General features: G+C 33.5%; 1 protein-coding gene across 2 annotated transcripts; it reads right to left on the bottom strand.

The window, feature by feature from the left end:
* Positions 1–7905: 7905 nt before the first annotated feature.
* LOC106051388 (sterile alpha motif domain-containing protein 9-like) lies at positions 7906–52298 on the bottom strand. Of its 2 annotated transcripts, none has more exons than XM_056012259.1 (9): positions 52158–52298; positions 33398–33607; positions 30485–30576; positions 29082–29197; positions 28528–28625; positions 27032–27269; positions 25318–25397; positions 14824–19232; positions 7906–13530 (listed from the first exon to the last, which is right to left on the bottom strand). In XM_056012259.1, exons 3-9 carry the CDS (start codon positions 30572–30574, stop codon positions 13435–13437), a joined length of 5127 nt encoding a protein of 1708 aa, XP_055868234.1. In that variant the 5' UTR covers positions 30575–30576; positions 33398–33607; positions 52158–52298; the 3' UTR covers positions 7906–13434. The 2 variants fall into 2 exon arrangements, with proteins under 2 accessions (XP_055868234.1, XP_055868233.1); XM_056012258.1 differs by lacking the exon at positions 52158–52298 and adding an exon at positions 41739–41928.
* Positions 52299–60899: the final 8601 nt, after the last annotated feature.

Below are 60899 nucleotides of genomic sequence, written 5' to 3'. Positions count from 1 at the left end.
TCATAAATTTGGAAAAATATTCCGATGTGAACTGAGGTCCGCTATCAGATATACAAACTTTGGGCACCCCATATCTTGCAAATAAAACTTTCAGTTTCTTTATAATTGCGTGTGTTGTTGTCAACTGCATGTTTTCTACCTCTATGAAATTTGAATAATAGTCCACTATGGCTAGATATTGTTGGTCACACATTTGAAATAAATCAATTCCAATCTTGTCCCACGGATTAGAACCTATTTCGTGATGTATTAATTCTTCTCTCTGGTTTGCTGGTTTATTTTTCTGACAAATGTAGCATGAGTTGGCTATTTCCTGTATTCGAGCTGATAATCCAGGCCAAAAAACTGTTTCTTTTGCTCTTCTTTTCATTGAGTCTACTCCCAGATGTGCTGCATGGAGTTTTTCTTCTATTTCCTTGATATCGGTATGATTATTTGTTCTCCTTTCAACAGGAGTCCGTCTTCGTAGGTTAACATGTCTCTTAGTGAAAAATATTGTTTGAGTTCAGGTAAACTATTATGTTTGTCTGGCCATCCATTTAGGATATACTGAATAAGTGTTTGCATTGTTCTATCTTTCTCTGTCTCGATTCTGACTTTCTCCAGCACTGCATCTGGTATTGTCAGTCCGACTGTATTGACACAAACATCAGGGATATCACTCTTTTCCTCTGATGGGTCTCTACTCAAAGTATCAGCTATGAACAAATTTTTGCCTTTGACATATTGAAACTGGATATCGTAACGATAAAGACGCATCATTAGACTTTGTAGCCTTCTCGGAGCAGAACTGAGTGGTTTTTGAAGGATGGTTTTCCAGTGGTTTATGGTCATTCTGAACTATAACTGTCCTGCCATACGTATACTGGTCAAAACGTTCCAAACCAACAACCACTGCTAACAATTCTTTTTCAATCTGTGCCCATCTTTTCTGAGTATCAGTTAATGATCTAGAAGCATATGCTATTGGACTGCCATCTTGTAATAACGCTGCTCCTAACCCATTTTGGCTACTATCTGCTTGTAATGTAAGCTCTTTGTTAGGGTCAAAATATATCAATGTGCCATGAGTCGATATTTTCTGTTTTATCTTGTTGAAAGCTCGTGTGCATTGATCAGACCAAACAAATGGTGTGTTCTTTCTGATCAACTCTGTTATGGGCTGTAAATCTGTCGACAAATCTGAAACAAATCTTGCAAGATATTGAACCATGCCACAGAATCTTCGGACTGATGAAATATCTTTTGGAGCATTCAAACTCAAAATCGCAGATACTTTGTTCGGGTCTGGTTTTATTCCTGCTTCTGTAATAATATGACCCAAAAAATTAATCTCAGCTGTTCTAAAAACAGACTTTTCATGGTTCAGTTTAATCTTCTTTTCTTGATATCTCTTCATCAGCTCTCTTAGGTTAATATCATGATTTCTGAGTGCTTCTTCTTTCGTTCTTCCTCTTCCTACCACAATAATATCATCAACGTAATTGAAACAGCCTTTCAGTCCTTCTAGTGCTAGATTTAATCGTCTCTGAAAAATTTCTGAACTCACTTTCAGTCCAAATGGTAATCGTTTCCATTTGTATCTACCAAAAGGGGTTATCATTGCTGTCAAATTAGATGACGCTGTGTCTAGTCTGACATGCCAGAAAGCTTCTTGCACATCCAATTTGCTGAATATTTTGGCATCGTTCAAATCTGCCAATATGTCATCTAAAGTAGCACGATTATAGAATTCCCTTAGTAAAACTTTATTCAGGGCTTGTGGATCTATGCAGATCCTAATTTTTCCATTAGCTTTTTCCACAATTGCTATCTGACTCACCCACTCTGTAGGCTCTATCACTGGTTCTATGATTCCTCTCTGCACTAGGGTCTTTAACTCCTCCTTAACTCTTTCTTGTAAAGCAATAGGGATCTTTCTACACGGCAGAACCTTGGGCTTAATGCTGCTATCAATCTTTAAAGACACTTCTCCTAAGTCACCCAAATCACCAGTAAACTTTGGACTATAGTCTTCTTCTTGGTTATTCACTACTGATGCTATGAACCTATCTTTATTGACTTTGATTAACTTCATTCTTGTTAAAGTTTCATGACCTAGAAGGCATGCTAGATTATTTGGTACAACTATATATCCCACCTCAAATGTTTCGTTAGTTTTCTCATTTCTCGTCGTTAGAGTGGCTTTCCCTATGGGTCTCATTTCAGTCTTATTCCACATTAGTAATCTGTGCGTTGCCTTTTCTATCTGATTCTTATTTACGTATTTTTCCTTGATGGTATTTACATCAGCTCCACTATCCATTTGAAACCTTACACGGTGACCATTTACTGTCATAACTGCTGTCATCCTTTTCGTTTTGTGGTTCTCCAAAGACATCACCCATTCATTTTTTACCATCATGACATCATCTCTTGTGTCCGACTGTAGCTGTCTTTCATCGTTAGACATATCATCTGACACCTGCTGAATTTTCTTTTTGCACATCACAGCAAAATGATGTCTCCCCTTGCATGCTAGGCACATTTTACCCCATGCAGGGCACTTTTCTTTAATGTATTCGTGAATCCTTCCACAATACCTGCATTTACCTTTCTGAATGTTTGTTCTTGAAGTTGTTGATACTTTCTCAATGATTGGAGGGTCGGCTTGTATTTGTCTCAACTGTTTGTTGGCGGTCTCGTATGCTCTGCAAATATCTCTGCACCTTTCCAATGTGAGACTACTATCTTGTGGCAATTTCATTTTGAGGCATTCATGTCTAATACCAAGAACTACTCTGTCTCTAATCAAGCTATCTTCCAGGCGTTCAAAACTACACGTTTTTGCTAGTCTTCTCAGATTTGTTATGTACTTTTCAATGTCCTCGCCTTCTTGCTGTTCACGCGTATTGAACACATAGCGCTCATAAGTTTCATTCGTTTTTCCAATGCAAAAACTTTCAAATTTGTTCACTATTTCTTCCATCTTTCTTTCTTTTCCCTTCTCAATTTCAAGACCATCATATATGTCCATCGCTTTTGTTCCTATAATTGTTAGAAAGGTGGCTACTCTGACCTCCTCTGATTCTTCCGACAATTTAATGGCTAACTCATAGTTTCGCCAGCTCCGGTGAAACTTTTGCCAATTAGCGGCCATGTTTCCTTCTACCTCGAGCGGCTCGGGTACAGGAAGGAAATTTCTAGCTGCCATTGCACGGCGTAGCCTTGAATTGTTGTCTATTTATTATTGCAAACAATTAACCTTTATATACTGATTAATGATTACCTCTGATCATTAATATACCGCTGCCACCATGTTAATTATGATCTAGGTTCACAGTCAGCAATAAACAAACGACAACCATTAGTGTCATGGCGGAGAATGATACTTTATTATATTGAACGCGTGCACCTTTGCGCACCATATCAACAGGAATAAACTTAATAGAATCCTCAATGCTGCTGGCAAAATCATTGGCAAAAAACAAACCCCATTTGGGCAGTTGTTTGAGACAAACATCTATAAAAAAGCTAACAAGATCCTCGAAATAAAGAATCACCCTTTGTGTCAGGATTTTGTGATTTTACCATCACAAAAGAGATACAAGACACCGATAGCAATGACAAACAGACACAAACACTCTTTTGTTCCCCTGGCAATCAAATCATTAAATAAGAACAATCTGATATAAACTTTGTCACATGTAAATTATGAGTGAGTCTGGTGTGAATGTACACTTTGGTTTCTTATAGTTATAATGTTTTTTGTTTGGTGTAATGCACAAATTGTAAGACAAATTTCCTTACGGATAATAAAGATTATTATTATGTTAGAAATGAACGAGTAGTCATTCTCTGGCGCTGCCAGGGTCGAGTTTCGCTAAAGAGAAACAAAATTATTATTATTATTATGCCTAAGGCAACAAAGACGCATCGTGGCACTGTGTACCGTGTGGGTTACCTCAGCTTACATCAGGACTGTTTTATTCCTTTGATGCGGACAGTTCTAACCCATACAACATCCTAAACACCATCCCAAACCAAACTCACCAACCACTAGCCAGATCCACTCATGTTAAATCTGCTAAAACTAATACAACATCCTCATTAAACAAACCTACTAAATAAGGAATACCAAAATAACTTAAAACTTTAGTAATACGTTTTCAAAGCATTAGGAACAAACAGCAGACTTAAGACATTTTATTAGAATGTGAGAAACCAGACATAATTGCAGGAACAGAAACTTGGCTACATCCTGAAATTTATAATGCAGAAATTTTCAACAGTAATTATGACATTTTTAGAAAAGATAGGGCAGATAATCATGGAGGAGTTCTATTAGCAATAAAAAACACTTATAGCAGAAGAAATTACCTTACCTAACTCAAAAAATATAATCAACATTATGTAAAATTAATACCACCTCAACATCCCTAATTGTAAGACAAATTTCCGTACGGACAATAAAGATTATTATTATTATTATTATTAATAGGCAGTATTTACAGACCACCAAATTCTAGTTTAGAATACATGCAAGAATGTAATCAGTTAATTACACTTACAGAAACTAACAATAATTTTTTTTTTTTTATTAAGGGTGATTTTTCACACCTACCCGATATGAATTGGAAAACACTAACCATAGATAAACACCAAAACCTTAATTAAGGACATTAATGAGCTTTTCATAGAAACTTTACGCAACTTATTTTAGATCAAATCATTAAAAAAACCAACTAGATTAAACAACACATTAAATCTCTTCTTAACCATCAGACCTGGATTTTTAGTAGTAGACAATGACATTATCCCTGGTCTATCAGACCATCAGATCATAAAAATACACAGTCAGATAAAAGCAGTAGCCAATATAAAACCCAAAAGAAAAATCTTACTCTGGAACAAATGCAACCAAACACAACTACACCAAGCTGCATTAAACTTTCAACAAACATTCTTATCAGAAAAAGACATTAACCAACCAGTCGATGACCTCTGCAATTTCATAAAAACTATCTTAATAACATTAAAGAAAATCATATACCAACTAAATGCACATCAAACAAAATAAATAATGCTGGTTTAAAAATAGATTAAAGAAGCTTTGTAAACAGATGGAAAACCTATACAGAAAATTTAAAGGAACTAAGGCAGAAAGAGTTTACAAAAAGTACATAAAAATTAAACACCTAACCCAAAAAGTAAGCAGACAGCTGCAGAGTGAATACAAAAACAATGTAATATCTAAAGATAACAGCAAAAACCTATGGCCATACATTAAGTCTAAGAAAATGAAAACAACATGCATAGCACCATTAAAAATAGGAGACAACTCATAATGATAATGAAATTAAAGCTAACATCCTAAACAAATACTTTGCATTAGCATTCTCAACCCCAGGAGACAAAGACATATTACTTAATTAGAACCAAGTAGCCAACATAGGAGATATAGAAGTACAAGAAAGGGTAATCCAAAAACCATTAGCTAACATCAAACCAAATAAAGCATCTGGACCTGATGGTATTCCAGCTAGATTACTCAAAGAACTAAGTAATGAGCTAGCATCAGTGTTCAAAATACTCTTTCAGGCATCTCTTAACCAGGTCAGAGTACCAAGGTGTACCTCAAGGAAGAGTCTTAGGTCCACTACTATTTTTAATTTACATAAACGATTTAACAAATTGCATTAGTTCAGGAACAAAAGTCAGATTATTCGCAGATGATTGCATAATATATAGAACAATAAAAACAACAGAAGATACAGATATTTTGCAAAGAGAATTAGATGAATTACAGAAATGGGAATCAAATTGGAGCATGTCTTTCCACCCAGAAAAATGTCAGTTATTAAGAGTAACAAAAAAAATAAAACAAATTAATTCCATTTATCTTACTCATGGCAAACCAGTAACACAGACTAAAAACGCAAAATACGTAGGGGTTATAATAAATGAAAAACTGTCATGGAATCCCCATTTTGATGAAACTATCAAAAAATCAAACAAAGCATTAGGGTTTATTAAAAGAAATTTCTATAAATCAAATAAGAACATAAAACTAAAATGTTATTTAACCTTGGTTAGGCCAATAATAGAATATGCATCCTCTGTTTGGGACCCCTCAACTCAAGAAAACATTAAGAAACTGGAACAGACACAAAATATAGCAGTGAAATTCATAACAAATGAATATTCACATTTGACTAGAGCAACACCTTTAGTAAAATCACTAAATTTAGAAAGTCTTCAGGACAGAAGACTCAAAAGTAAAGTAGCAATCATACATAAAACACTGAACCATAATCTTCAAATACAAAAACAAAATTTAAATAAATACTCTGAAAGACACAAAGATAAAGGCACATTCCTCGTCCCATATGCTAGGACTAATTTGTACAAATACTCCTTCTTCCCTAGTGCTATTAGAGCATGGAATGGGTTGCCTGAGCTAGCCAGGAAAACCAGTGACTTGGCAGAATTTATGTCATTGGTTAATATGCATGACTAAATGCATGACGCGTAGGACGTAATCATCTTCTTTTTTGAAGTAACGTCTGTATTATATAAGATAAGTCGGTGAATCAAATGTTAGTGAGCTCAAGTGTTTGTGAACCAGATATCAACCAATTGTCAGTAAACCATTTCTCCATGAACCATTTGTACATGAGCCAATCGTCTGGTTTCAATTGTCATGGAACTGGTTGCCTATGAATTATTTATTGTGACATGGGGAACCAAATGTCTGACAATGTCCTTCTTCCAACAAGCATTGGCCAAAACTGTGATGTCTGACTTTCTCTCTGTTGATTACAACAATTGCATATTAATAGCATGATGCGTAGGACGTAATCATCTTCTTTTTTTGAAGTAACGTCTGTATTATCTAAGATAAATAATTAGACTTAAGGAAAAATTTAAAAAATACGAAATTCGTGATATTTAAAAAAAAAGCTTCCTTTTGGAGCAATACCGAAAATAGAATACAAAGGTTTGATAGAGCTTGCGGTTTATCACGAAATGCCTGAAACGGGTCTCGCTAAGGTAGGCTATTGGAATGTATTTGTAGAAATAATTTATCCTCAACTTGTTTAGATTTAGTAATTGTACTACGAATTGTTTAGCTGTGTGTCAGTGTTAGCACCGAACTGTCATTTGTTTTACATTATAACTAGTCCAGTTTAGCACACCAGGCCTTACCCCTCAACAGTTTCTCTGAGAATAAACTCAAAATACCTAGATGAAAATGAAAAGTAATCGCGGCCTCTTCATATTGATAAAATAATTTACAAAACACACAATCATTAAGGTTAAGTAAAAGAAATTTTCTCAACTCAGAAAACATTAAAAAAACTGGAACAGACACAAAATAGAGCAGTGAGATTCATAACAAACGAATATTCACATTTGACTAGAGTAACACTTTTAGTAAAATCACTAAATTTAGTAAGCCTTCAGGACAGAAGGATCAAAAGTAAAGAAGCAATCATGCATAAAACACTGAACCATAATCTTCAAATACAAAATTTAATAAAATACTCTGAAAGACACCAAGATAAAGGCACATTCCTCGTCCCATATGCTAGGACAAATTTGTACAAACACTACGTCTTCCCTAGTGCTATTAGAGCAAGGAATTGGTTGCCTGAGCTAGCCAGGAAAACCAGTGACTTGGCAGAATTTAAGTCATTGGTTAATATGCATGACTAAATGCATGACGCGTAGGACGTAATCATCTTCTTTTTTGAAGTAACGTCTGTATTATATAAGATAAGATAAGATGTAGCAGGAACGTAAAACTAATTATATTATTGATATTAAAATGGATAATGCTTCAATATATATATATATTTAAAATTTTTAAAGTACAGATAATGAACAAAAGAACATAAAAAAAACAAAAAACCACTAACTACATTTTAACGTCGTATGTAATCTTTATTTTAAGTACATGTGCAAGTAATTAATCTAATGATATTTTTTGTGCAAGCATCTACACTACTAAATGTAACATATCTAAAAAGTATTTTTCTATTGCCAACAATAACATTTCAATAAAATATAGACTACACTTATATTTATTGGTTTATTATAATATGTAAATTGAATATTAAGCATTACATTTTTGTCAACAATTTTAAATAAAATAAAAGTGACTATCTATAATCTATATGAGGAAAAAAACAACAACCCAAAAGGGTCTACAACAATAACTAGTTTGTAATATACTAACAATAATGCAAATAAGTAATAAAGTGAATTGATTTAATTAAGCATTAACTTGAGCATTAATGTTAAATAGTAATAACCATCATAGACCAAAATGAATGAAATCCTTTGACTATGTAGACAGCAAAGTACCACTGATTATAGGAATAATAAACTTATGACATGTTCAGATAATATTGCTTTTAATGACACTTTGTAATAAATAGGTTTAATAAGATAATCTATAGTACAGAATTATTTATAAATATATATATTATATATATATATATTTATGCCAAAGGATAACTTAAAAAAAAAAATCAGGATTTTAAAAAATAAAAACCACTTTAGTAGATTGTCTAAAAGTGCAAATAAAGTGAACTTTTTCAACAATACTGTTTGTTCATACATTACAAAATGCAATATTGAAAAAAAAAAAAAATACTGGTTGTTTGTTATAAAATTTAATATCTTTAATTTGTTGAGTACCAAAACTATTGTTGTAAACAAATCACAATTTAAAAAATTATAAAATAAAAATATATTGCTAATACTAGTATAATTGTAAAATTGCAAAATAGGGTAAATGTAATAAATAAAATATTGTTAATACTGGCAAAATGCCTTTTACATTAAATCAATTATGCCCTATGAATTGACTAAGCTACTATGATCTGCAATAAACTAGTTATTTCACTAATTCTATTTAGCTATTATGTTATGACCTCCTTCAGTCTTTAAATGAGATGAATGCTTGGGCAGCATATTAGTAGTGATGGGCAAAAGTTAACTAAAAAGTTAGAAACTTTTAGTTTAACTAAAAAAAATTAATTAAGGCCATTGTTTAACTAGAAAAAAAAAGTTTAGCTAAAATCGTAGTTTAATAAAAATGTTTTAGCTAAAATCGTAGTTTAATAAAAAATTTTTATTAGTAACTAACTAAAAATGATGCAGTTAACAACTATTTAGTCAGTCTGCCTTTGAAGAGGGTAAAGTAAGATGCTGGTAGAAGTCATGGGATTAAATATTTGCAACTGAAAAATTTTTTGCTAAAATCTTCTATGCAATATTATGAATGGGATTGTTCCGAATTTTTTATGAGCCACGTGTGGTGTTTAATTTCTGTTTATAGTACACCCTTTTTATAGTCTTAAGAATTATTATTGAGATCTAAGAATCGACAGTTTGGCCTATATAGATCTTAAAGCATTAGGATAACCAACTCTAGAAAAAAAAAATCTTAATCCACACCCTCTCTTGACCATAAAGTAAATAGACTGTGTCCAACTATATTTTAACAACCTGGTCATCTAGACATATGTAGGCCTAGTGTACTGTACGTGTGTAGTTGATGATACTACAAGACTACCCTGCATTTTTTTCATTATGCTTTATGCAATAGTGTTTGCTTAATGTGGAGTGGTCAGACTAGGCATGGATGGCAGGGCTAGTCAAGCATGTTCTTTACACTAAAACAGTTACACACCCTCCCAGTCCAGAAAGTACATAGATGGTGTGTCTGACTGATTTTAACAACCTGGCCAGATAGACGTACATGTGTAGGCCTATATAGTGTACTGAGTGTGCAGTCCATAATAACCACCCTGTTTTTTTTTTTTTCCCTTGCGCTTTTAACGGTTATGCAATAGTGTTAGTTGTATTTTTAGTGGTCAGACAAGAAAATAGCACATCAGCATGGTTAGTCAAGCATGTATTTTACACTATGAAATAATTATACAGGTCAAATGTTTCTTAAAACTCCCAACAATTTCGTTCCTATTTTATTGGTTACTAGATCTAATTTTTAAACTCCAATAGTATGTTATTTAATGAGATTTTAAACTTTACTGGTACAAGTAATTAAAAATTTTAGTTATATTATATAAGTTCATATAATTTTTAAAAAAGAGTACCATTTTTTTCTAAAGGTTTTAATTGAAGGCAAAAAAAAAAGCACACATATTTATAAAGACATTTAAAAAATTTTTTTTTATTGTGCATTAACGTTTATGTAAGTAACATATTCCTTATTACTGATTTTATTATGAATAAATATTTCTAGTTCAACCCCCCCCCCCAAAAGGTTATGAAAAGTTTGTTATACCTGTAGTTTAATTAATTTCCTTTAGTTTAGTTTAACTATATTTTGAAATTCATGATAAACTTTTTGTTGAACTACTTTATTTTAGTTCAAAACTAATTTTAGTTTAACTTTTAAAAGTTAGTTTAGTTCCCATCACTACATATTAATAATGGTCAGAACAATGTTGCCCAAACAGCAATCTTTCCATCCAGTTGATCTATTCAAAGGAATGGCAAGTGCCAATACAGTGTGTATAATTGAACTAATTACATAGAATTATAAACAGTCAAGCAAAGAGAGCCGTTCCTATTGCCATTAAAACCAAAATGTGTGACAATAAAAAAAAAATGTTGTTCTATTGATCCCTTCAGTTGATAGTAACAATAGCAGATATTATCATCTTGCTTTATTTATTAACAACTAGCCAGATATGACCTGCGCACTGGGGGCCTTATTTTGGGTATTACTGATGTAGTGGATTATTTCCTAATAATTCCATCCTTCCCATTTTTTTAGATTTTGCCACGAAAATAGTAGAGAGTGAAAATGGGTTTATCCGATTTGTTAAAATTTCATTCTTTACTAAAGATGAATTAAGTTTATTTTTAGGATCATATATACATACATCTTACATTCAATTATATAAATATTAGATTTTTTACTTCAATTAACTTTTTTTTCTCTAAAAAATGGTGCCCAGTAGAAGTAATTGTATGCATATATAACACTATCATGGAATGAAACAAAAATAAAACACATATAAAAAATGTAATTTTCCAGTCACACTTCTCAGTACAGCCAACATTTGGAAATCTCAAAAGTTATAAGTTTATTGTCATGATAAAAATAGAAAAACAGTATATATTTTATGTTCTTTGAAATTATAAATCTAGTGAAATAATAAAAAGGAATTCAAAATATATTTTCCTACTTCAGGTTAGAATTTGTTTTTTTGCTGTTCTTAACGCACACAAAGCTACATAAATCACATTGCATTGCTTCACTAAAATTGCATTGCTAAAATAAGTAAAATATTAAGTCAATTTTACATTGTAAATATAAATCTAAAAGGTGTGTATATTGTCGTGGGCATGTAGAGTTGCTTCTTGTGTGATCTTTTTTTTTCATGCACCATAATAGTTTTGTGTGCTAGTTCTAGTTCCTAAGGATACGCTATGTTGATGTCATTGCTTCAGTGCATCTGTTGTGTTTGTGCTGATGGTGGATCTTTTGCTGGAGCTTTCTTTTGTTGTTTTCTTCCCCAGTATTGGGTAAGTTAGTTTATTTTGCTTTATTCTTTGCATTGTAGTTTTAGTTTTAAAATCTTATTAATATAATATTGTGAATGGTGGTCTCAAGGAAAGCATATTTTTCGTGTTTAGGGACGCAGGCTTGGGACTTAGTTATAGAGCCTGATTTGTTTTGGTATGGTCCATGCATCCATGGCATTAGGAATGATTGTGTGTGGGCTTCGCAAACCCTGATCAAATTGTTTCACAGAGCTTATTGAATAATATGTGTAACTTGTATTTGCCTTGTAAATAGGCCTACTATTAATATTTATTCTTCATTTATGCCACATCATATCATTACTCCATTAATTGCTTTGTTATATGCAATCTCGTTATTGACTAGTATATGTTACTATTTGTATTATTTGTTCTTTTGGTAATTAGTTCATAAGTTGATTGCTAAACTGTTAGGGGTGTTGAGGCAGACAAGCCACGACTAAAGTACAACCCCAACAGGGAATTAATGACCAGCATTCGGTGGGGAGCTCGGGATCATATATCATACCTTAGTTAAACTTTACATATATATATTTACTAGAAATATTTTACCCGCGGGTCTTTATTTGCGTATCACTGTCGATATAGTCACTGAGAGTGTTTTGTAAACAATTAAACGAAACAATTTTTAGTACATGATTCATGAATGAATATAGGCCTATCTCAGCACGGCTTTGCAACTTTTGTAAACGAATGTATTAAAAATGCTTTAGAAAACCAAATTTGAATGTTAATTTAATCAAAATATGAAATGATTGGCCTATAATTAGTATGTTCATGTGTTAAAAAGTATAAAACTATCTGTGCGAAGAGAAGTTATATCATCTTAGAGTTGAATTAGAGTTTTAGACCTAGGAATGGAAAGCTGTGTAACATTATGGTATTGTCTAATGAAAGAATGTTCGTCAGGAAATCTGTAGTCACAGGTATAAGGAACTAATTTATGTAAAAAATGCTTTTGAAACACAAATTTGAAGTTTAATTTAATTATATTTAATAATGAAATCAATGGACCTTCTTTTGTATTTTCATATGTCAAAGTAAAAAACTATCTGTGTAAAGTGTATTTCTTAAAATTAGATCTAAATCCTTTTGATCTTTTGTCATGTCAATATTGTAAACAAAGCCTAGATACATAAATACTATAGCTTTAATAGAGTTGGACAACTTTATTATTTTTTTGGGGGCCTTAAGTTTGTTTTAGGGCTACAATACATACACTACGGTCTAAGTTAGTACCCAAGGAACATTCCTGCCAAGTTTTATCAAGATTGGTCAAACGGTTTTGATTTCTATTCGTCACATACATACATACATATACTTTAATAGAGATAAATTTTGCTATTTAAACGGGTTTACCCGATTTGTTAAAAGTTTCATACTCTAATATAGATACAATTAGGTACTTTTTGTTGTGGTATCCGCCTTGATCTATAAGGAACATTTATGCCAAGTTTTAATAAATTTGGTCAAACGGTTTTGATTTCTATAAGGGACATACATACCGGTACGCCTTACTTTCTGCTTTATATTATACTAGATATTACCCACGGCCTTCCGGCCTTAGATAGTGGATTGGATTTATATCTATATCAAACTTAGCTAATGTTTAAATTAGTTCATTCTGCATTGAATTCTCCTTAGTTTTTAAATAGTGAGAAGCAACCCTTTCATCATCCCACTTGATAAATGTTATTCTTGCTTTTAGCTCTTCTCATTTACAGCACGTTAAAAAATGACAAAAATAAATATTTGTAATATTGGCATTCTTGTTTCATGTCTACATCTAACTTATGTAATAAGATCAACAATGCTTAAAAGCCTGTCACTTGAAACTATACATCCTATTCTTAAACATAATGATATTTAAATATCTCCTAACAACCTCGTGAAATCTTCTTTGACACTCTTGAGTTGCATCTCACATTGTTTAATCTTTTCTTCATTGACTTCAGGATTTTTCTATGGAAGACAATGAAGCAAATTATTTCATATGCATACTGGTACTTAAATATATGTCTATCAGAGCTCATGTCTAAAGGTCTTTTATCAAAAATATATCACTTCAATGACATAAAATAAACAGAACAAAGAACAATATAAATTATGCAAAGAGAGTAAACTAATTTAGTTTCTTTGTTGGAATAAATTTCAAGCAGTTACTCAATGGGAATATATATTTCAGTAATTACCAAATCAACTCTGGGTTCAAAGATATTATCTCTGCAATCACAAAATCACAAAAATAAAAAAAGAAACAATTTTTGAGAATTTATTTGATCAATGGCATCTGGCCATGTCATATGCACCTGGACTGTCATCTTGATGATAACAGGTTAACACTCAGCCCATCCCCCACCATCCAGAAGGAGGATTAGGCAAGGTTGTAATATCTTCAATTCTAAGGAATATCCAAAACTTGGAAAACAAAAACATTGTTTTCCATTCAAGGTGCTTTTAACTTAACTAGTTTCACAGCTTTCAATTACAAATAGGTTATTAATTACCATCATTACTATATAACAGATACAAATACAGTTGAATTGGGTTCATTGGATCACCAGTTAATGGGATTAACAAATCATTCAGAGAGAATTCTACAGAACAAAAATTAATTCCTCTATACAGTCATATTTTGTTAATTAGACCAACTAAGACCAAAACTATTGCCACATGAAGTGGTCCAATTAATTGGATTCTTCTGTAGTAGCTATCAGTATTGCTCAACAAATAAAATATTTTCTGATAGCAATTAAATGTATATTAAATAACTATTTGATGAAACTGTTAAGTACTAATTGTCTGTTAACTAAGACCAAATTGATAGTCTGATTTGAACATTACTTATTTGAAGAGAATCAAAGCACTATACATTTTTCATTAAAAGGGAATATTGTTATTGCATAGTGTTAATTTTTCATAATAAATTGTGACGTAAGAGCGATGTGGCATGAATTAAATCAAGTTGACAGGAGGACATGTAAATTTGGTTTTGAAATTTTGTGAAATAAATTGCTGTATTATGTACTAAAAAGACTATTTTTTTATTGCCTCTTGGAAAAATAAGTTAATTTCTTAGGTTTTAATTGTACATAAGCTGAAAAGTAGAAACAAAATTTGATCATAAGCTTTTTCAAATTGAATACTGGTATTTAAGGAAGTTATAAGTCACATTAAGAAAATAGACGTCTAAAAATAGTCCTAAAATGCTATCAATTAGGGGATTGACTTTTCTTTTTACAATTAATAACTTACCTGAAATAAATGCAGCTTTCGTTCAATATCCACTTGCTCTCGCCAGAGATCTTCAATCAAAATTTCTTTTTTATTTCCCTTTTGTTTGGAACTTCGCTTGGAAATGCTAACAGCTGGCTCAGGCTTACCTATTTCTCCTATATCTATTTCTCCTAACTTTTCCAAAGACATCCCATAAGCCCTTGGTCCCTTGAAACTAAAGCCAAGATAGAAGTAGACTTTTTTATTATACATGATAGATTTGGCCACCTTGTGAGAAGTAGATATGGCTAGAGTGAATCTGTTTCCTTCTTTGGTAGTAATTGAAATATTTACTTTTTCACCATCATTAGACAAAACTCCTTGCATAAGTCGAAGTTTCTGTCTAATGTTAGGATGGTTCCATTTTTCTTTGAATGTCATATCTTTTAAATCTCCTAAAGTATCCTGAAATACAATATCTTCTAACGGTTTGCCATTTCCAAGGAAAAACAAAGTAGTCACTATTCTTCTAAAAGAGAAATTTTCTTTGCCATGGTTTGGATGGTTCTTTTTAAACATTTCCAACCAATTGTCAATTGCGTTCTTTAACTCAATAAGAGGGCAGACATGATCTATTCTTTCTTCTGTTGGGAAATTGTACATCACAAAATAGAGAAATGGTTCCAGGTAGCTATGGATAATGTCTTTTGGTTGATTGGAATAATACAGCTTCTTACTCCATTCAACAACATCTTCAAACATTAAACCTTGTGGCTTTTTTTTATCAACCAGTAATACAGTAACTGTATCAAGAATGGCTCTCAAATCATCAAAACAGCAATACTTAGAAGTGACGTTTTTTAATACTGAGACATAACAATCTTCAATAATTTTATATTTTTTGTGTGTTCTTAGATGTAACAAATGATATAATGAATCAGCCCCTAATTGTCTTGCCTTGTCTAGTCGGTACAGGCATTCATCTGATTCACTTAATTTATTTCCGGCTATTTCATCTGCATCAAAATAAATATCTAGATTAGCCTTTAATGGGATTAAAGACTGTCTGCTAAAGTCTCCTTGTAAAACTTCCCATTCCTCTTGATTATGACTACATTTCATTTGTAGATACTCTTCATCTAGTCGTCTTAATACTTCATATGCTCTTCCTTTCAAGCTTTTTAGAAAAGCTGCATGTTTTACTAGGAACTGAAGTTCTGTTGGATTATAATCAAAATCAACTAAATATTTTTGTAAAATGTTTCCATTATTAAACACATGATGTGATTTTAAGGCACTGAGTAGCAATATAATTGTTCGCAATTCACCAGCATAGCCAGCTACATTGTTTACTTCCATAGCAGTTATTTCTCTTTCACAAACTTCCTGTTGCTTTCTGAAGGCTTCAATACCTTCAACTGACAAATCAACAATTTCTAGTATGTCAGAATCTTGAAATCCTTGATCACCATTTTGTTTATTTTTTTCTATATTGTCAGAAAGTTTTGCTTTAAAAACCCTGCCTGCTGTGTCCCAAAGAAATGAGTTTTCAGGTTTCAGCTGCACAGCTCTGTTAGCATAAAAAGTAGCCTTTTGCCAATTTTTTGTAAACATATAAACACGAGAAATCAACTGAGCAGTAAAGGCATCTTTGTTAATTTCAAATAAAGTTTCAAGCACATGAAGAGCAACCTCAACTCCTTCGTGTTCCTGAATGTAAATGACTAAACCTGAAAATTTCTGCTTCTTTCCATTTTCATCTAACTCTCTCTTTTTGGCAACTGAGTTAATAAGTGATCTGTATTTGCCAGCCTCTTTTCCCTCTTGGCGGTACATTGATGGCTTACACAAGGAGAGCATGATATCACTCTCTTTACTTTTAGTTTTCTCTTTCATACATTTTAAGATTTCACCTGCAACCTGTTTGTTCATTATTCTAACAGACTGAATTGATTTTTTCTTTGAACTCCTGTCATTGGAAAGATTTAAGAAAAATTTGACTCCCTCTGTAAGTTTGGCTTCCCACTTCACTTCTCTAGAAAAGAAGTTTGATCGACTGAGTGACATATACTGTTTAGACTTCATAAAATTATCCAGCCAAATAACTTTGACAGGTTGAAACAGAGGATCATAAACATTAAGGAATGAAACTATTTTTAAAAGTTCAATTTCTAAATCAGATTTCACAGCCTTTGAAAAATCTTTTACAACTTTCTGCACATAATTAGGATTAAAGTTTTCTCGCATAATGTTAAAAGCCAACAGAAATCTAGGGTTTACTTTTTTCTTGTCTTTTTCATATAACTTGCTTAAACTGTCATTCTTTCTGTCAAACCAATCTTTTTCAATTGAACTAAGTTCATGCCTTAAAAATATTCGATTTTCTTTTGGAAGTGGCATTGAGGCTCTTCTCTTGCATTCTAAAATTGTGCAAAAAACATCAAAAGACTCTTCTGATTTTCTCCAGTGTAATCTCCCTTGTTCTTCAAGCTTTCCTTTCAGTTTGATACAATCTTCTTCTTCCTGACTGTCAATAAAGACTAAAAGCGGATTAGGTGTTGTATTTTTAAACTGCCATATCTCCTCCAACTGATCACAAGTATGTTCTGTGATTCTTCTAACATGACAACATTTGTACTTTTTGCGAAACTGCCAAAGAATATTTTTAGCTGTTGTTGTACCACCAGCCCCAGGCTGATGAAGAAGTTCAACGTATGTCACTTTGTCCTCATCTGTGTTACCTTTGAGAGCTTTTTCAACAACATCTTTAAGATTATCATGAACATCACGTTCTAGCACTTGGTCTCTAAACCAAAAGTTTAGCCATTGCACTTCTTCACCTCGATAAAACTGTTGTTCCACTTCATTCCTTTTGTTGTATATTTCCTTTTCATCTCCTACATCCAATTCTCCAGCTGTGAGTACATCTATATTGTTATCTTTCCATTCATTAAGCTTTCTTTTAGGAACTATCTCTAATACACCATTGGAGCACGGAAGAAGAATATTAAAGCCTTCATCTATATTTGTTGCTAAAGAAATTGTGCTATTGACTTGTTCCCACTTCATGCCAATAACACACTTGTCTTTTATATCAGATTTTTCTATTTTATCTTCATTCAGCATTCTCTCCTGCCATGATTTGGCAATGTCTTCAGATTCAGCAAGAAGAATCCAATTGTCAGGAAGTATTGTAAGAATCTCATCGCAGGCAAATAGCAATGTTTCATAACTTTTAGAAAATAAACAAATTATTATCAATGTTCTTTCATTTCCAATTTGGTCAACATAATTTCTAAATGCTTGTTGAAAAGCTCGTCTTCTAAATTTATTCCATTCTCTTCTGTCCATTGGCTCCATGCTCTCATATCCATTACAAAACACCCAGTGGGAAACTGTCTTGCATGATATACTAGCAACTAATTCCTCATAACTTTCAGTTGAATTCTTTAGCTTGTCAAAATCATCAATAGTAAGTACTCGCATTGATTCTTCTTGTAAACTGTCCAAATTTTTGTATATGCCATTACTGTAACCTTGAGGGTCAAAATCAAATACAACTTCAGGTTGTAAGTACTTGATAAAGGACATATTTTGTAGAAGATAATCCTGGTCCATATGAGAATCAATCTCACTAGTGATTAGAAAAGGGTAAATATCATCAACTAGTGAATTAGAACCACCTGTCAAGAGCCCAAGAAGTTTTTCCCTTAAATTGGGTTTAAAGTCATTTTTTAATTTCTTTTCTTCTTCTTTTCTCTGCTCTATAAGACTTGGAATCTCTCTTTCAAATTTGTCTCTCTTTGTTTCAGTTAGAAGCTCAGGCTTTCCACTCTCAGAAAATCTGAATACAGCTTTGTCCATTTTTGTATTATTTCCAAATTGAGTTAGCAAGCGCAGGTTGGTTTTTATAATTTCTTTGTTCATAAAGTTTTGAGAGGGAATGATGTCAATTTCAAGAACTATTAACTCTGTCAATAAAATTGGTTCTATCTTTATCACTGGTATGAATTTTGGTTCCCTTATCACTTTTCTAATAATTGATTTTTGAGTTTCAAGAAAAGATTCCTGCAAGTAGTTGTTAACTACACGTTGAACTTGTAGTTTATCCAAGGAAACACCAACAATTTTTCCTGCTTTATGTAAAGAATGGTTAATAGGTGACACACCAAAATAAATTGTTCCGTTTCTTCTTTCATTCATACAAGCAGAGGCAAAGGGAACTAACTCAAGACCAATTTTCTCCAATGCTGAATCCATGTCTTGGCATTCTATCAAGTGAAAGTTTTTAATAGGAGACAATGGCGATCCTCTTGTCTCAGTCATTATATCAGTGAATATATGACCAAATTTGTACTTTGTTGTTGGTGTGACTTCTTCATCAAATTTTCTAGGGTGTTCTATACAAGTTTTTTCTTCTACCATTTTTCTGTCAGTGTCTTGCGGGTCTGAAAAAAAAAGAAGCTTCAGTAAAAAAAACCCACATCATTGAAGACAAAAAAAGACAAAACAACAACAGAAGAACTTAAAGAAAATAAAAAAAATATTAGTTAAATGCAATATTATGATAACACTGACATTGGTAACAAATATTTCAATAGATAATTTTGTAAAGTTTTATTTGATACTAAGTGCTACTAATCCATACAACAACATGCTCTCATAAAATATAGAAACATATACTAGCTTACTTTATGTTCAGACTAAATAAATAATTGGTTGAATGCTATTGCTACAGAAAGCAAACAAGAAAACTTTGTCCTGGGAGCAGAAGGCTCTTTTACCAAAAGAAACATATCATGAAGCATAATGGCAAAAGGAGAAAGTAAACAGCTCAGCTGAATATCCTTCTAGTGAAAAGGAAACCAATACTTATAGAAACCTACTAGATATACTGTATAATATAATAATAATAATATAGTATACAGTGAAAACAAAAGTGTTTATTGTTTAAAGTTATGTGTTTTATAAACTATTGCCTGTGACAAAACAGCTATGCCACAATGTTAAGTACCAATATTTATAAACATTATATGAAAAGATTCATTTTTAATAGTATAAATAAATAATTAAACAAAAAAACAATAAATATACACATACTACTATCAAAATTTTGAACTTTAATTACAAGCATTCAGCTCCAAACAAAATCACACAAATAAAGACAAAAGAGAATTACTAACACAAGAATGTGTATTTTCTTGGTTGAAATATGTATTTTAGTATCAAAATGCACAGCTATATTTAAATCAGCTTTATATTATATTTTATATCATAATTTAAAAAGTACCCGAAAACATGCAGCAAGGGCAGCCAATCACCTATGAGGGCATTGCACCAAATCTGACAAGATATCCAATGCCTGATCTTAGATGACCTAAAATCCGTGGGCACCAGCTGAGAAGAGGCTGTGAAAGAAGCCTATGGCCAATCTCTGTGGAAAGAGCTTTCCGCTCTATTTGCCAAACAGACAGGGAGGATCTAAGTCTAAGTAATCTGTCTCATCTCTATGAATTATGAGAAAACTATGTATGCTAAAATGTTACATATTACCATAAGATTGTATATTGAGACCAATACATAAAATGCTTTTAGAAATAATAGTAAATGTAAAACAACAAGCATAAGAGCTTTAAATTTTTCTTAGAGAAAAAGATTAGATCAAGGCTAAAATTGTACCCATGGTAACTAAAGGCTTCACACTGTTATTGTCTGCTAGTCAAAAGGCCACATAGCAAGAAAAAAAAAATAGGAAAATATTTTACAGTCATTGTAAGGTGAAAATGATGCTTGTAAAACAATTAAATAGTTGGAAATATGGCTAAGGTAGGTATTAACTGTTAACACGCAATAGGGCAAGGTGGGAGTCACAAAGGAGTGTGGAGATACCTGACACACTTCTGCAGTTTGTTAAATAAAGTAGATGTAGACAAGCAACTAAGAAAACAAGTTCAACTTTATTTGTAAGAAAAGCAGTGTTTAACCTTTCTGTAGTTATCAAAAAGAAGATATTTAACTCAGTTAAACATAGTTTTACCAACATTACTGGACAATCTTAAAGCATCAAAATAAAACCGGTCAAACCCGTTTTATCCGACAAGACCAAACAATTGTCTTCTTTAAAATGATGATTGGAAGATATTAGATATTTAAGATTGTTAGATTTAGTAACTAACTTGCAGTACACACTGGCCACACCCAGTGATTTAATCACAGGCTTAATATAGTTTATTTATGCCCAAAACACCCACTTCTTTTTTTTAATTTTTAATAAACAGGTCACATTTAAACTATCAACCTAACATACTTGTTTTAGTCCATGAATTAGTGTTTCTGTTACAATAAAATTGCACATCCTGCTCTTTCTTTCCTTCATCTCTCTCTCTTTTTCGCTCTCTGGAACCCCATTAAGTTTTCTTTAACCTGCGCATTGTAATTTCTCTGACATAGATTTCTGAATTGATTTGGAAAGAGCAGCTTCAAAATGTGACCCCAACACATACACACATTCATATTTTGGGCCTGTTAATTCTAGAACCATTTTTCTTATCCCTCCTCCTGCCAACAACAAAAAGTTAGTCCTTCTTACACCCTATGACTGTTCTCCAGCTTTAAAATTCAATCTACATTATATTTTGACAGTGACTCCCTTTTTTTGGCTAGTTTTACTTTTTTTTATGCAACCTTTAATGTTAAAGCAAGCAATGTATAGTTTAAGACACAGAATACTTTTCATTATGCCATCAGTTTCAGGCCTAGAGAAAAAAATGCATTTTCTGAAGGCCCCAATTGAATGCTACATTCCCATTTCTACATCTATTTTGGTTATCTAAATAAAAAAATATCAATTTGGTTTTTATTAAGTGTAATCATTTATTTGACCACTTTTGAATGTAGCAACATGGCAATAGATCTAGATTTCTTTTTTTTTTAATACTATTAGGATTTAAAAAAAATAAATTTAGTCAGTGTCTAAAAGAATCCTCTGATTTATCACCACACACTTTTTCAGATTTTGAATCTATATATAGCATCTATGGTCAAATAAAGCTTCTGGACCTGATGGTATTCCAGCTAGATTACTCAAAGAACTAAGTAATGAGCTAGCCCCAGTGTTCAAAATACTCTTTCAGGCTTCACTTAACCAGGGCAGAGTACCAAAGGACTGGAAAGAAGCTAATGTCACCCCCCTATTTAAAAAAGGAGAAAAATCTGACCCAGGAAACTACAGACCAGTATCACTTACCAGCATCACATGTAAAATCCTAGAACACATAATATGTAGCAACATCATAAACCACTTAGACAAACATAATGTCCTCACACCATACCAACATGGCTTTAGGAAATATAGATCATGTGAAACACAACTAATAGGACTAATTGATGATTTTTCAAAAGGTTTAGATAATAGTGAACAAATAGATGCTATCTTACTAGATTTTTCTAAGGCTTTTGACAAAGTTCACCACCATAGTTTGCTTAAAAAATTAAAATATTTCGGCATTAATGGTCCACTGCATCAGTGGATTAAAGACTTTCTGATAGGGAGAGAACAAACTGTAATAATAAATGGCTCTAAATCAACACCGATAACAGTAAACTCAGGTGTACCTCAAGGAACAGTCTTGGGTCCACTACTATTTTTAATTTACATAAATGATTTACCAAATTGCATTAGTTCAGGAACAAAAGTCAGATTATTTGCAGACGATTGCATAATATATAGAACAATAAAAACAACACAAGACACAGATATTTTACAAGGAGAGTTAGATGAATTACAGAAATGGGAATCAAATTGGAGCATGTCTTTCCACCCAGAAAAATGTCAGTTGTTAAGAGTAACAAAAAAACTAAAACAAATTAATTCCACTTATCTTATTCATGGCAAACCAGTAACACAGACTAAAAACGCAAAATACCTAGGTGTTATAATAAATGAAAAACTGTCATGGAATCCACATATTGATGAAACTACAAAAAAATCAAACAAAGCATTAGGATTTATTAAAAGAAATTTCTATAAATCAAATAAGAACATAAAACTAAAATGTTATTTAACCTTGGTTAGGCCAATAATAGAATATGCATCCTCTGTTTGGGACCCCTCAACTCAAGAAAACATTAAGAAACTAGAACAGACACAAAATAGAGCAGTGAGATTCATAACAAATGAATATTCACATTTGACTAGAGTAACACCTTTAGTAAAATCACTAAATTTAGAAAGCCTTCAGGACAGAAGGCTCAAAAGTAAAGTAGCAATCATACATAAAACACTAAACCATAATCTTCAAATACAAAAACAAAATTTAATAAAATACTCTGAAAGACACAAAGATAAAGGCACATTCCTCGTCCCATATGCTAGGACAAATTTGTACAAATACTCCTTCTTCCCTAGTGCTATTAGAGCATGGAATGGGTTGCCTGAGCTAGCCAGGAAAACCAGTGACTTGGCAGAATTTAAGTCATTGGTTAATATGCATGACTAAATGCATGACGCGTAGGACGTAATCATCTTCTTTTTTGAAGTAACGTCTGTATTATATAAGATAAGATAAGATGGTTAGTTTTAAACATTATATCTACATCCATTAATCATAAGAAAAAGAATGTAAACCTAACTTTTTAATACTATTAGGATTAGTTTTGTCTAAAAGAATGCAGAAATGATGTAAGGCATATTAAAAAATAAGTAGACTTAAGAAAAAGAAAAAAATTGCTTTAAAAATATGGAATGTGTGTGATTTTTTAAAATGCTTATATACAGACTGCAGCTTTTTAGGGAAATATCTAGAAAATAATTTACAAAAGTTTGATAGAAAGCATGCATTTTTTGTGTGGATTGCAGTTGCCCGGTTGCAAACCTGTCAAAAGTGGTTCTTAGCAAGCACCTAGAAGGTAAAAGGAACCTGTGTAAGAAATTTCATGCAGATCAGTACAACACTTTAAGGCAGGCATGTCAAACACATTAAGGTGTATGGGCCACATAAAAAAACTTACAAAGACCTGAAGGGCCACAGCAAAAAAATCTGTTAGAAAACATAGTGTAATTTAGGAACAATACAATAGTATACAATAGTCCCTTAGTTTTCTGGGATAGAAATTTGTCTGCCACTGACACTTACATCACTGATGACAAATTTTGATCAGATAATCTCGAACAATGTGGTGTTTTTGTAGCTTTCATTATGGAAAAGAACTATTCACAGAGATAAAAGTGTTGGAAACAGCAAGAATTATGGCTGCAAATTTCCGCAATTCAACATACCATTCAGGGAAATAACTGTAAAATTTTGGCACATCTATAAATTTCGCTTATGAGAAAAGAATCTGACTGCAATTCAATCATCATTAGTGGAAAATTCTTGCTCGTATGAAATGAAGTCACGAAAACAGCCATTGAAAGCATCTAATAACAATTCCAGGTGTAGGATATTTTTACCAAAAGTTGCAGCAGTATTTAATCTTTTTAGTTCCTGACACGTTGAGAAGTGAACAAGGTTTTCTCTTGATATTTGGTTTACCACACAGTTGTAACTTTGCTTGAAAGCACTTCACATCATCACATGCAGTTGTGTCAATTCTGACTATCTTGAAGTTTCAAATTTAAGTCTTGCAGGTGACCAATGAGATCAACTGCTAATGCTTAATCCTGAACCCATTCGTCAGTTTGGAAATGTTCAACTGGTTCAACTTTCATGCGCAGAAACAATATCATTTCCTCAGGAAGTGTAAAAAATCTTTTCAATTCTGCGGACTTCTGTGTAGTAGAAACATAATCAAATTCGTATACAATGTCATCCAACACTATATTTTGTCCTTGGTTTTTCTTTAAGTAGCAATTTTTGTTATGGTTACTGATTCTTCTTCAGTATTTAAATCCATTATTCTGGGAAATTAAATTGTCAGTAAACTTGTGACCGAAGACAGTACATAATAAACTGAATATATAGGGCCTATTACTCACTAAAATAAAATAGAATTACAACAGTAATCACTGATAATTTTTCTGTAAGTCTAACTCTATTATATTGGTTTATTTATGACGTGATTATTAGCAATTAATACTAATAAAAAAAAAAACAACTAAATTTAAAAGATAACTTGAAAGATAATTCGAAGTTAATAAATAAACGAAATTACCACAATTCAATTTAAAATACATTTTTGAAATATTATTTGTTTTAAAAAATCTGATCATTAAAGAATACTTAATAATTTCAATGAAGTTGATTGTTATGTTTTATTTATTATTGTTATTTCTGCAGTAAATATTTTACATGAAAATTAGTGGTGACTGTTAAACGCTTAAATATTTAACATTATTTTGATAATTCGAAAGGTGGCCACTCGGGCTGCATGCTGCCCTCGAACCCAGTGTTAGACGTGCATGGTTTAAGGGATGTCTTGTTCAATGAGTGTGTGGTATTTTGTAAATACATTGTAGTTTAAAAAAAGAACAATGCCAACTATTGTTTTTACAAAATTGTTTAATTAAATAAAAAAAAAATTTTTTAGACTCACCAGATAGAGACTGAGTTGCAGCTTCCTCAATTGGGATTTCCAAGTTACCAAGATCAAGTTTTTTCAGATTGACAACATTTCTTTTATTGGTGTTAAGGACAATCTATATCAAAACTTTTTGTATTTTGTAGGATTAAGTAGGCCTAATGTATTTCTGAATTAAATTTAGATCTAATTACAAAAAATATTTTCAACATTGAAATAGTTGCTGCTATCTGTGTAACTAGAAATATAGAGACAACTTTATCAAAAAGTTTGGGCCATATTGTTATACTTTGTTATTTAATATTTTTGTATTGTTGCCATGCCTGAATCTAAGTCTCACCATATATTTGGGAATTGAACAACTGAAAAAATTAAGAAACAGATCTGAGCTGGGGCTATTCCTTCTCACATAACATAGACCATGAAGCAAAAAAATGGCTAATGAGGAGCAAGGTAGGGACATTGTTAACAACTTTTTTTTTTTTTTTTTGAACATTGTCAGCTCCACATAAAATGTCTATCTAATCAAAATTTAAAAAGTTGAGTATTGAGTATCATGGATGAGGAAGTGTAAAAGTGAAGAGTGTCCTAAACAGCAAAGAGGACATGGATGAGGAAGTGGAAAAGTGAAGAGAGTGTCCTAGACAGCAAAGAGGACATGGATGAGGAAGTGGAAAAGTGAAGAGAGTGTCCTAGACAGCAAAGAGGACATGGATGAGGAAGTGGAAAAGTGAAGAGTGTCCTAGACAGCAAAGAGGACATGGATGAGGAAGTGGAAAAGTGAAGAGATTGTCCTAGACAGCAAAGAGGACATGGATGAGGAAGTGGAAAAGTGAAGAGAGTGTCCTAGACAGCAAAGAGGACACAGATGAGGAAGTGGAAAAGTGAAGAGAGTGTCCTAGACAGCAAAGAGGACACAGATGAGGAAGTGGAAAAGTGAAGAGAGTGTCCTAGACAGCAAAGAGGACATGGAAATGGCAAGGAAGAAACTCAAGGAGCCAAAGATGCCATCTTGTTCAGTTAATAATAATTGTTTAATTGAGTATAATTGAGTCCACCCAGCTCTAATGGGTACCTGACATTGGTTGGAGTAAAGTAAAGGTAGTTGAATGTTGTGCTGACCACATAACACCCTTGTTAACTGTAGGCCACAGAAACAGATGACATTACATCATCACCCCTACAGATCACATCGGTTTCATAAATAAGGTAAATTTAAATATGCTAAACTCAAGTTGTGTTACAAAAGTATTTAGAATGTAATGGGCTAGGCATTTTTAATTTGGTGTAGGATCTTTGAGAGACATCTGAAGATATAATGGTTTAATAATAATAGGTATTAATATCAGTTTTGTTACAGTAGTCTTCAATAAAATTGTTAGAGTGTACTAAATGGAGTTTTAGAATGAAAAAATAGCCAGAAAAAAACAAACAATAAATTATAAGAACATTTTTCTTTTCAATTATGTTACACCTGATCTGGTGGATGAAATGGTATTAGAAACGAAAAGTTACAATTTGTGTTAAAGTCAGAACTGTGGCATGTCAATCAAGTTACAGGTTTTTGGTTTAAGGCAGCCAAAATAAGCTGAAGACCAAATGTAATCGTCACATAATTTTTTAGTACTTAAAAAAAAACCAAAAGTGTGCAGTTTAGATCCAATATTAACAATGTGTATCAGGTAATCTTTATAAGCTTAATCCTCTATGCATCATTTCAAAAGGATACTTTAATAATCTAGGCTTTCCTTTGATCCATTTAGAAACTGGCACAACTTGTATGCCAACAAATTCCTTAGTTAGAAATTTAGATAAATCATCATTATTCCATTCTTTACCTCCAGGGAAAACCTTCTTCTGCTTTAGAAGCTCTCTGATATCATTCAAGAGGGTCGAAGCTCCTAATGCTTCTGTAAAATGTGTTCTTAAAATACTGCTTATGAGCTCATTGTTGGCATTAGGATTAACTGTCAATAAAATTTAATTGTATATAATCTTTATTATCCATAAGGAAATTATAAATATACATATATATATATATATATATATATATATATATATATGCTATATATATATATATATATAATAATCTTTATTATCCATAAGGCAATTTCTTTTACAACATATGCATTACACCAAACAAAACATTTTAACTATAGAAAACCAAAATATACATTCACACCAGACTCACTCATAATTTACATGCGAAAAGTTTATATCAGATAGTTTCTATTTAATGATGTGATTGCCAGGGGCACAAAAGAGTTTTTTTTTCTGGGTCATTGGTTTGTAGCTCCAAAGATAGTACAACTAAACAAAAAGGTTTTTTTAAATTTTAAATGTAGAACTTGGAAAAAATTTGAACAATTTTCTGTTTAATTAAAACTGAAAGTTACTTTTATTTTTATTTTCCAATATATACAGATGTCATCTTCAATTGCATAGAAACGCATGCAAAATAATAATAATTTGAAAAAGATATAATTTATTCAAAGAAATTAATGTCTTTCTGTCTCACTCTTTAACTTAACTTACATACTCCTATTTATTAACTAGAACTATGACAGACCACAGACCAGGATGGCTGCCTGGTCGTGCGGTTAGCGCGCTGGACTGTCGTTTGGATTTATCGACGGTCGAGGGTTCAAACCCTGCCCGCTGCCATCCCCCGTCGTCCTGCGGGAGGTTTGGACTAGGAAGTAAACTATCTTCAACTCTGAAGGAACATCCGAAACATGTAAAACATTTTACAAAACAAACCACCTTGTGGTTTCATCAAAAACTCTTCAGCCTACACAACCAAACCATTCACCCATGTTTACTCTTGGTTATATCAGAAATATGCGTTTACACTCCATAACAGTTTACAAATTGAACAAAGGTGAAATATGAGTTTCATATATAACGACATATAGGTATAGATGATATCATTAGCAAATAATTCCATTTAAAAATTAAAGTATTAAAAAAACTATACATTTCTTTTAAACTGAATCATTTTTAGCCTTTAAATTTTTACATGAATGGTTAATGCATATACTCTGCAATGCTTGACACTGTGTTTCTTGAGTGTTTTTATATAGAGGCATAACAAATCCTGCAGATGTTACATTACTATGCTTTGAGAAACAAAAATTATAATTGAACGTGTGTACAACACAACTCTCAAAACAAAGTCATAAGTGCCTCAATTTGTGACAATAAATTTTTTAACTGCCATCTTACCCGATAATTTCATGTTAGGGTCAGCTTGTGTTTCAGTATCCTTTATCTTCTGCACCAGAGACAAATATTTTTTAGCTTTTAAAATCTCTAAGAGTTTCCTTATTGTAATAAGAAAAAAAAATAGTATTAAAAAATGAGCAATAATTCTTAAATAAAATTTATCAAAAAAAAAAAAAAGAAGAAGAAAAGAAAAACATCAAATTCATACTTTTAAAATATTATTATTTTTTTAAATTACTGAACATTATTTTGTATATCCTGTAGCCTTTCATTTATCTTATCAATTATAGATATTTCTTCAAAAATGAATATAATTTTTTCCTACACATATTCATGTGCTGATCGAGTCATGCTTGTTAATTAGAGATTTCAACTCTGATAAGTATTAGTTTTCTTGATGATTCCAGCAACCCATTCTATGCTGTAATAGTACTCAGGGAAAAAAGGAGCACTAGTAGGAATTAGCCTTAGCATATGGGATAAGAAATATGGATTTATCTGTATGTTTAAGCTACAATACACTGTTTATCTCTCTAGTTTGATACTGAACTTACTGAAAAGGTTGGTGGCCTTCTTTCCATTTGATAATGTCCAAAAGCCTTTCTATCTGTTCTGACCTAGTCTCAGCAGCTTGTATTTTCTCTTTTTCTTTAAGCTCTATTACGCCATTCTAAAGAAAAATATTTTTAATCAAATCTTAAACTTGTCTTAACTAAGAGGATAGAAATACAAAAAAACAACAAAAAAAAACAACAACCACAATAACAAATGTACATATCTTAAAGAAAGGGCCATCAGAAAATCAGTGTTTCATTTGGTGTGGCTATAATGTAACAGTATTAAGACTTACCAAGTTCCTTTTGTTTACAGTAGTGTTTTGCAAACTTTTACCAGTGGCAACCCCTATTTGAAAATAAATGATGACCCCCCCCCCCCCCCATTAGCCAGCTTAGGACCTGGGGGAGCACTATAGGCTCCAACAGAGGGGTCCAAAGGGTTTTAAGAATGTAATGACAGAATTAATAATGCGATTTTCCTGTTTTATTTTGGATAAATACTTAAACTTTTTTTAGAAGCTCCAATATCATGCATTTTCCTGTGTACCTTGAGAGGACATCTTTACCCCCCCACCCCAGCTTACAGAAAACAAGTGAATTGCATGACAAAAAATGAATGAATGAATTTAACCTTAAATGGATAATTTGAGTAAAATAAATAACAGCTTTTATATAGCCCTACTTTCATGCTTATAGCATGCTCAGAGCGCTGTGGTCCAATTTCATTTGTGGACCAGTGGGGGTAGGGGGTATCTGGGAGAAGGTTTTTTCATGCTGCCTTTAGGCGCTCAGTTAACACAACTCTGCTCAAGTCGGTTGTTGAACCTCGAGCCACCTTTATAGGTAGCTAAGTTCACTTGAACTTAGCCTCTCGACCATGCTTCCCACATCAGAGCGCAATAGACAGGGGTTCAAACTATGAGTAAACAACAGAATTTCAGCTTACAGCATAAGAGGCACACTACATTTGATGGGTCAAATTATTTTAACAAAACAATTTCTATAGTTGTAATCATAATTTAAAAGATTTAAAAGATTGGAGCATAATATATATTGATCTACAATCAGAGTAAACATTTTTCTAAAATTGGTTTATCTTTTAAAAAACAATAATTGTGAAGCAAGTGATATGAGAACATAGGAGAGGATGCTACCATATACAATTTAAAAATAACAAAATTATTATATACTTTATAGAAAATAATGTGTAAAATATCACTACTCATTTATAGTTTGAACATTTTTTATTCATCTGAAGCCACCTCTGAGTTTGTGTGACAAAAATTCTCTTTGTAATATTTTTTAATGCGCCCTTGATTGTGCTTTAAGAGATTAACCCTTTTAACTTTAAATCTAGGTCTAGTTAATATGAATTACTCTTTTGATTCTAACAAAATTACCTGATAGAAATATCCAAATAAGTCACTTGGGTAAACATCACAAAGCTCTGACCAGTTTTTTCTCAATTTTTCCCACTCTGCTGCATTCATGACTAAAAATATAATGTAAATAATTAACATTGGGTAGAAATATTTTAACTGGAAGGCTGCCTGGTCCTGCTGAATGTGCAGTGGTAGCTGAATTATATGACTATATCTCAGCTAGCAACACATACACGATAAGTCCTTTCCGCATCACCACCAGAATTAACAATATATATATATATATATATATATATATATATATATATATATATATATATTAGGGGTGCACCGGATAGTACTTTTTGATATCCGGCCGGGGCCGGATATAACCGGATAGTAAAATTTGATATTCGGTCGGGGCCGGATACCTAAGTGTCTTGTTAATAGCTTGTGTTGCTGAACATTTTACGAAACTGTTAAATAACATACCTATATTGGTTGGTTTTATTTTTTTTTCCTTTTATATACCTTATTGTTTTAAACTCTGTTACTGATTGATTTATTCAAGCTTAACAGTATTTCTAAAAATCTGTATAGCATGAGTGTGTCTGTGTGTATGTACGATGCCACCAACTGTAAAGGATGTGTGTATGAAGGTCAATGTAAATAATGTTAGTATATATTTAACTAGTTACTAATGTAAATCTCTCATAAGTAAAGTGCAATCTGCCTTGTATAGTGGTCGGATGTATGTGTTCATGAATTTCAGACCAACAACCTGGTCAGATATACTTAGTGAGCCTACATATGTAGTCCTAGAGCAGTGTGTATAGTTGTTTGTGTTAACCATCAAGCATTGTTTTTTCCTTAAGCATACGCACGCAATAGAGTTGGGTGTCAGTCAAAAAAGATAACACATTGGCATGGTCAGTCAAGCATATAGATAAATTATACCCGTCCACTATTTAGAGGTCAAGGGTTGTTTTGTTTTTTTTACGCTCCAGCATATTGTTTCTTTGTTTGCTAGATCTATTGTTCAATTTATTTTATGCGATTTTAAAATTTACTGTAAGGTTTTCCGTTATTTATTAAGTCAAAAGAATTAAACAATGAAATTAGCTTTCATTCTAATGATTTTAATACAAGGCAAAAAAATACACACACGCAAACATGCACATCTTTGTTTTATTTTATTGTGCAAAGAACGTACGTAAGAAACATTAAATGCAAAGAACGCATGTTAGAAACATCTTCCTTAATTATTACTTATTAATTATTTTATTCGTGGTTTCAGTAACTGTTACAAAAGGGAACGATAGTAAGCCTATGGATGTCAGGTGTGTAAAAGTCGTCCTAGCCTGATACACAGTGGCTAAGTACGCATCTTAAGTAAAAAAAAATAGTAATAACAAGGAGTTAATTTGACTGTCACAAATTATTAAGAATATTGTTATCAAATCAAAACACTTAACTGCAGTAGTAATATTCAAGTTAACATGTTAGAAAAATTATTTAACCGTAATATTTATTGACAGTGTAATATCCTTTGTTAGCAAGTTGTGTTTTTTCATTCTGGCTTAAAAATGGTCAATGTCTATCAATAAATTGGGTGTCAAGGACCAAAGAAATACAATAAAAAGTAGGGGGTGTTTAGCTATCCTTTTAAAGATAGCCTTGGTCGTGTCTTCTACTAAATAATTAGTTACTGGCTTACTGGGCTATATAATCTCACGGTATGTGTTCTGTGTAGCTAAAGGTCAATAGTTTAGGTGGGTGTGATCTTTAGTCCAGCTTACTAATTGAGATTTATGTTCAAGTAACTCGGCACACTTGAAATGGTGTGGCCTCTAGCCCAACCACGTGATTAAGATTTTTCTCCAAATAAGCAAACTCTTTGTCCGGATACCCGCGTAGATGTTTGGCTTGAAGTCCAGTCCAACCCCCCCCCCCCCAATTAAGATTAACTACTAAGTAAACAAACATAGTTCCCTCGTGTGACCTCTAGAGAGTGCTTACGTCCATCGTATCTGACTTGGGGTCACCTGTCAATCAATGAACTCAATGTGATGGACTAAACAAATAAAAGGGGAGGGAGTTGTTCATCTGGAAATATACCTAGTCCTAGTTACCTTAGAGGTCTGGCTATGGTAGTCCAGCCCCCGTAATAAAGATTAACTACTAAATAAACAAACTCAGTTTCTTCGAAAGGTGCGACCTCTAGAGAGTGTCAATATGCCGACATTAAACCTACGTCCATCGTATTTAACTTGTGGTCACCTGCCTATACAAAAAACTCAATGTGATGGACTAAACAAATAAAAGGGGTGGGAGTTGTTCATCTCTACCTCTGGAGATATACCCGCACAGCTAGACAGACGTCTGGTCAGCATGACGTAGTCAAGGAATGTAGCATTTTAACATGTTAACTAACCTACTCAAAGGTCAAGACAAATTGAAAAAAGTGTCAGCCATTGCTGCTCTGTATGTAAATCGCATTTATGATATAAAGTTTCATTTCTATTTATATTAAGTTATTAACACGCTTGTCTTTATAATAAACGATGTTTGGTGCATATTCATAATGGCTCTATTTTTAAGCACATTATTTTGTTTTAATATAAACATTAATACATTCTACAACAGACATTAATGGAATGAGGCCCACTTTATGCATATTAAATAGGTGTATTTTTACTATCCGGTAGTGATATCCGACCGGAGCCGAATAGCACCGGATAGTAAAAAATGCAGAAGCCGGAGCGACTATCCGGTGCACCCCTAATATATATATATATATATATATATATATATATATATATATATATATATATATTCAATTTTTTTAACAGGTATTGGTATATATTCAATTTTTTAAACAGATATTTAAACTATTTATAATTATAATTTTTTTTTTATCAAAACAAACAAATAAAAAAAAAACTTTCCTACTTTTTCCTTTGTTCTATATATAATCCTATGATAGGAAGAAGGTGTGGCTGAACTGAAGGGAACCAAGGCTGATTCTTTCACTTCATACCATCGGTGTCAGTACTATGCTGTTCCCAATTGGCCTTGTGAAGGATACTGGAGACCATATTTTATGTCATTCATCCATTTTATCTTCTGTTTTCCTTGTTTTCTTCCACCTGGCACTGTGCCCTGAAGGGAATGGTCATTAAATTTTGCAACATGTTGGAACAATGTTTTTTACTTTGACAAAGCTTAGCAAATCTTCAAAAGGGTTTTAATATTTAAAAAACTCTTATTATGTATAATTCTCTATTTGTAATATTTTGTGTTTATACCAAAATATTTAAGTTTAAAAGAAACAATGCAAGGGCATTCCTATATTTTAGGACCCTAAATATCAATAAACTAACAAAGGGTAACTTTGTTAAAATTTAATGGCTTTCAAGCTCTTCCTAAAAAAAATATAGTTCTATTTAATCTATTTAATTTAATCTTAGCTACAATCATGAAGACAAAATATGATATACGTGTATATATTGCCATATAATGATAAATCTAAAGTAATAAATTTAAATCTGGATATATCTATTCAAATCTGTATTATATAAGATATCTCACAGAAAAATTCAAAGTAGTTTCAAATCTTGATTACAAAAGAGTTACCTGGCAACTGCACAACTACTGGATGGAAAAAGAAGAAGCCTACAAAGTTGATGCAACATGTCAGTAAATCAAAGGGCTGTAAAACTACTATATTAAGCATTTTATTTTTTTATTTATCTCTTTTATCTCAATTATATACTGATCAGTTAAAATGCTTTTTAACCTTATAATTAGGTCCAAGAATGCAAGAGGAAAAAAACAACACCATAGATCTTAAGGAGCTCTGAGTTTTCAGTTTTTTTTTTTTTTCTTAAAACAGTCTTTATTATTTTAAAATCTGTCTATGAAGAAAGTTATAAAAAACAAGGTTACAAAAGACAGTTTGTGTGGAAACACAAACTCAAAATCGGCCCCCGAAGTAAAATGTTTTACATAATTCGGATAATCCTTCATAGTTGAAGATAGTTTACTTCCTAGTCCAAACCTCCCGCAGGACGACGGGGGATGGGAGCAGGCAGGGTTTGAACCTTCGATCGTCGATAAATCCAAATGACAGTCCAGCACGCAAACCGCACGACCAGTGGTCCACCCGGGTAGGCTTCAATATTTTCAGAAAGAACATCCGAATGAAATTATATCAAAGACAAATGAGAGATAAGAATGGAGAAGGTTAACAGATCTTGTGTAGTGCCCCAACCATCCTGCAGATCAAAGGATACATGAAAGTGAATGTAAAGTTAGATGTGAACCTGGCCTAACTAGTTTGTGGCCTATAGGGCAGATGATGTAAAGTTCATCTGTTTTTGTGGCCTACGGTTAACGAGGGTGTCATGTTGCCAGCACAACGACCAACCGCCTTTGCTTTTCCCAACTAATGTCAGGTACCCATTAGAGCTGGGTAGACTCAGAAGTTGAAAATCCCAGTCTTCACCAGGATTTGAACCCGGGACCCTCGGTTCGAACTAAATAAGTTATTTGTTTTGAAAAGGCTCAATCTCATATTCGAATCCTCAAAAAAAAAAAAAAAAAAAAAAAAAAAAAAATCTGCTAAATAGAAAAAATGTTCACGAAAATGATGTTTATAAGATTACTATTCATCTTAAATTAGGTCTAACATATAATGCATACTAATTAGCTTTTTCTTATAAAAAACTGCTTGCATAATTGATTTTAAAAATTAGAATTTTCGCTTTCAGGAAAAAAAAAGTAGCCATTGCATCAGAACTTTGCATGGTCTAAAATATTGTGAAGTCGGATTTTCAATATCTCTTCTAGTTTACAAGATCTAAACGGGACGGACGGACAGACATTTCGCAAAAAACTAATAGCGTCTTTTCCCCTTTCGGGGCCGCTAAAAATGCTACAATTGTTATCTTTCTGCTAGGCCTATTTAGGAAACTATGGGTGTTTAAACAAGACTGAATTTGATTGATGGTTAATATGCAATTGTTGTAATCAACAGAGAGAAAGTCAGACATCATCACACTTTTGGCCAATGCTTGTTGGAAGGAGGACATGTCAGACATTTGGTTCCCCATGTCACAATAAATAATTCATAGGCAACCAGTTCCATGACAATTGAAACCAGACGATTGGCTCATGTACAAATGGTTTACTGACAATTGGTTGATATCTGGTTCACAAACACTTGAGCTCACTAACATTTGATTCACCGACTTATCTTATATAATACAGACGTTACTTCAAAAAAGAAGATGATTACGTCCTACGCATCATGCATATTAACCAATGACTTAAATGCCAAGTCACTGGTTTTCCTGGCTAGCTCAGGCAACCCATTCCATGCTCTAATAGCACTAGGGAAGAAGGAGTACTTGTACAAATTTGTCCTAGCATATGGGACGAGGAATGTGCCTTTATCTTTGTGTCTTTCAGAGTATTTTATTAAATTTTGTTTTTGTATTTGAAGATTATGGTTCAGTGTTTTTGTATAATTGCTACTTTACTTTTGAGTCTTCTGTCCTGAAGACTTTCCTCTAGTCAAATGTGAATATTCGTTTATTATGAATCTCGCTGCTCTATTTTGTGTCTGTTCCAGTTTCTTAATGTTTTCTTTACTTGAGGGGTCCCAAACAGAGGATGTATATTCTATTATTGGCCTAACCAAGGCTAAATAACATTTTAGTTTTATGTTCTTATTTGATTAATAGAAATTTTTTTTAATAAACCCTAATGCTTTGTTTGATTTTTTTTTATAGTTTCATCGATATGTGGATTCCATGACAGTTTTTCATTTATTATAACACCTAGGTATTGTGCGTTTTTAGTCTGTGTTACTGGTTTGCCATGAATAAGATAAGTGGAATTTATTTTTTTTTAGATTTTTGTTACTCTTAACAACTGACATTTTTCTGGGTGGAAAAACATGCTCCAATTTGATTCCCATTTCTGTAATTCATCTAATTCTCTTTGTAAAATATCTGTATCTTGTGTTGTTTTTATTGTTCTATATATTATGTAATCGTCTGCAAATAATCTGACTTTGTTCCTGTAGTAATGCAATTTGGTAAATCATTTATGTAAATTAAAAATAGTAGTGGACCTAAGACGAGGTACACCTGAGTTTACTGTTATCGGTGTTGATTTAGAGCCATTTATTATTACAGTTTGTTCTCTCTGTATCAGAAAATCTTTAATCCACTGATGCAATGGACCATTAATGCCGAAATATTTTAATTTTTTAAACAAACTATGGTGGTGAACTTTGTCAAAAGCCTTGGAAAAATCTAGTAAGATAGCATCTATTTGTTCACTATTATCTAAACCTTTTGAAAAATCATCAATTAGACTAGTTGGTCCAAAGAATAATAGAATTTGATAACTCTGTAACAGCTCTCCCAGTGTAGATTTAAACCGCCCAAAGTTATTTTTTCATTTTACTTCTTAGATATGTTTTTAATAGCTTAAAACTTTATTTTGAATAGTTTATCTTTGCTAAACATCCGGCATTTCCCTCTTTCAACATATTTTCACAGAGAAATATGTTTTCAAAGAGTGGAGACTTAAAACTTAGTTTTATTTGGATTAATGATCCAGATAGTATGACATGGGATACTGAACTCAATACAATGATTTTATTTTATTTTTATAACCTTATTTTTTAAGTTTTGTGAAAATATCAATAAATATCCTAAAAAAAAACTTAAATTAATTTGGATCATAACATATTTCCTAGTGCTAGAGCTGTCTACAACTGGCCTATAATTTTTCATTCTCCAGTAGAAGTCACATGGATAATTTGCTCATGATTTCCATTTTATGTGTTTTATAGATCTATATGTATATTAAGTTTCGTGACAATATGGATAAATAAGAAAAATTTTTTAAAATTTGGATCTCATAAAATTTGGTCTAGATCAGTGGTTCCCAAACTTTTTTGTCTCGTAGACCCCTTGGCATGTTTTCTGGCATTCGGTAGACCCCCTACTTAACTTGTATTGAATTTTTTCAAAAACATCAAAACATTTTTAAAACAAATTTCTAACTGCAGTGAGTGAAAAAATAATTTAAAGCTACACATAGGGTTATAGAGATCTGTCTTTTTATATTGACAAAATTCAAATTTGAACTAATTATAATAACAATTTATATTTATTACTGGAATCACCAAACACACTGGAAATGTTTTTTTTTTTTTTTTTTTTTTTTTTTGCACATCTATTATCCGTTGCTACGGATATTATGTTTCATGTAGGAATGTGTTGTTCTATGAAGTAGTCCTCAAACATTAAATAGTAATCAATCAATTAATTAATTAGCCTTATGTATCATTGTAAAAGTTTTCGCAAAGAGCAGTTTCTCTTGTATGTCTTGATCTTTCACGTGTGGCTCAAATATTGGGTGTGGAGAACTGTTTTCACTAGCAGGAAAAGGGGTGAAGGTGAGTACCTAGTGAGTACCTAAACCAGTCAGATTTGGGCAGGAAGGGCTCATTAGCCTTGGCTTGCAGCCTACCTAGCAGAAAGAAAACTGAATTCAAACTGTGCTGCCTTGCAGCTATACCCGAACATTCGTGGGCCAACCCTTTTAGAAATAAGGAGCCAGCAACCTTTAGGCAGTTTGCAGCACACAGGGCTACACCCTGTCAGAGCCTGTTCGCCGCTGATCCTAAACTGTATATATGTCGTTTGGAAAGAATTACAAAAGAAGCTTTTAATTTTATAACTCATGCCACAGATGTGACTTTGAACTGTATTGTTGCTTAAAGAAATTTGTTTAACTCAATGAGTGCGGAGCGTCTATCCCATAGACGGTCTGTCTGCCCTAAACGCACGGAACGTCTATCCCATAGACGTTCTTACCCTACCTTTGTTTCGTTGCATTTTTAAATTAAAAATTTTAACTAACAACAGTGGAACTATTTTTAATTTATAAAAGAGTTCTTCATCCTTTGTTTACATAGAAATTAGAAGCTTTTGGCTTTATTTAGACATTTATTTATTACTTTTTTTACAATGTAAAAAAACGTCGCCATGACTACGCTAGTCCAAGACACACCCACAATGTTCACTACTGAAGAAACTTTATAATTATTCTAAAAATTATCACAAATAAATAGTAATAATGAAGAATTTGATCTAGATTAGATTCAGGTAGGTCTAAATTTAGCGTATTTATATGATTATATCTATATTATTAGTATTTAGATCTAAATCTATTATTGTCAGTAGGCTAGGTGTAGTCTGTAGATCGAGATTGACTAGATCTAAGCTTTTATCTCTAGACTTGGACTCTAGATCTAGATATATCTTTAGATCTAAGCTTTTGGTAAATAAAAAGAAAGGAAATGGTAGATCTACATCAAATAATCATCTACTGTACTGTGGGCATTTTTTCCCCATTTTCTTTTTTTTTTTTTAGTATTGTTTATCTGTAAAAATCTACAACATCATGGCTATGCTTGTCCAAGACACACCCACAATGTTTACTACTGAAGAAGCTTTATTATTGTTTTATTTATACTTCTATGAATTGTAATAATGAAGATCTTGATCAAGATTTAGCATAGAATGAAGCAGACTTGGACATTATTAGCATTTAGATTTAGATCTAGATCTAGTATTGCCTTATATGCTTAGGCTTAGGCCTTAGCCTTAGACTAGGGCTAGGTCTTGAATGTAGATCAAGGTTGACTAGATCTATGCTTTTATCTTTACACCTTTGTAGATTCCTATAGATCTAACCCTTAGATAAATGAAAACAACAGAAATGGCAGATCTAAATCCAATATTCATCCACCATGCTGGGCCTTTTCTTGGTATATTTTCTAGCAATTTTTTTTAGTATTGTTTTTTGGTAAAAATCATCACCATCACTATACATACTGGTTCAAGTTGCACTCCAAAAGGTTTACTACTAAATAAAAGTAAAATATAAAACTATTCTAAATCCATAATTTATCACAAAGGAACAGTAATAATGATCTATTCGATGTCTAAATCTTAGGTAAAATGAATTAGGATTTTTATTGTCCTTCATCTAGTTGAGATTTAGGCTTTGATCTCTCGCTAGCCTATGTCTTGCACTGGTCTAGTATTAGAATGAAAGATGTTCTATGCAAATAAAAAGAAGACAAATCTAGATCTATATCCCATTGATTCAAATGTACATAATATTTGAGTGCATTTGGTTGATAGATTTAGTGCTGGAATCTATTGTTATTGGTAGTAATGAAAAGCGCAATAATTTTCACTTTTTTTTCTGACTAAAAAACCAGGTAAAAATAATAATATAATCAATGATTCATCATCTTTTATTGACTATTTTATCACATTTCTTTTTGAAAATATCGCAAAGGAACAGTAATAATGATCTATTTGATGTCTAAATCTTAGGTAAAATGAATTAGGATTTTTATTGTCCTTCATCTAGTTAGAGATTTAGGCTTTGATCTCTCGCTAGCCTATGTCTTGCACTGGTCTAGTATTAGAATGAAAGATGTTCTATGCAAATAAAAAGAAGACAAATCTAGATCTATATCCCATTGATTCAAATGTACATAATATTTGAGTGCATTTGGTTGATAGATTTAGTACTGGTATCTATTGTTATAGGTAGTAATGAAAAGCGCAATAATTTTCACTTTTTTTCTGACTAAAAAACAAGGTAAAAATAATAATATAATCAATGATTCATCATCTTTTATTGACTGTTTTATCACATTTCTTTTTGAAAATGCTGTAAATAGTCTAAATATGCTGTTTCAACAGTAATACAAAGAACAAAATCTAAATTTAGGTCTCAAAAGTTCTAAAGTTGGCATCCATTTTTTTTTTCTGAGTGTCATATTATTTAGATTATAATTTGTATCTTATATATATAGAAAGATGTTTACATTTTCACATTCTCCATTCATTTACCTTTACTTTGATACCAAATTTGTTACTATAGCATCATTGGTACTTAAACAATAAATTTTTGTTTTAGCCATGTTTGGTACATTTTCTTATTTTTTTTAAAAAAGTAGCATTTTTTTGAAAACAAAACACAGCAGTCAAAGAGTTAATAATATCAGATGTAGATTTGTGTAAAACAGTTATTTAAAACTACAACGGCAGGTAAAATCAATGTTTTACCTTTAGCATTTTCCGTATTTTGCTATATGTAAAGAGATTTTGTAAGATGCTCACAAACCAGTATTACAAGGAAGGAATAAATACCAATTTTAAATAATCAGCACTGTACAGTCTACATTTATTTTAAACATTGGTTGCATGTAGACAAAATGAAGCTATTTAAATAAGTATTTAAATTAGATACAACAATATTTTGTTTGAAAAGCAGGATAAATATTTAAAGGATTAACTAGGGTACAAATCATATATTAGTGTATGAAAGAATTACAATAATTTGATGTTAAAATTAAAATCACGACCTGCTTAAAATCTATTATCACAGACCTCCAATTTATGTTTTCCCTTTCGTAGACCCCTTGGAAGTCTTCGTAGACCCCTGGGGGTCTATATAGACTATAGACCATTTTGGGAATCACTGGTCTAGATAGATCTAGATCCTGGAGACATTTCTGTTTAGTTTTCATTTTCATTAGTTAAGATTAAAATAATTATTTCTTTTATAAATGTATAAATTTGTGTTTGATAAAAAGGGCATATTTTATAGGCCTACTGCATATCTACATTCTCCTTTAATTCAATACCAAATATATAATTTTTAATAACAATGAAAAAAGTTTTTAAAATTTAATCGAAGCATTTATGCACTTCATTCAAAAGGGTGAAAATTTTAATTCAGTCCAAATGTTGATTTAAAAATAATTTCAGAGTTAAAGAGTTAGTTAGAGTTACTGCCATTATCATGATTATGTTAAAAATGAAATAAAAAAAACAACATTTTGACGTTATATATTTGTTATTAAAAAATAACTTGAATCAGGCAAAGTAAAGAAATATAAGAAAAAAAATCAAAATATTAATTAATTAATTAGATCTAGATGTTTTCACTGAGATAAATCTACAGAAATTGGTAACCCAGAAATTATTAAGTATTAAGTTATTAGAACTAGATCTAGATCTATTATTTTTCTATAGTCTCACTCTAGACATGATCATGTTATTTAATTATGATTTTAAATTATTCAAATTGACACCTGTGACCTTGAATTACTAGATTCTAGATCACATAAAAAATATAGATCTAATCTAGATCTAGATGTATATGATATCTAGATAATGATTACCTTGGCCTTGATAGGATTATCTAGATCTATAGACTCTAGAACTATATTTTGCACTATTTTTTTTTCTTTAAACTTTGTAGATCTAGATAGATCTAGAATTGTCTATAATCTATCATCTCTAAGGACTAGATAGTAGATCTAGAATCTAGTATGGACTATGCGTCTATCTATGTGGGCTGACTTTCCTGGAATTATAGAATCTAGCTTTAAGTCGTGTTGCCAACTAAAATTTTTGTCGTTGACAATGGGAGTATTGGAAATTTAAATCATGCAGAAAAATTTCACTTTCAAAAGTGGATGGGATTAAACCTTTTTAGATCTAGTAAACTAGTCTATAGGTTGTTTGTAAAGTCTGAAGAGGCACTGTTTCGAATATTATAGCAAATTAAGCAAATCTGGTTTAAAGCGTCTTCGTTCCATAGATAACTTTAGATGTGATGTCCCGCGTCCAATGTGTTGATTCACTTGACTGCATCATATCACTGGCGGATCCAGGGGGGGGGGGGGCGGTAGGGGTGATCGCCCCCCCCCCACTCGGCCGACGAATTTTAGTATAGAATTCACACAATTTGTATACAAATTCATGGGCGTAGCCAGGATTTTTTTTCGGGGAGGGTTTTTGGGGGGGGGGATTCCCCCCCCCGACCCCCCCCCCCGGCGAAAAAAAATTATATATATATATATATATATACATATATGTGTGTGTGTGTGTGTGTACATAATTAATCTTTATTACATTCTGACCCTTTCGGAAGACGTTTATTGTTTATTGTAGACTCCCCGCCCTTGCTAGCAAGGGGGTCTGGGGGAGTTCGCAGCGCTCCCCCAGCGCGGGGCGAAGCCCCGCCGCTGAGCACTATTTCTGGTATTGAAAGCCAACAAAATGCATATTCTGAGGTATCTACAGTGCATTATCTTGCTATTAAAAAGTTTTATTTCAAAAACCTAATGTGCTATTCTTACTGACTTTGACCCTCTAGCGCCGTTCGGCGCATTTTCCGGCAAGCTGTTTCCGCAACTCTTATTTTGCGTAATTCATATTGTCGGAAAACATGTCCCGCAAAACCTCATGCGACGCTCTGTCACAACCTTACTAAGGATTCCACTCCCAGTTCGGCATAATTTTCTTTGATTAAGACCCGATCTCTATGACTGACTCCTAAAATCTGTCTTTGCCATCTTTGTTGAGCCACATTTAGTGTTTTTCAATTTTAGCAGAAGACTATTCACACTTAATTAATGGAGCCCAAGCCACTGGTAGAAATTTGTAACCTTTCTTGACTACGCTATTGGAATTACATGCCTGTATTTCGCTTTAGATTTTATATCGAAAAGGAAAGTTTTTTCGTCAAATCATCTGTTGAGGGGTTTTAAACTAAAAAATCTCTGGGTTTTTTTTTGTTTTGTTTTTAATTCAAAACCCCATTTAGCTACGATCATAGAATTTGGTGACTGTAGTTTGCTTTAAAATAATATTGAAGAGAGAGGTTTTCAACTCTAAACGCTCTGTAGGGGAATTTTAAACTCAAAACCATCTGGAGGAGTTTTAAACTTTAAAGAAAAAGCCATCTGGAGGAGGGGGATTTAAACTCAAAACCCCTTTGGCTACGCTCATAGATTTTATAGTGTGTAATTTGCTTTTTTTTTTCTATTGAAGAGGTACTTTTTAGCTTCAAACCCCAACTGGAAGGGGGAGGGGGGTTAAACTCAAAACCCCTTTGGCTACGCTCATAGAATTTTGAGTGTGTAATTTGCTTTTTTGATATTGAAGATGGGGTTATCGTAAATTTTGGATGGGGTTTTAAAATCAAAATCTTCCTCAACTGTGCTGTTGGAATTTGGGATTGTTGTTTGCATTTTTTTTTTGTTTTGTTTTATAGAAGAGGGGGATTAAACTGCAAAAACCTCTGGTAGGGGGTTTAAAATTCAAAACCCCCTGTAGGGGGTTTTAAACTCAAAGTCCTCTGGTAGAGGGATTTGTATCTCAAAACCCCCTGATAGGGGTTTTTAAAATCTCAAAACCCCCTGATAGGGGTTTTTAAAATCTCAAAACCCCCTGGTAGAGGGTTTTTAACTCAAAACTGCCTCGGCTGTGCTGTGGTAAGTGATGATTTAGTATTAAAATCTCACCTAAAATAAACAAAATGAAAGCAAAAATCAGTCACTTAATTCCGCCCCCCCCCCGGGGGGGGGATTTCATTTCGGGGGGGGTTTGAACCCCAAGAACCCCCCCCTGGCTACGCCCATGTACAAATTTATTACTTATGTTAATAATTAATAATATATACTAATTATTGATATTACAACCTATTTTTAGATTATTTTGCCCCCCCCCTCTAGTATGTTGGCCGATCTGGTGGGGTCGGGAGGGGGCGATGGTATCAATCCCGCCCCCCCCCCCCATACACTTTCGAGTGGGGGGGCGGTCCAATTTATTTGTAGAAATCACAGCTTGCTAATAGAATCAATTAAATATCTATATGATTAAAACTTGTTATTGATATTTTAACTGATCTTTATATTATCTCGTTCCCTGTTTGACGATTTGGGGGGGGGGGGGGGCGAATACCTCTACTACCCTCTACTGATGGGTCGGCATTGATGGATTCTGGAAGAGCAGGCTATGGAGCCTACATCGACTTTCTTGGCTCTTACTCAGTAAAAATCTTTGAACCATGTGGTAGTGTTTGCAGTTTTGATGCGGAGACCATGGCAGTCTGTGAAGCCTTAAAGGTCATTGACTCTCAACTCGGCGAGGGACATTTGAGGGCTACACAGATCGTTGTGGTCACAGACTCAGAATCTGTACTACAGGCTTTGCAAAGCCCTGGGCCATGGCCCCCCCCCCCAATATTGACACTGTCATAATGGCCTCACACAACATAAAGCAGCGCTATAGCACCCCTGTAATAATGCAGTGGGTACCGAATAACCGAGTCACATAGGGAGGGCAAATTCCACCAACTGAACAGGCTTTAAGTTTTCATCATGCCCTGGTTATAATTCAAAAAACAGAAATGGAAAAGTGGTTTGAGTGCTGGGACAAGTCCCAAAAAGCCTTTGTCTGGGAGCACATGAGGCTTCCCTGACCGCACTTCTCCGTCGTGGAGGCTGTCCAGGCCTGAGAAGGCTATTATAGCACAGTGCAGGACAGGCCACTGTCCTGTTGGCTCATATTTCTCACGGCTATGGCTAAATTTCGATTCACGGTGCCCCGCTGCGGGGAAGAAGAGGAAACCGTGCCTCATATTCTGTTTGACTGCCCCAGACTTGCTGATCTCCACATCGACAGGTTTGGGAAACCAAAAATTCTCAACCTGTATGGTGACGTATACGCACTACGCAAGACTGCAGGGTTTCTGTCCACGGCTTTTGCAAGAGGATTTGAGCCTCTCAAGCCCTCACTCAAATGGAGTTTGATGATGATGATGACTGCCTTTCCCACCTATGCCCTTTGAGTGGGGGGGGGGCGGTCCTATTTTTATGCAGAAATCATAGTTTGTGAACAAAATTAATTCAATTAATATATACATTTTATATTATGTCAATCCCTTTCATGGTATCATGGCCGATTCGGTGGGGTTGGGGGGAAGGCGATTACATGTACTGCCCTCCCCACTCTAGCCTTCTGAGTTGGGGGGGGGGCGGTCCTATTTTTATGGAGAATCATAGTTTGTGAACAAAATTAGTTGAATATCTATATAATATAAACTACTTATTGATATGTGAACCCATTGTATATTATATATCGTACGACACACTTAATATCAAATTTTATCATTAGTAAATTTAAATAAAAAAGGGTTGTACAAGGTGGGAGGGGCGATACATGCAATCGCATTTCCCCCATCGGACAAACCAATACTTTTTCTTTTTGTATTATAGTTAAGAAATTACAAAATAAAAAAAAAATGTCACTAATATAATTTATATATACTATAAAATAAATTCTTATATCAAGTCGCCCCACCCCTATTCTTTAACGCCAAAATGCAATCTTTAGCAGAAATTATTAATGGAGCTAGGATTAATAGTCTTCACTCTAACGCCCCTCCCATTTCCAGACAGAGTTTATGTAATTTCACATGAATTTATCATAATTATTATAAGGAAGAATTCAAACGAAATTTTTCAGTATAAGAGTCATGATTGAGATAAGTTTTAAACCCAAATAATCTTTTCATAGTCGCCTTTTCCTTACCTTTACTCAATCTGATATTTTTCTAGTTAAATAAATTTGGGACTTCTTCGTTCTCATTGTTATGTTGGAGTGTTCAGACGAGTAGACCAATACATGAGATAACTGCGCAGTGGTTTCCAAACAGGGAGCTATCCATATAGTTTCCTTTCTATGGGATGATTTGGGGCCAATGTTTTATACGGGCCTCTTGGTAAAGAGAACAGTTTTGGAGGACGTGGTCTGCATTCTCGAGTGATACTCCACATGGGCAGATTTCACTGGTTCCAATTTTGAGCTTCCAGTACATGTGTTGTCGCATTCTGTTGTGTCCGGTCCTGAGTCGAAAGATTAGACGTTGGTCTTGTCGGGATAGCATATAGTAAGCTTCATCTTTCTTGTGATTTGGGTGAGAGCTCGTCCATTTCTCATTTATTTTATTTACGATTAATTTCTTCAATTCTTCTGGAAAGAGTGCAGAGTTTATTAGTAAGTTAGTTCTCCCACTCTTGGCGAGTGTGTCAGCCTTCTCATTTCCTTCTAGTTCTATATGAGCTGGTATCCATTGAATAACAGTTTTTTTTGCTGTTGTTGTTGAACTTTGTAAGTGCTGTTCTGAGGTTTTTAATATAAGAGGAATCAGAGTTTTGCAAGTTTTGGAGGGTTGTTTTCGCATCGGTTATAAAGACAATCTGACTGTGTGGGGAACTTCGATGATTTGCTAGCATGGTAGCAGCTAGTGCTAGTGCTTCTCTTTCTGCTCTGTGACTGTCAGAGAGCTCTCCAGTTGCAATGAATTTTTCTGGTTTTCCTCCATCTGGCCATTCGATAAGTATTCCAGCTCCTCCATTTGTGGTAGATTTATGGGTTGAGCCATCCGTGTAAACCCTGATCCACTGATTGCTAGGATAATTGGTATGTAGAAAACAGTTCACTATTTCCTTGAGCTCTGTTGGTCTGTAATCAGATTTTCTTTTTATGTTTTCAATATGGTCCCTTATAGTAGGAAGAGGGCTTTCGTCCCAGGGTGGAGATTCATTATAGTGTATCGAGGATTCCAGAATAGTTTTTTCAAGTTGGTGTTTCTTTTTTTAGGTAAGGAGAATGCGTTTCTTCTGTGAAGTATGCAAGAAAACGTTTTTGGCGTCTGAACCCCACTGATGAATAATGAGCTGTAGATGTCAGGAGAATGCGTTTCTGCATTGAAGAATGCAAGAAAACGCTTTTGGCGTCTGAACCCCACTGATAAATAATTAGCTGTAGATGTAAGGAAAATGTGTTTCTGCAGTGAAGAATGCAAGAAAACGCCTTTGGCGTCGGGGCGAAGCCCCGAACTCCTTATCTTATCTTATCTTATATAATACAGACGTTACTTCAAAAAAGAAGATGATTGCGTCCTACGCGTCATGCATTTAGTCATGCATATTAACCAATGACTTAAATTCTGCCAAGTCACTGGTTTTCCTGGCTAGCTCAGGCAACCCATTCCATGCTCTAATAGCACTAGGGAAGAAGGAGTACTTGTACAAATTTGTCCTAGCATATGGGACGAGGAATGTGCCTTTATCTTTGTGTCTTTCAGAGTATTTTATTAAATTTTGTTTTTGTATTTGAAGATTATGGTTCAGTGTTTTATGTATTATTGCTACTTTACTTTTGAGCCTTCTGTCCTGAAGGCTTTCTAAATTTAGTGATTTTACTAAAGGTGTTACTCTAGTCAAATGTGAATATTCGTTTGTTATGAATCGCACTGCTCTATTTTGTGTCTGTTCTAGTTTCTTAATGTTTTCTTGAGTTGAGGGGTCCCAAACAGAGGATGCATATTCTATTATTGGCCTAACCAAGGTTAAATAACATTTTAGTTTTATGTTCTTATTTGATTTATAGAAATTTCTTTTAATAAATCCTAATGCTTTGTTTGATTTTTTTGTAGTTTCATCAATATGTGGATTCCATGACAGTTTTTCATTTATTATAACATCTAGGTATTTTGCGTTTTTAGTCTGTGTTACTGGTTTGCCATGAATAAGATAAGTGGAATTAATTTGTTTTAGTTTTTTTTGTTACTCTTAACAACTGACATTTTTCTGGGTGGAAAGACATGCTCCAATTTGATTCCCATTTCTGTAATTCATCTAATTCTCTTTGTAAAATATCTGTGTCTTGTGTTGTTTTTATTGTTCTATATATTATGCAATCGTCTGCAAATAATCTGACTTTTGTTCCTGAAGTAATGCAATTTGGTAAATCATTTATGTAAATTAAAAATAGTAGTGGACCCAAGACTGTTCCTTGAGGTACACCTGAGTTTACTGTTATCGGTGTTGATTTAGAGCCATTTATTATTACAGTTTGTTCTCTCCCTATCAGAAAGTCTTTAATCCACTGATGCAGTGGACCATTAATGCCGAAATATTTTAATTTTTTAAGCAAACTATGGTGGTGAACTTTGTCAAAAGCCTTAGAAAAATCTAGTAAGATAGCATCTATTTGTTCACTATTATCTAAACCTTTTGAAAAATCATCAATTAGTCCTATTAGTTGTGTTTCACATGATATATATTTCCTAAAGCCATGTTGGTATGGTGTGAGGACATTATGTTTGTCTAAGTGGTTTATGATGTTGGGCTGATGTTGCTACATATTATGTGTTCTAGGATTTTACATGTGATGCTGGTAAGTGATACTGGTCTGTAGTTTCCTGGGTCAGATTTTTCTCCTTTTTTAAATAGGGGGGTGACATTAGCTTCTTTCCAGTCCTTTGGTACTCTGTTAAGTGAAGCCTGAAATAGTATTTTGAACACTGGGGCTAGCTCATTACTTAGTTCTTTGAGTAATCTAGCTGGAATACCATCAGGTCCAGAAGCTTTATTTGGTTTGGTGTTGGCTAATAGTTTTTGAATTCCATTTTCTTGTACTACTATATCTTCTATGTTGTCTACTTGGTTCAAATTCAGTAATATGTCTTTGTCTCCTGGGGCTGAGAATGCTGATGCAAAGTATTTGTTTAGAATGTTTGCTTTAGTTTCATTATCATTATGTATTATGTTATGTTCATCTTTTAATGGCGCTACGCCTGTTGTTTCCATTTTCTTAGACTTAATGTATGACCATAGGTTTTTGTTGTTGTCTTTAGATATTACATTGTTTATGTATTCACTCTGCAGCTGTCTGCTTACTTTTTTTTTTTTTTTTTTACTTACTCCTTTGATGAATGATGAGCTGTATATGTCAGGAGAATACGTTTCTGCAGTGAAAAGTTGTTTTTTTTTTCGCCGAAGGTTGAGAAATGCTGCTTTTTTAATTCTCATTATAAAATTAAAAACAAACTCCCAACTTATTTAGCCGTTATCCCAAAAAGGGAATATTAATAAAAAAAAAACTTTTAGCACAAGATAATAAAACACAAATATTTAAAACAAAAAGTAAAAAATGAGATTATTAAAGATGGCTAACAAAGGCTAAAGGGTGAAGCTATCCAGGTCTATGGAACTTCCGGTTCCATCATGGACCACAATGGCTAATTAATTAGCCAGTGATGAGACGGCACTAATCCGCCTACATCTAGACTATAAAAACAAACATAGAATCAATGAAGATTAATATAGACAAATAAAGTAAAAATAAAAACATTTTTAAACTTACAGGCGGTCCCAGCTGAATTTACACACACTTAAAGAACTTAGACAGGCCAAAAAAGAGATCGACGTGATTCCGACCTAGCTATAATTGGTCAGCACGAACGTCTCGGAGAACATGATGTCACGCTAATTTTCTAAAACTAAACTGGACTACAGATATTCCTAATTAGCCGTATATAACAATAAAATCTAGCAAATTATTAACCAAGCGGACTGCACAACATTATACATCAAAGTAAACTGCAGAAAAAAGAGAAAATTAAAAATTAAATCTTACCAAAATACAAAAAGGAAGATAAAAGTTATTTGGAGTCAAACTTCGATAGCCCCAATATACAATGTTTTAGACCTACACTTAAACTGAAATAAAAAATAACTACCAATCCAACATATATATATATATATATATATATATATATATATATATATATATATATATATATATATATATATATATATATATATATATATAGGGCCAGGGGGGGGGGTTGTGGTTCACCCACCCGAAATGAAATCCCCCCACAGGGGAGGGGGGAGACGGTCTTTGGTGACTGATTTTTTGTTTTGATTTTTTTAATTTTAGGTGAGATTTTAATACCAAACCATCACTTTTCCCAGCACAGTCAAAGGTGTTTTGAGTTCAAAACCCCCTACCACGGGGGGTGGGGGTGGAAGAAGGAGTTTAATGAGTGATTTTTTGCTTTGATTTTGCTTATTTCAGGTGAGATTTTAAAAAGGGATTTTGAGTTTGAAACCCCTAAAAGGGAGTTTTTGCAGTTAAATTCCCTTCTTCTATAAAACAAAACACACACACAAAAAATGCAAACGAAAATCCCCAAATTCCAAGAGCACAGTTAAGGAAGATTTTGATTTTAAAACCCCCTCCAAAATTTACGATGAACCCCCTCTTCAATATAAAAAAAAAGCAAATTATGCACTCAAAATGTTATGAGCGTAGCTAAATGGGTTTTGACTCAGTTTTAAGATTAAACTCCCCTCCAGTGGAGTTTGAGCTAAAAAAAATACATTTTCAATAAAAAAAAAAGCAAATTACAAACTCTAAAATCTATGAGCGTAGCCAAATGGGTTTTGAGTTTAATTCCCCGCCAGCAGGGTTTGAAGCTGAAAAATACGTCTTTAATGTAAAAAAAAAAAAAAAAAAGCAAATTACTCACTCAAAATGCTATGAGCGTTGCCAAAAGGGGTTTTGAGTTTAAATCCCCCTTCAGAAGAGTTTGATGCTAAAAATACCTCTTCAATAAAAAAGAAATAATTACACACTAAAATTATTTGAGCGTAGCCAAGCCAATTGGGTTTTTGAGTTTAAACTCTTTTCCTCCAGATGGTTTTGAGTTTAAAATCCCCCTACAGAGCGTTTGGAGGTGGAAAACCACTATCTTCAATATTACTCTAAAGCAAACTACAGTTACCAAATTCTATGATCGTAGCTAAATGGGGTTTTGAATTAAAAAAAAACAACAAAGTCTTGAGATGTTTTAGTTTAAAACCCCCAACAGATGATTTTAACGATAAAACTTCCCTTTTCGATATAAAATCTAAAGCAAACTACAGTCACCTAATTCCAAGAGCGTATTCAAGACAGGTTACACATTTTTGCCAGTGGCAGGGCTCCATTAATAAAGTGCAGTGAATAGTCATCTGCCGAAATTGAAAAACACTAAATGTGGCTCAACAAAGATGGCTAAGACAGATTTTAGGAGTCAGCTATTGAAATCGGGTCTAAATCAAGGAAATCCTATGCCGAAATGGGAGTCGACACCTTAGTAAGATTGTGACAGAGCGTCGCATGAGGTTTGCGGGACATGTTCTTCGACAAAATGAATTACGCATAATAAGAGTTGCGATGACATCCTAGTACAACTTGGCACCACACATTCATGGAGGTCCTCAGAGCAGGTGGGAAGAGGCTTCAGACATTACCAGTGACAGATTTTTGTGGAAACAGCTTGACAGCAAATGCGCCGAACCGCGCTGGAGGGTCTAAGTCAGAAAGAATAGCACATTAGGTTTTTGAAATAAGACTTTTTAATAGCAGGAAAATGAACTGTAGATACCTCAGAATATGCATTTTGTTGGCATTCAATACCAGAAATAGTGCTTGGCGGAGAGGGTTCCGCCCCGCGCTCCCCCAGACCCCTTTGCTAGTTATGGCGGGGAATCAACAATTTTTCCACTTAGTATAAGAAGAACCTATTCTATGGCATAATAAACGTGTTCCGAAAGAATGAAGGGTCAGAATGTAATAAATATTATGTACACCCACACACATACATATATACACATTTTTTTTCGCGAAGGGAGGGGGCGGGGGGGGGAGAAAAAAAATTCCCCCCCCTTAACCCACCCCCCGAAAAAAAATCCTGGCTACGCCCATGATATATATATGTGTGTGCGTGCGCGTGTGTGTTTGTGTGTGTGCTGTACTCACGTTTATGCATAGGATTAGGGTTTACTGGGGGTTAGGGTTTTGGAAAAAAATCGCCCCCCGCCCACTCCAAAGTACTGGATCCGCTAGTGCATCATATCCTACCATTTATATTTACCGGCAACAGTGGAATAAAAACTTTGTCTTTAACATACCCCCACAGGAAAAAGTCCACACAGTGATGACGAGAATCTGACAGGCCAAGCACAGAGAGAAAGGTCTTCTAGCACCTCTTCTACCAATCCATAGCGCGTTTCGGTGGAATTTTCATATCTGCTTTATGGATGTCCTTGCTGCCGGTCACATAGTTATGAAATAAAAAACTTGAAATTATATAGATCTAGGCTACAACATTTGAGCCCAGCTAGTATCGATTGTTTTTTATTTTTGAAATATATAAAAAGCGCAATGGTTTTGGCGCATTCTTTTTCAGATTATAAATTCGCAAGTCAAATAAAGTAATCAATAATGTCTTAAGTATTTAAGCCTACAACATGTAGGTCACAGCTGGACTGCGCAGCCACGGGAAATACTGCATTTCTCACTAATCTTCGGACTCGAAGACTAGCCTTATATATATATATATATATATATATATCATGGGCGTAGCCAGGGGGGGGGGTTCTTGGGGTTCAAACCCCCCCGAAATGAAATCCCCCCCCCCGCAGGGGGGAGGCGGAATTAAGTGACTGATTTTTGCTTTCATTTTGTTTATTTTAGGTGAGATTTTAATACTAAATCATCACTTACCACAGCACAGCCGAGGCAGTTTTGAGTTAAAAACCCTCTACCAGGGGATTTTGAGTTTAAATCCCCCTACCAGGGGGTTTTGAGATTTTAAAAACCCCTATCAGGGGGTTTTGAGATACAAATCCCTCTACCAGGGGGCTTTGAGTTTAAAACCCCCTACAGGGGGTTTTGAATTTTAAACCCCCTACCAGAGGTTTTTGCAGTTAAATCCCCCTCTTCTATAAAACAAAACAAAAAAAATGCAAACAACAATCCCCAAATTCCAACAGCACAGTTGAGGAAGATTTTGATTTTAAAACCCCATCCAAAATTTACGATAACCCCATCTTCAATATAAAAAAAGCAAATTACACACTCAAAATTCTATGAGCGTAGCTAAAGGGGTTTTGAGTTTAACCCCCCTCCCCTTTCCAGTTGGGGTTTGAAGCTAAAAAGTACCTCTTCAATATAAAAAAAAAGCAAATTACACACTATAAAATCTATGAGCGTAGCCAAAGGGGTTTTGAGTTTAAATCCCCCTCCTCCAGATGGCTTTTTCTTTAAAGTTTAAAACCCCTCCAGATGGTTTTGAGTTTAAAATTCCCCTACAGAGCGTTTAGAGTTGAAAACCTCTCTCTTCGATATTATTTTAAAGCAAACTACAGTCACCAAATTCTATGATCGTAGCTAAATGGGGTTTTGAATTAAAAACAAAACAAAAAACAAGATTACAAAGAGAGTTTGTGTTACACAAACTCAGAGGCGGCCCCCGTCGAAGTCGGATCCCTGTCGGATCTGCATATTCGCAAATAATATTCAAGAGGTGATTTAATTTTGATGTAAAATGTTTTACACGTTTTTCAGAGTTGAAAATAATTACTTCCTAGTCCAAACCTCCCGCAGGATGACGGGGGATGGGAGCGGGCAGGGTTTGAACCCTGGGCCATCCATAAATCTGAACGACAGTCCAGCGCGCAAACCGCACGACCAGGCAGCCATCCGATGGTCAAAAGTAATAATGTTTCAAAGATTCATTTGCCGTAAATTTAAATTTAATAAAAAAAATAGTAGATTAGTTTTAGTATATTAAAACATTACAATATTGATCAAAACGTTTGGAAATGAAAATCTACACTTTTTTTTTTACACTTTAAGTTTAGAAATTGAAATTCTACATCTTAATCTAGTCTATTTTAGTCTAAACTAGATCTAGAAATTCTAGATCTAGACTCTAAAATAATTTTAATTAGAATATAAATCCAGATCTAGATATACTGTAATAAAAATCTAGATCTAGTTTAAAAAATCTAGATTAGATCTAAATCAAGATATCATTCCTTTTTTAAACGCGAGTCACATAACGAGGCTTAATAAACATTACTATACCGAGTTCTTTTTTCATTTCATTTGAAGAATTAATTCCATATAACGTCAGAGGGAAAAAAAACACTACGTCACACGGCCTAGCTAGACTAAAAATCGCCTTCATCTATAAGAGCCATTTATCGAGTGTTCATAGACTTTGGTGCACCGAGTGCGTTCTTTAAGCATTTCATTTAAAGAATTCATTCCATATGACGTCAAAGGAAAAAAAACACTACGTCACACGGCCTAGCTAGAATAAAAATCGCCTTCATCATTACGAGCCTTTTATCGAGTGTTCATAGACATTGGTGCACCGAGTGCGTTCTTTTAGCATTTCATTTAAAGAATTCATTCCATATGACGTCAAAGGAAAAAAAAAACACTACGTCACAAGGCCTAGCTAGACTAAAAATCACCTTTATCAACACGAGCCATTTCTCGAGTGTTCATAGACATTGGTGCACCGAGTGCGTTCTTTTAGCATTTCATTTAAAGAATTCATTCCATGTGACGTCAAAGGAAAAAAAAAACACTACGTCACACGGCTTAGTTAGACTAGACTAAAATATGTTTTCATTGATACAAGCAATTTTTTCGAGGGTTAATAGACATTGGTGCACCGAGTGCGTTCTTTTAACATTACATTTAAAGAGTACATTCATATGACGTCAAAGAAAAAAAAATTCCATTACCTCACAATAGGCTAGTACCGGTACCATAAAAAAAATGTCTTTATTTACACGAGATATTTAACGAGGGTTCATAGACATTGGTGCACTGAGTTCTAATAGATATTATTTAAAAAGGATCAAAGCCACATTGTTTTTGCGTTTTGTCTGTCAGTCGGTCTGTCCGTTATCTTGATATAAAAAAACCAACTAAAAGTTATTAAAAATTGATTAACCTTTATTTTACGTTTCAAAACATCGCAATAATTTTTAGGTATGAACACAATTGAAAAGTTTATATAATAGATTGTTCCGGATGTTTGTATAAATAGTAAAAGAAAAAGAGAATTTCAGATAAATGTAATACTGTTAATTAAATTTTTTGGATGGTCTCGTATAAAAATTAGATGTACTACAGCTACGTGGAGAGATTTTCATACCTTACTTTGGTGTTTGGATTCTGTTTTCCTTAAAAATCGGAACATAATATTAACGATAATTAGATTTTTTAATGTTTTAGGTAGAAAGTTAAATGTACTGTAAGAGAGTAGTGAGTTAAAATATTTTTCATAAAAATCCGTAAAAACATTATTTCGTAAATGAGAAGATTATTTGTTTATTAATTAGAAGAGGGAGTTCAAACAATTGTTTGGCGTTAGTAGATTTTTAAATAAATTCGGAAATTTCTGGCGACGATTTGTAAGAAACAAAATCCGGAACTTTCTTTATCGATTACAAAACTTCTATGTTATGTTTTACAAGAAAATTACATGTCTAAAAAGTAATTTTCAGTAATCAATTCTAGTAAATTACTTTTTTTAAAAGCCTTATGCGATTTCAAACAATCATTAGGCATAATTCATGCTTTATAAAACAATATCCGGAACATTTTTACACTTAATGAAATTTAAGTCAGTATAGAGATTATGATTTAGCATTTATATGCTATTTACATAAAAAACGGAACAACATATTATTGATAATGTGTTTTTGCAACGTTTAAGCATGGAAATTGAATGTAATATAAGTTAGAAGAGCAAACAAACATTTGTTGGCGTTGATTAGTTTTGCACAAAAAAATCCGGAACAATCAATTTTAGATACTTAAAACTATTGAGATGTTATGGGAGGAACATTAAAGGGTAAATCAGATTTACAATAGCTTTTAGAGTTCTAGTTTTTTAAATCTAAACGTGACGGACAGACCGACCAACAGACAAAACGCACAAAAATACGCTTCTTTTATTCGGATGGGGGCACTAAACAAAAAATAAATAAAATCTGATTTTAAAAAAAGGTTAAGGAATTGGTTTAGCACCTGATCATGTTGCGACGTTACGCTACTGCACGAAAATCGCTGCATAAAAAGTCCATTTAAAAAAATGTGCGTGATATTTACATACAAAGTGCATTATTAGCCTTTATAAACAAACAGAAATGTTTTCTTTTAATTTTAGCTGCTAGTTGACCAGAAAAAACGTCTTTAACTATTATTTGTATTTGTTGTAAACATTTCCTGTACATTTTAAAAATATATTTGACTTAGTGATACTGAAAATACACAAAAATTGTCCATCTTTGTTAGCATATTGTAACATTGCCTCCCTTACATTTACGTAATTGTTTTAGAATTGGTGTATTTTTATGAAAAAAACGCTTGCATAATTAATTTTATAAATTAAACGGTTTGCTTTTAGAAAACCAAAAGTAGCCGTTGCACCTAAACTTTTCAAGCCGGATTTAATGATGAAATAATATTTTTCATATCTCTTCTAGTTTTCGAGATCTGAGTGTGACAGACGGACAGACGGACAGACGGACATTTTGCACAAACCTAATAGCGGCTTTTTCCCCTTACGTGGGCCGCTAAAAAAACAGAGATTTTTTAGTTCAAAAACCCTCAACAGATGATTTGACGAAAAAACTTTCCTTTTCCATATAAAATCTAAAGCGAAATACAGGCATGTAATTCCAAGAGCGTAGTCAAGAAAGGTTACAAATTTCTACCAGTGGCTTGGGCTCCATTAATTAAGTGTGAATAGTCTTCTACCGAAATTGAAAATCATTAAATGTGTCTCAACAAAGATGGCTAAGACAGATTTTAGGAGTCAGTCATAGAGATCGGGTCTAAATCAAAGAAATTATATGCCGAACTGGGAGTCGAATCCTTAGTAAGGTTGTGACAGAGCGTCCCATGAGGTTTTGCGGGACATGTTTTCCGACAAAATGAATTACGCAAAATAAGAGTTGCGGAAACAGCTTGCCGGAAAATGCGCCGAACGGCGCGAGAGGGTCTAAGTCAGTAAAAATAGCACATTAGGTTTTTGAAATAAAACTTTTTAATAGCAAGATAATGCACTGTAGATACCTCAGAATATGCATTTTGTTGGCTTTCAATACCAGAAATAGTGCTCGTCGGCGGGGCTTCGCCCCGCGCTGGGGGAGCGCTGCGAACTCCCCCAGACCCCCTTGCTAGCAAGGGCGGGGAGTGTCTAAAATAAACAATAAACGTCTTCCGAAAGGGTCAGAATGTAATAAAGATTGATTATGTACACACACACACACACATATATATATATATTATTTTTTTTGCGGGGGGGGGGGGGGGTTCGGGAATGCCCCCCCCCCCAAACCCTCCCCGAAAAAAAATCCTGGCTACGCCCATGATATATATATATATATATATATATATATATATATATATATATATATATATATATATATATATATATATATATATATATATATATAAGGCCCTATATATATATATATATATATATATATATAATATATATATATATATATATATATATATATATTGTTAGACACCTTATTTATATAGGTTAGTTATTTAGCGACGCACCATAGGAGACGCATATTGAACGGAAATAGTGACGTTTGGGATATGTTGGGTTAGAGACCGGAAAATCAGTTAGCGTTAGAATACTCCAGGGTAACGACGTGTTTAGTGACAGAGACTTCTACTGTGGCCTTTTATCAGAATAAATCCATGTACAATTGTTCATCAGAGTCGACTACATCTCTTCACTAGTTAAAAACAGATGTGCCAGTTCTTGTTTGTATTGTTGTTCAACTACACGTAATACACCCGAACAATTACACCCAAACGATTGCAGAGTAATTGGTTGACTTCAAGACAGCCTGAACTAGCAACATCACAATATATATATATATATATATATATATATATATATATATATATATATATATATATATATATATATATAATAATAATCTTTATTATCCGTAAGGAAATTTGTCTTACAATTTGTGCATTACACCAAACAAAAAACATTATAACTATAAGAAACCAAAGTGTACATTCACACCAGACTCACTCATAATTTACATGTGACAAAGTTTATACCAGATTGTTCTTATTTAATGATTTGATTGCCAGGGGAACAAAAGAGTGTTTGTGTCTGTTTGTCTTTGCTATCGATGTCTTGTATCTCTTTTGTGATGGTAAAATCACAAAGTCCTGACACAAAGGGTGATTTTTTATTTCGAGGATCCTGTTAGCTTTTTTATAGATGTTTGTCTCAAACAACTGCCCAAATGGGGTTTGTTTTTTGCCAATGATTTTGCCAGCAGCATTTAGGATTCTATTAAGTTTATTTTTATTTTTAATGCTCAGATTGCCATACCAGGCAGTGATATTGAAACTTAAAATATTGCAGATGTGAGCGTGATAAAACATAGCCAAGGCCTTTTCGCTAACATTAAACGAGGACAGTTTTCTTAGTAGTCGTAATCTTTGCTGCCCTTTTTTGCTGATATAACCAGTATTTGCAGTAAAATTTAGTTTATTGTCTAGGATAGTACCAATGTATTTAAAGGTTTGCACAATTTCAATAGTCTCTCCAGCTACAGAAACAATATCATTTCCCTTCTTGTCCCTACGAAAATCGATTATCATTTCTTTGGTTTTTTTTTACATTTAATAATAAAAAATTATCTTTACAGTATTCCTCAATGTGTTCTAGTTCTTTGAAATACTCATTTACGTCTGAGCTCTCTGAGAGCAGGGCAAGAAGAGCCGCATCATCAGCGAATTTTGTGAAGGAGCAACAATAACTATCGGATTGAAAATCATTGGTGTACAAAATGAACCACAATGGCGATGTTACAGCCCCCTGGGGCGCCCCTGTGTTAACTATGCGTTCATTAGATATAACATTGTTTACCCTAACCCTCTGAGCTCTCTGGGTCAAAAATTCATTAGCCCATAGTATTATGTATGGACTAATCTGCAACGCTTTCATCTTTTCAATGAGTAAATGAAGTTGTATAGTGTTAAAAGCTGATGAGAAATCCATAAAGAGCAATCTTACATAAGTGTTCGGTAAGTCCAGATGTTTGTAGACACAGTTTAAAATATTTAGGATGGCATCGTCTACACCTTTACCCTTTTGGTAAGCAAATTGTAAAGGGTCTAACTTATTACAAAGATCATTCAGAAGAAACATTTTAACCAATTTTTCTAAACATTTAGACACAATGGAAGTAAGTGAAACAGGTCTATAGTCATTCATTTCCTTTGGTTTGGAAACCTTTGGCACAGGTACAATTATAGATGACTTCCACACAGGTGGTATCTCATGGTTTAGTAATGAAGTAGAAAAAATATCTTGGAAAGGTTCAGCTAGTTGTTCAGCACATTCTTTTAAGATTCGCCCTTTTATTCCATCAGGCCCACCAGCTTTCATTGGGTTGACGTTTTTGAAAATGTTACAAACTTGCTCATTAGTAATCGCTAATTCTAAGCAGTTGTTAACATTGACATCCTCAAGGGCTTTGAGTCTTAGATAATTAAAATCTTTCGTGTCGAAGCGACAATAGAAATCATTTAACTCGTTGGCCAATGTTTTTTCGTCTCTTGTAGCAAGAATATTTTTAAATTTGACTTGTGCTCCTGCCATTTTGTTCATGATGCCCCACTTCTGTCTCATGTCACTTGTATTAATTGAGTCTTCCAGCTTGGTGCGGTAGTTTCTCCTCCCTTCCTCAAGAACGACGTTGAGATTTCGTTGAGCAATTTTCCTTGTCTGTCCATCGCCACTCATAAATGCTCTTTTCTTTTTGATTATTTCCCGTTTTATTTTTGCAGTGACCCATGGTTTATTGTTGGGGTATATCTTGATGCTCTTAGTACTGACACACATGTTTTCACAGAATTTGATGTAATTTGTCACTGCGTCGACCCATTCTTCCAGATTTGAAGTGGTCTCTTTGAACAAATTCCAGTCAGTGCAGTCTAGACATCCCTGTAGTTTGAGAATATTGTCTTGTGTCCATTCTTGTACGTTTTTTTGAATGATTTTTCCTTCTTTAAGTTTTGTACGGTAAGTTGGCAGCAGTTGTCCTATATTTAGCTTATATCATAATTTTATGAATGTAACATAGCGTACAGCTTCACACTACCTACAAAATGGTACATACATATTTAATCCTATTAATTAATGCGGCATAAACGGCTGGCTTACGCTCTAGGAACCAGAGCCTACTCGAGGTAACGGGCTATTCGAGCTAGCGGCTATTAAGGCCAGCGTAGTGTAGAAGCCTAAATAATTTGGGTCAGCTGGATGGGACTATAGTGATTATTTTGATATGAAGATTTTTACGTTTTAAAAATGCATTGTTTAAAATAGTATTTAAATTTAATATAAGACAAAAAAATATAGATAGAATCTAGACCAAAATAAATATGGTTGCTAAAAATAAAACTGAAAGTTTCAGAAATAGGAAATTCACAGTTTTATTTTTAGAACATGTTATTCAATGCTGCCAATTGTGTTTTTTTTTTCAAGCTAGATCTAAATCTCTTGCGTTTCTCAACTAAGCCTTTTGTATACAGTGGGAGGCGCCACTATCATGTAAGGTAAATTAATTAAATTATGGCTTTTATATGGCGCTACTTTCATGCTTATAGCATGCTCAGAGCGCTTTGGTCCAATCTCAGTTGTGGACCAGTTGGGGTGGGGGGGAGGGGGTAGAAGTTTTTTCCGTGCTGCCTTTAGGCGCTCAGTAAACACAACTCTGCCCGAGTCGGGTGTCGAACCCCTTCATAGGTAGCCAAGCCAAGCTAAGTTCAAGCGCACTTAGCCTCTCGAC

This window comes from Biomphalaria glabrata, chromosome 15, assembly GCF_947242115.1.
Source record: "Biomphalaria glabrata chromosome 15, xgBioGlab47.1, whole genome shotgun sequence".
NCBI classification, from domain to species: Eukaryota; Metazoa; Mollusca; class Gastropoda; family Planorbidae; genus Biomphalaria; species Biomphalaria glabrata.
This window is presented reverse-complemented; position numbering and strand designations above follow the sequence as displayed.

What these genes read in the sequence shown, in the direction of transcription:
- LOC106051388 (XM_056012259.1), bottom strand. Translation starts at nt 30,574, where the DNA reads ATGAATGCAGCAGAGTGGGAAAAATTGAGAAAAAACTGGTCAGAGCTT. An exon ending in TATTTGGATATTTCTATCAG is followed by an intron (nt 29,198 to 30,484) that starts GTAATTTTGTTA and finishes ATTTTTCTTTAG; the next exon opens with AATGGCGTAATAGAGCTTAA. An exon ending in GAAGGCCACCAACCTTTTCA is followed by an intron (nt 28,626 to 29,081) that starts GTAAGTTCAGTA and finishes TATTACAATAAG; the next exon opens with GAAACTCTTAGAGATTTTAA.